Source organism: Phyllostomus hastatus, unplaced genomic scaffold, assembly GCF_019186645.2.
Source record: "Phyllostomus hastatus isolate PE091 unplaced genomic scaffold, TTU_PhHast_1.1 phas_contig_118, whole genome shotgun sequence".
In the NCBI taxonomy this organism is placed as follows: Eukaryota; Metazoa; Chordata; class Mammalia; order Chiroptera; family Phyllostomidae; genus Phyllostomus; species Phyllostomus hastatus.
The window spans coordinates 7,237,173-7,309,261 of NW_025333543.1; the positions used below are offsets into that span (position 1 = coordinate 7,237,173).

The following is a 72,089-nucleotide window of genomic DNA, read 5'->3' on the forward strand; positions in this document are numbered from 1 at the left end:
AGGAGTATTATTTGTAAGATACTTGGCACATGGCTTGGCATATGGTATGTGCTCAATAAATGAAAGCTATTTTTATTTTGAGAGCAGTATGAAAGGCAATGAAACACAGGACAAAATCACGATGGAAATGCAAAGTCAGTGTCAAGCCAAATTATATCCATCAATGTGGACATTGTGCTATGCATTTCACAGAGCACTGACTTGTGTTAGGCAGTTGACAGAACTTTCTGTTTTAGAGTTGGCAGGTAACAAAATCTCACCTTTTCTAAGAGCTTGTGCAATGTGATGAGGGATTTAAGAAACAGCCTTTCAAAAAGGGCTTTGAACTAGTGCATGGGAGAGTTATTATCATATTAATAAAAATGAAGGAGAGGACTAGGTTTCTTTGTTGTCCATTCACAGAGTAGCTCAGACTGGTAGCTGTTGCCTGTTTTTTGAAATGACTGTTGCAAATATCCCATCCTTTATACCATTCTTTAAATGTTTTGTCAGTTGTTCTGTTAAAGTACTAGGTAGTTGTACATTTTTTTTTGTTTTACAAACAAATTTCTATAGCGTCAAATCCTAATTCCAGTTGACTTTGTTCACTTTGCCAGTTCTAACTTTCCCCACTCCTCTCTCATCAAAATAAAAAACTCTGATGCAGACACTGGCCCACAGTGTCCACATCATTATAGATGAAATGAGACATTCGTATGGACTACCGAGTCTGGTGGAGGAAAAGGGACTGCATGGCTTTTTTCTCAAGGGGAGCAAAAGCCTTGGCCCTTGCTGAGACTGGACTTTATTGGGTTTCTCAGCACATTACCTGATGGTCCTCATTTACTATGCACAGGTTCGCTTTAGGTGGTTACCTTTTACAGAAAACAAAGGAGCCAATGCCGCTAATCACATCACAGAAGACGGATATTTGCAAATGAAAAGGCAAAAGTGGTTGAACTGGTTACATTCATCCTTGGAAGGTTTAGCATGGATTTTAGGAAGTTACTTTGCAGTAAATGTCCTCAGTTCAGCATGAGGCAGTTTTTTAGCAAGAGCAAGACTCGAAGCAGCCTAGGCACATTGTAGGCCTGATTCCCTATGGGAGAACCTATCCATGGGCGTGGGTCCTGTGCATCTCTGAGTGGGAGCTGGGCCCATGCAACGCAAAACAGTCTCCTATGACTCTTCCTTACTTGGTCTTCCTTACTTGGAACTTTCTTCCTTACTTGGAACTTTCTAACTCTAAAAGTTTGAGTGACTCATCACATAGTAAAACTGGTAAAATCAGCAGTTGCTGGAAAATCATTTTTCCCCTTAACAACTGTATCACCATGTGTTTGCTATCATCCAAGTAAGAAAAATATGTCTATCAAATATCCATGGTGGTCCGTGCTAAGTTTTCATTGGGAAACTCATGTTTTGACATATCAAAATGTTCAAATGGGTACAATACCCCAATCGAAAAGTTTTGATGCAGTGGAGAAGCCATGAAAAAATAAAGGGAAGTGGGAAGAAATGGCAAGTATGTTCTTGATAATGCTGTGATGTATTTCGGAATGGGTTAGGTGACTTTCTTCATGATGTTACAGAGCACACAAGGGGGGGGGGGCGCCTGGGACGATATACTATTATTAAAAAAAGGCCCCAGGTCCGTTATGTCCACCACCCGAGGAAAGACATCTCTCAATGCCAGAGATTCGTGAAAAGGAAAGGAAATGTTTATTTAATGCTATACAAACTTCAAGTAGTGACCCAATGTCTTTATCAAAAATCCTAAAGTCCCTAAAAACACCCACAAACAGACACAGTCCTTCCTTCCTTCCCCCTTTGCCCAGTCCAGAGTACCGTATCTCAGGAAAGGAAATAGAAGTCCATGGCTCAGGCAGTCCTCTGGTTATTCCCAGTTAGGACTCCATCTCGACTGGGAGACCTCCCTGGGTTCCCGGCACCCTCTGCTGAGTCCCCGGGATCTCTGCTAAAGCCAGGTGGTGGTTCCCCCTTCTAAAGCTGCGGGGGTGGGGGGTCTCCACTCTGGCAAAGGCATGTGGTCCTCTCTCCCAGGGCCACGGGAGTCTCCACTCTGTCTCGGCCGCATGGTTCTCTCTCTCAGGGCTGTGATCCTCTGTGCACTTCCACAGTTGCATGGTTCTCCCTCTCAGGGCTGTGGGAGTCTCCACTCTGTCCAGGCCGTGTGGTTCTCCCCCAGTGGCTGCCGTGTCTGGGTTTAAATCCCCCATGCCAATCTTCTTCTGCAGCCCCATTTCCGACTCCTCCTACACTTGGGCACACTTGCCCTCAATCTGCTGTCTTCTCCAGCTTTTCTAGTTGCCATCATGGGTCTGGGCAGGTGTCACCCCATGTCATGGAGCCAATCTTCTCCCAGCTCCCATACAGGCGCTGTAACTCAGGGGACCTGCCCCCCAGTCCCATCTTGGGGGGAGATCCCTTTCCATCCCCCTGGCCTTGAGCCTGGCCATAGCTATTTAGCATATCTAAGTGACCAGCCAAAGGCTATAGGTATGTTAAATGATCACGCCATGGATTAGCTGTAAAGCTGCCCTGCATGTTCTTGCTCTGGGTGCCCCTTCCCCCAACTCACACCTGTGGGGGAAGGGGTGAAGACATCTTAAAATCTCCTGGACACCTTTGAGTTCTGGACCCCATTTCAAATGCCCATTTGGGGTCCTCCCTCTTGGCTACACCCTGTAACAATGACACTATTAGTGGTAAAGCAGAAATTTGGCTCCTCATACCTTCATAGTTTCTAGGATGGTGTGACCATCAATCCATTTATCATCCATTTAACCATCTACCAATTCTTTTAGAATTTCATATTTGTTTTATGAAAAGTAAATTAAAGTGATTGACCTTGAAGGAAAAATTAGGAGTCACATTTTTATCCTTCAAATTATGCTTTTCTAAAAGCCACCAGATAAATAGGGAGGTTCAGAAAGTTGTTTCTCAAAGTCTTCTCTAGTTAAGAGTTAATTTTTGATTAACAGCAGAGATTCTAAAAGCAGTCAAAACAAATATTTTGAGGCTTTTCTCAATACATACATGTTAATAGTATTTTTATATAGAAACAATCATTGGCTCTTTCTAAAATACCTCTCCAACTCAGCTGGCAGCTCCTGAGACCCTGGGCTTACCCAACTCATACAGCAATCCACCTTCAACCAGCAACAGTCCCCACAGCAATGGGCTTCTTTTTTATTTTTTAATTTTTTTATTATAATTTTCCATTACCATTTCCCCCCTCATGCCCTCCTTCCCCCCACAATCACCACAGTTTTCCATGTCCTTGTGTCCTTTTTCCTTTTTGCTTAATCCCTCCACCCTCTAACATGCCCCCAAGAGCTGTTAGTCTGCTCTCTATGAATCTGTCTCTATTTTGCTTGTTTGTTCATAAGATTATACATAGGTGAAATCATATGGTATTTGTCTTTCTCAGATTGGCTGATTTCACTTAGCAAAGTGTTCTCCAGGTCCATCCATACTATTGTAAAGGGTAAAATTTTCTTTTTTTTTATGGCCAAGTATTGTAGTATTCCATTGGGTAAATGTCCCATAGTTGTTTCATCCACTCATCTACTGACAGACACTTGAGCTGCTTCTGTATTCTGGCAATTGTAGATAACACTGTAATGAACATAGGGGTGCTTTTGTTCTTTTAAATTACTATTTTGGGTTTCTTCCAATATATGAGTACTCCCAGAAGTGGAACCGCTGGGTCATAATGCAGTTTCAGTTTTTATTTTTTTTTCAAATCCAGTCCTTTTATTTTTTTAATTTTTAAAATATTTTTTATTTTTCAGTTACAGTTGACATACAATATTATATTAGTTTCTTTTTTTCCACATTTTCTTATTGTTGCTCAAGTACAGTTCTCTCCATAATAAAGGACACATGGATGGTTTTTATTTTTTGAGGTATCTCCGTACTGCTTTCCACAGTGGCTGCACTAGTCTGCATTCCCACCAATAGTGCACTAGGGTTCCCCTTTCTTCACATCCTTGCCAGAACTTGTTGTTTGTGGGTTTATTGATGATAGCCATTCTGACAGGTATGAGGTAATATCTCATTGTGGTTTTAATTTGCATTTCTCTGATGATTAGTGACATTGTGCATATTTTCATATGTCTACTGGTATATGTTCTCTTTGGAGAAGTGTTTATTTGGGTCCTTTGACAATTTTTTTATGGCTGAGTAATATTCTATTGCATATATGTATCACCTCTTTATCTGTCTATCGATGGACACTTAGGTCCATTCCAGTGAAATATCTTTTTCCATCCCTGAACTTTCAGTCTCTGTGTTTTTAAAATTTATTTTTAAAACCTTTATTATATTTTTCCATTACCATTTAGTCATTTTTTTACCCCCCTTTCCCCAGCAATCACCACACTGTTATCCATGTCCATGAGTCCTCTCTCCTTTTTGCTCAGTCCCTCCACCTCCTAACCACGCCCCCACTATCTGTCATCTGTGTGTCTTTTGATCTGAAGTGGTTCTCTTGTAGGATACATATATATGGGTCATGTTTTCTTATTAATTCAACCACCCTATATATTTGATTAGAGGCAACCTCAAGCCTGATGTGGCCCCTGGTGAAAATGAGTTTGACACCCCTGGTTTATTTCTTCTAGTGTATTCTTCATTTCAGATATTGTATTCTTCATGTATGACTCTTTTTTATGGTTTCTATGTCCTTTTTCATGCTGTTACGGTTCTCATGAAATTCCTTGAGCATTCTTATAATCATTTTTTTGGACTCTATATCTGATAAAATGCTTACCTTAATTTTATTTAACTCTTATTCTGGAGACTTATTTTGTTCTTTCATTTGAGACATGTTTCTTTGTTTACTAATTTTAGCTGTCTCTTTGTGTTGTTTCTATGTTTTAAGTATATCTGCAATGACTCCCAGTCTTTGTAGAGTAGCCTTATTTAGTAACTGTTCTAAGGATCCCATGGCACAGTTTCCTTAATTACCTGAGCTGGGCGCTCTAAGAATGTTTCTTGTGTGGTTATGTGGGCCTTCCTTTTGTAATGGACTCTTGATTGCCATTGGCCCATTCATGCTTGAGGGTCACCCTCAGGTTGGCCAACTGTGAGGATCAACCCCAACCATGGTGTATGAGCTGCTATGCAGGTACTGACCACATGAAGTGGAATTTTCCTCAGTATGGTCTGGTGCTTACAGAGATGTCCTTTTGGATACATTGTTTGTGGGGTTTATTGGATACTGCTCTTATGTTGCATGGGGCTGGTTATTGGATGTGTTGTTTCTGGAGCCATTTGGGAGGGACTCTGGTACCAGCCAAAGTCAGACATTGCCTGTGAATGGTCCTGGGCAACCTGTTTGGAGTTACAAAGTCATCTATGGTTTGAGGTTTCTTCTGCTGGGCCTGGGTGTGTGTGGTGAGGACCAAGCTATGCACCAGGACTAGATTTTACCAGTTCTGGGCTTGAGCACAGGTCAGCAAATCACCTAAGTCACCCCAAGATACACACTGGCTTGCCTCAACCTACTTGCTGCCTGTTAAGCTCAGTCACTGAAAAAGCCTCTCATGGTACTCAAGTTGCATGAAGTAGGTTCTTAGTGAGTCACCAGGTAGGGGTGAGTGGTGTTCAGCAGCTTGGTACAGGTTCAAACTTGGTGCCAGTGCTGGATCTGAAACCACTCAGTAAATGTCCCAGAGGTTACCAAGTCTACATGCCACCTGCTGGGTGTTGTCATAACTTTGTGGTGGGGTGAGGTCTTAGAGACTCATCAAGGTGAGACCAGCAAAATTTATCAGGTCCAAACAGACCAAGATATGGCTGTGTGAAGGTAGGACTCTGCACTGGTTGAGTGTGCAAGGGGAAAAAGGCCCTTGTCCTAGAGCCACACAATTTAGTCTGTTACAGATTATGCCAGGAGCCTGATCTCAGCAGAGTGGAGCCACCAGGAGTCAGGAAAATGGTGCTAGTGGATCTCCTGTGAGGGGACTTTTTAGTCAGAGCTGCTGGAATTTGGATGGAGTGGCCCCCTGCCCCAGAGCCACATAACTCAGTCTGTTCTGGATTCTGCCCAGACTGTGGCAGACTGGAGCCAAACAATGGAGCCTGGAGAGTAGAGCTAGCAGATCTCCTGTTAGGGGGAGGCACCAGTCAGGTTCATGGGAAATTGGGGAAATGGAAATGCCTCCCACCCCAAAGCCACATAACCTAGTCACTGACATCCCTGATTCATACTAGACTTTTGGCCCAGGCAGCTGAATTTTCAACAGGGCACAAGCACCTCAGAGTGGGGGGTGAAGGAGTCCAGAGGGTGGGGCTATTGCTCCCCCCCAGGCTAATGCCTTATGGAGGGGAGTGCTCTGTCAAATAATGGTGGCATCTGCAGTGTGAGAGTGACTTGGCAAAGGGATCATGGCAGCTCTCCCTTAAGCTCTCCTTACAGAGCCACAGACCCCAGACTCTCCTCATGTGACTAGTCTGCTCTGTCCCTCATCTGCTGGAGCCCAGAGATAGTGGTTGTGAATGAGATTTTGTGTATTGGCCCTTTAAGAAGATGCCTGAGTCTCCAGCTGACTCTTGTCTGCTGTCCCTGGTAGACAGAATCCTGGCTGATTTTCACAGCCATATGTTATGTGGGCACCTCTTCTTGGCTTTAATACTCTGGACTGGGGAGCCCGGCTTGAGGTTGAAACCCCACACTTCTCAGGGGGCACCTTCCTTCAGCTGACACATTCTTCTGGGATGTCTGGTTGCTTCTGTAAATCCTTGTTTATAAGACTTCTCTTCAGCTAGTCTTCAGTTTGTTATTCAGGTTGCTTGCTCTATATTTTAGTTGTTGTCTAATTCTAATTTTAGTTGTTTAATTCTAGTTTTGTCCTGAGTGGAGGTGGGTGTAATATCTACCAACTCCACCACCATCCTGTCATCTTATTATTTCAAAAAGTTTGTTTCTTTCCATCATTGAAGTTTTTGTCCAGGAGTCTGTACACTAACTTGTTGCTTGGGCATTTTAGTCTCTTGAAAGTCATTAAACTATAATATGATAGAGTATACATTATTACAAAACACTTTTTATGTTGTAAAAAATTATGCTTATATTTAAATATTTATTTTTATTATTATTTTTTAATTTTTGTTCAACTACAGTTGTCCCACCTTTTTCCCATTGCTCTCCCCTGCCCTGCACCCCCACCCTGCTCCCACAGTCAATCCCTATCCTATTGCCCATGCCCATGAGTCCTCTATATATATTTTATACTTTCCCCTTCCCCATCTTTCCCCATTATACCTCTCCCCTATTCCTCTGGTCACTGTAATTTTTTTCTTTATTTCCATGTCTCTGGTTCTCTTTGGCTCATCTATTTGTTTTGTTGATTAGCTTCAATTTGGGTAAGTCCATGAGAGTAATTTAATTTTAGATTTTAGAAGGAAAATGTTTTAATTTGCATTACTTGTTTTCAGTAGAGACACAACTTGGTTTCTGGTTGTTCCAGTAATTGTGGTTTATTGCAACAGTTCAGATCCCAGACTCTGAGCCCATCTCCATGTCAATTGCTGTCTGTGTGACCTTGGGCAAGTTATTTTACTTCTCTGTGCCTAAATTTCCTAATCGGCACAGTTGAGATGATAATGATAGCACATACCACATAGGGTTATTGGGAGGATGAGATGAACAAATATATTAAGTTATATAGAATAATGCTTGGTAAGCAGAGATTATTATAAGTTTTAACTACTATTATGTAACTATTGGAGAAAAATTGGAGAAAAATAAATATATATTATTCTTTCTATATTCATATAAATTTCATATATATTTTTTTATTGGTTCTATTTCTCTGGAGAACATTGACTAAATAAAAAGCTCTGATTTTAAACTTACCCAAGGCCAAAAATAATTGTTTCCTAAATGTGCTGTTTAAAAAATTCCAGTTAAGACATGGCAAAATGTCTTATGTGTCATTTACTGAAGGAGACTATGAATATCCATCACACAAAGTTGTTAGGGGCTCACATTAGATGACATAAAATAAAGCATTGTGCAAACTGTTAAATCTTGCTTATGAATTATAACTTTTTTCTAAAGTAACTCATGAATGGCAATGGCCTTTGAAGAAAGATCCCACTTACACGGGAATGATTACAATGTTACAACGGTAATATTTGAAAAGTGGAAGACTACTACCCCCCCACAATCACCCTACAGATGTGCACACTCACTATATGCATGACACTACACACACAGGCACTGACACATATACATCTGTTTTGGGGAAAAATAATAAAGCTGACTGTAGAACTGTTAAACATTTTTATTGTGTAGACTTATAAGCTTTACAGGACATGCAAGATAAAAAAGTGTAAAATATATCAGTAGGCATATAAAATTTTAGCAACCTTTGGACCAGCACATAATTTGCACAAGGGACTGAGATTATGTGTAGAACAGACATGTCTTGGGATACACAGTTTACAGATTGAATCATAAAGCAATTTCCCAAGTGATTTTCCCCATATAAAGATAAAAATATCTTTACACTTAACAAGTATGCAGTATAGTACATGTAGTACGTACACAGATTAAAAGTAAAACTATGTCCTTGCCAGTGTCTGTTTTAAATGCAAAAGTTCAAAGTAGGTAACAGCTAGGTAAATAAAATCTCGGGAAAACTGTAAGAGGCAAAAAGAAAAAGTAAAACAGAGTTCCAACAGGTGTATGAAATGAAAAGTAAAAGCATAACTGAAGGTTAAAAGTAAATTCCTCAAAGACAGAATCTTAATATGAGCAGGGGGAATAAAAAAGCCTTTGGAGGCACCAGGCAGCTTTCTGTATGACTCAGGTTACAGGTAACATTCCTCAGTTTGAGTTTAGAAGAATTTGACTTTATTCCAGCAAAACTACTACAGTCTTTAATTACTGTCTCCTCCCCCATCTTCTCTCTGAGCAAAGTGATGCTTGGATTAGCTCCAAAGCTCCTGGCAGGAATAGGGGCCATGTGTCACAGCATAATAGATGGTTGCAAGTGCTTTACTTTGAAGGGGTCACACTTGCAACAACTCTGACAGTTTCACACAATGGCCTCCATTTTATGAGCCCTTCTCAGGAGGCCCACTGATCAACTGAAAAGAGAACACAATGTTCAGCCACTGAAACACCCCAGTGATGGATTAGTTTGGAGTCAGGAAAGTCTGATTATTCTCAAAAACAAACGAAGCTGAATAGACATGCTGACCTCATTCAGCTGATGAGAGGCAGGGAAAGTTGGTTTTTACTTGTGCCAGCCCAGAGAGGACTTAGTCTCATTTGTCTACCTTAATCCATTTTATGGAGCTGATGTGGACCATACTCAATATGGATAAAGATGGTGCATGATCAAGTGCATACATGAACTTCATCTGACTTCTCAGAGTCAGACATAAGTGTGGAGAACAATGTAATAAATTTTCTAATTTTGGTTTCCACGGAAGTTGCTTACCTAATTAAAGTTGGCTAGTTTGACCGACCCTATTTGGGAAGGAAAATATGAAAAACAGGAAGGCACTTAAGTGTCATTTTCTATGTAACAAAATATTCAAGCACAGAAAATATCACAGGTTAAAATTTAAAGAAAGGTAAGGCATTAGTGAATGCAGAGTACATTTTCTAATTTGATGAAGATCACTAGATCCCACTGGATCATTAAAATGAATGGCAGCAATCCACTAACACTTTAGATGGTGAGGGAAGAATTTGTTTAGAACCAGTCACATACCTGTACAATCAGTGGCCATAGCCTGGCATTCTTCCCTTACCATAAAATGATCATTTTAGAATAGGCAGTTGAGGTCATTGGTTCTTCATGTTTCTCTCAAATTATCTTTCAGCAACAGGTTCCTATCTCAGACAATAACACTATGACCCACATGCAAATAAAAATATAAGGAAAATATTTTAAATGGGTTTAAAAAATTCTGATCACCAAATACAATAGATGAATAGCTCAGAAGAGACAAATAATAGTTATAAAAACTGAAAGAATGATTTCTTGGTTATCAGTCAGAAAAATTCATTCATATATTTTTGCTATACTAGCAACTTAAAACTTGAAATTGGCACCAAGAAAATTAGAAGGAGAAAAAGAATCAGGTATACTTCTATCCTTAAAAAGTTATTTATATTTCTTTTTGCATGTTGATACGGATATTGCTGAATATTTTGCCAAAAGCCTCAAAGAGTGGGTCACAGAAGGTGTGGACACAGATGGAATAGACACGGCTGATGCACTGAATCTCAATCAGGAAACTCTTAATGTATGGTACAACTACCCAGATGTGCAGGAAAGAAACAATAGCAAAGTAAATGCCCCAGATAAGTGCCATTGGGATTCCAAAGAGGGCAGAGAGCAGGCGGTAAAACCAATATTTCGTCACAGTGAAGGTAGTGAAGCTGGCCTTCCAGATGCCGTCAAAACTGTGTGCCCCTTCCGGTTCTGCAATCACATCTTCAAAATCAATCTAAAAGGAAGAAATAACAAAATATGAGCTTGAAATAGAAGAAAGGAGAAAAAACCACTACTGAGTATCCATAAATATTTAAGAGAGTTTTATGCATAATATGAGATGTTTGAAGGCACCCAGTAGCATCACCATCACTTTGAACTTCTTAGGAAAACAGATATTTGGGCCCCACCCAGATCTTACTGCATCTCTGGGGCTGGAAACCAGAACTGTTAACATGTTTTCCAGTTGTTTCTTGATCATATGAAAGATTGAGAACCATGCTCTAGGGGAAACCAAATGGATATGGTAAAATTCCTGCCTTCAAATAAAACCTGGCAACATGGATAAGTATCATAGGTGCTCAGTAAATGACATGATCTAAGTTAATTGCACTCTGAGACAACTACACACACAGTGTTAAGGCGTAGTTAGTTAATTGATTACTGACTCTTTGAATATTCCACTGTTAGAATTTCTTCAGTAAATTAGATCATTGTGAGCTGTGGGGTGGTGGGTCTTGAGCAAAGCATGGGAAATGGGGTATGATTTGGAGAGGAAAGAAGGGACCTTGGAACTGGTGTAAGCAAGGCTCCAGGAATAAGGAAGGATAACACAGTAAGTGCCACGGGAAGATAGACCTGTGTGGCCATGGCTGAAATGGCAGGTTGAGGCTAGACTCCATATTTTTTACATACAGTGTGTGGGGGGATGTGGGGGCGGGGGGAGTCTATTAAAGATGTTGAAGCAGGAGAATGCAGCCTGCAGCCACAATGAGTGCAAGTCATTTATCAAGATGAATTTGACACAGCTGTCAAATTCAGCTGTGTCAAATTCAGCTGAAGGTTTGGGGAAAAGAAAAAGAGACTCAAGGCAGAGAGATTATTGCTATGTCCCAAGTTTGAAATGAGAGGGTCACAACTGAAATAGTAGTGATGTAGAAAAGAAGAAAAGAGAAGAATAAATTTTAGGGATGTTAAAGAAAGAATCCATAGAGCTTGGTTACTTCAAGGTTGGCAAAGAGAAAACCTAAAATGAGTTTTGAGTTTTTAATTTGCTTTCTAGGGAGAATAGGGGTGACATTAACAGCAAGAGGAAAGTTAGGAAGGAAGGCAGTTTAAAATGTTAAGAGAGAACTTCATTTTTTAATTAAACAAACAGTAAAGTTTTTAATAAGGATAGATGCAAATATCAGTCATCCTCCCTAAATGAATCCTCTAGTAGTCCTTTAGGGTGACCACTAGGTAGTAATCAAATGAGTTTGCAGTCACATAGCACTTAGTAGTTACTAAATGCTACTTCATCCATTGTTTCCATGCCATCTGGGGTTACAAACCAATCCGGGAGCGTAGGTTATCATTTTACGAAGGTAGGGCCAGAATGCAAATTTGACCCTTTCCTCAATAACATTCTCTCTCATAGTACATGCTCACCTAAACAATTAATTCTCAGAAGATTTTATCCTTCTGGAAGGATTTATATAGACAAAAACTGAAGCATAGGATTAAAAAAATTACTCCCAAAAGAGTGGGACAGAGCCAGCTCAACTGCTTGGTGTGGGCAGATATATGAACAGATCAAAAATAGATCCCCAAACAAGTTGATGACTGCTAGCAGCAACATTACAGCCAAGTTTAGGATTAGGGAATAAAAACTTGGTGATTCCACGGAGGCTCTCAGTGCCAAGAAGCCATCCTGGAGTCAATGCAATAAAACATCTTTTGGAAAAAGTGCATGATACTTATCAGTAGTTAAAGTATATTTTCTATAACATCCTATTTCTCAATCTATTGTTCAATGTCCTAATAAAGTAATATGTAAAAATGGTATGTCCCCAATTATGTAAACGACCTTACAGATTTATTGTCATTCTAATTTTTCTCTGCTCATTTAGATCTAGACTCAGAAGTTAATATTAACTTTTGTTTTTTAAAAGTTGTACAAAATATGTAGCAAGTCAGATCAGCCCTTTAATGAAGTTTCTATACAATTTACTTAGTTATCTACTATGGGGTTTTGTTCTAACACTGCACTTTCCCAAAACTATAAAAAATAAAGGCCTGCAGTTTTCCTTCATTCAACTACAAGATACCCAGATAATTTTATTTTTAATATAATTTTGTTTTGTAAGGGGATTTGGTGAAGTCAAAATTAATACACTAAAGCAGGCATTCACACTTTGGGTCAAAGGATGGGGGCAATAGTGGCCCATAAATGCCCTGAAATGGGTATATGTGTTTTGAGTATACAATGTACAAAAGTACATTACTTTTATTTGAAAATAAAGAGTCTGTTACCAGTGGAGTTTGGGAAGGACTTTATTGCAGCAGAGATTTCCTATCTCTTTACAGAACAGACTTGAAGCACACCTGCCCTGAGATTCTTTTCCATGGGAAGAGAGAGTTACGAACATTTGTCAATTGGCTGTTATGATCAGACACTATTCTCATTTAACTCACAGAAAGTGGGTAATAATTCCATTTTATAGAAAAATGTGAGGTTCAAAATGTTAAATTATGCAGTTAAATAAGAGGTGGATTTGAGTTTTGAATCTGGCCTCAAAGGTATTGATTCTTTCTTCAATATCACCTTGCTTTAAAAAATATTTTAAAAGCTTCTCTGAGGCAAATTTTAGTATTTCACAGTTATTAATTACACAATTAGTAACAAAGAACTTGCTAAATTTAACCTTTCTGGTAACTGAAAGAATTCCATAGTGCGGTGTCTGAGGACAGCATTACCACAAGGTCATATACATCATATATACAATTGATTATTAGTGAAGATTTCTGAACATATGCCTGTGTATAAGATTTCTTGATAATAACTTTATTTTTCTATGCATAAATGTAAATGCTTTTTAGCAATGACCATAATGGAATTCCTAAAGCTTTAAGTTGCTTAGAAAATTTCGGGATGGCTTTTTTCAATTCTTTCCAGAGCCTGCCAGTGAGCATGATTTATTCTCAAATATCCAAGGGAATTTAGAGCAGGTCTCTAGGGTTGGACAGCAACATGACAAAAATAACATGTTAAATAAACATATGCAGTCAGTTGCTGCTTTAGTCTTGAAAAATTAAGGTGCCTTAAGAGAATACTAACAGCCAATTAGATGTAGATGAGAAAAAGAAAGCAAGGCAGGATAAGGAAAGACAATGAAGCCAGAAATAAAGCTTGGTTTTTCTCTACCTCCACTTTTGTGTCAGGAATAGTAATAGGTTTCTGAGAGGAGGACATGAGATAATTTAAGTAAAGTCCTTAGCATGGGAATAGAGCACTACTATATCATAAATGCTCAGTAGATGATAGTGTTAAAAATTCCTTGCTCTGGGTGACTAAAATTGTCTGGGTGACAAATTGTAACAAAAGAAACCATCAACTGCAAAGTACACAGTGGCTGTGAATTCAAACCCCACCAGTGGCTCAAAAGAACTAACTTCCATTTATAATTGTCTTTACCACAACCCTCTGAGGTGAATGCCATTATTCCCATTTTACAAATGAGGATACAGGGGGAGGTTAAGAAATTATTCAAGGTCACATAAATGCCAAGTAGCAAACCTAGAACGTATCCCTCTTCAGGTCTGATCTCTTTTTGCTTATGTATTCCCGGGTGACACATCCTTATAATAGTTTTATTTGCTTAATTTTCACCCAGATAGATATGCTTCCTAACACATTCACATTTTGATTATTAAAGGAATTAGTCTTGTTAACATTTCCATTTTAAGTTAGGACCTCTAGTAACTAGGATGTTTTCCATTTTGGGGACTGGTTGTATTTTCATGGCCCTGCACAGTATGTTCTCGCAATCCTGGGCACCTAGCCAAGGACTCTCACTCTAATTGGCAGATAAGGAAACTGAGGCACAAAACAATTAAAATGAGCCAGACATTCTCAAGGTCCCAAGTGAATCAGTGGAAAAGCTGAAATTAGAACTCTAACTTCCTGATTCCCAGGCATAGATCCAGCCCTGTGCTTCACACAATTTCCCTAGGAACTTACATCTCTCTCCTGATGTACCTTCTCTGCCTACCCCATTCATATCTCTAGGTTTCCTGTAAGTCTCTAATTACCTTCTAAGAGACATTGACTTGTAAGGTATCTTTGTGTAAGGTTGGGAGAATGTCCTTTTCACAACATGAGCACAGACATTTCTGTACATCTATCCCAGGTGAAGAAAACTGGAGGAAAATTTTAAACTAAAATATCTTCATTGTACCTTTTTACATATATTGATAAGGCACTGAACCCTAAAAGTTCTGCTAGTAATCAGTTATTCCATTTAAGGAAGTTCAAAATTCCACATCAATCAAAGTATAATTGCTTCAGCAGATTCATAGATATTTCAAGCTGAAATGGAGTCTCATTTTGAGATAGAAAAATTGGTGGCCAAAGTTGTCATATGGCTGCGTCAAGGTTACCTTTCCATTTAAGGGCAGACTCAGTATTGGAATTCAGGCTTAGAAACTGTCCTGGGCTCTTCCATTACTACTTCAGCTACCACCACATATCTTCAGTGAGTCTGGCTGCTGCATTCTATAGCCAATGCAAAAGGCATCTAGGCTTGCTTGCATCTGTGAACATCATCTTGCTCTCAAGAGGTCCTGCAGGTCTATTGTTGAGAGAATGGTGGTGTCTCTCTCTGACAATCTCCAATGTGCTCGTGGTTTCCATGCATCATTGGTTTGATTTACTCCTCATCAAAACTATCACTCTGAAGTTCTATTTGCTCAGGGACTCACTCCTCTTATACCTTATAGGAGGGCAGGTCTGACCTGGAGCAGAACTTTACCTGGTCACATATATTTGGAGCAGAACAGGAAATTGAGATTTGCTTTAAAAACAAAAACAAACAAAGACATAAGAAGTGCATATGTTATTTAGTTTCTTAGAATAGGATCCCTCAGATGAAGTTGAGCTACTGCTCCAAGAACTGATTTTCTGTTCTGTAGTCTGTGGTACAAGTTGTACTTCTGGCAAGAATCATTATGTAGATCTTAAGATCAAAGGCATAAATGTGCTTTAGTAGTATGTCTGTGTCTTAATAGATGTTTTACAAGAAGTTAACAATTTATATTACTAGATTTTAATAAATGGCATCAAATACCTTTGTGCAACAATGACCTATGATGCTACAGTTTCAGAAACGTAAGTTAACAATCTTGCAGCAGACGTCAGGAAAAACTATCTGTCTTGTTATGTTTTGACAAGACTGGGCTAATACAGGAAGCCTCAGAGGATTTCATCTTGTTAAATATATCTGATGGCAATATTTAAAAAACACTTTACATGGACACAAGATTAAAAAAAAATGCATGGGGTCATTTTGTGTCTCAAAATCTGAATATTTTATTTCTGAATAAGAAATTTTCAAGAAGAAAACTTTAGGTACATCTAGGATTTCATAAACAATGATGCTTGCATATTATGTTTCTATGGGAGATTATCTTTTAAACTCTTAGTAGAAACTGTGATTGTGTTGTATATATAAGAAACATAAATAACAACACATAAGATGTTTACAGAAGACTTGTGTGTTGTCTGTCCGACATCTACAGTTCTACTTCTCTGCCAACAGAATCTTCATTATCAGGTAACAGCAACAATTCTTTGATCTCAGAGATAAGCCATAGCTGATTTATATTGCCATGGTAATGTTAGTCTCCTTGGTGAGTGATTGATTTATGGTAGGCATGTGACCCAATTTTGGCCAATGAGATCTAAGTGGAAATCTGTTGGGCAGGACCTCAAAGAAAACTTTATCTTCCTTCTGCAAAGAGACAGAAACATATAGTGGGGCTCTTTGCCTCTTTCATTCTGCTTAGAATATGGTATGTAGCCTTAATTTAAAGAAATCATAATGTGACCATGAGGTAACATGCATTATTAAAAGGTCAAAAGAATAAAAGGTGCTACTTTTGCCATTATCAAGCTGTAAAAACAATGCCAATAGCTGTTCATCTCAGGACTTTTCCTGATGTGACATATACACACTTATTTTTCAGCCAGAGCTATTTAGATTTTTAGTTGCCTATCGCAGAAAGCATTCCTAAGTGGTGCAGTAACTATTTTCTGTTGGTTAGCACAGAAACTGTACATCTGAGTTCCAGCCAAGATGGAGGCATAGGTAGAAACCCTTCGCTTCCTTGAACAACCAAAATGAGGATAACAACCAATCTAAAAACAGTAAACAACCAGAAGTGCCAGAAAATCAAACTGCATGGAACTCTGACAACCAAGGAATTAAAGAAACAGCCAACTGGACCAACCAGACCAGTGTGCTGAGACAAAGAAATACGGTTGAAATGAAAGGACAGAGCAAAATTCCAGTGAAAGAGTTAAGCAAGGAAGAGATAGCTAATCTATCTGATGGACAGTTCAAAATCCTGGTAATCAAGATGCTCACAGAACTGTTTGAGCTGGGTCACAAAATGAAAGAACAAATGCATACCCAAAGTGAAATAAAGCAAAACATACAGGGAACCAACAGTGAAGGAAAGGAAACCAGGACTCAAATCAATAATTTGGAACAAAAGGAAAAGATAAACATCCAACTGAAGAAACAAGAATTCAGAAAGATGAAGAGAGGTGTAGGAACCTCTGGGACAACTTTAAATGTTCCAATATCCAAATTATAGGGGTGCCAGAAGGAGAAGAAAAATGAGAGCAAGAAATAGAAAACTTCTCGAACAAATAATGAAGGAAAACTTTCCCAATCTGGTGAAGGAAATAGACTTCCAGGAAGTCCAGGAAGCCCAGAGAGTCCTGAAGAAGTTGGACCCAAAGAGGAAAACACCAAGGTACATCATTAAGTTACCCAAGATTAAAGATAAGGAGAGACTGTTACCTACAAAGGAGTACCCATAAGGCTATCAACTGATTTCTCAAAAGAAACCTTTATAATTTTGTTTAGTTTTTTTATATTTTAAGTACATTTTATTGATTATGCTATTATAGTTTTCCCAATTTTTACCCCTGTGTCCCCCCTCTGCCCTGTACCCCTTTTTTCACCCCTCCAGTATTCCTGCTCCCTTAGTTCAGGTTCATGGGTTGTACTCACAAATTCTTTGGCTTCTCTGTTTCCTATATCATTCTTAACCACTCCCCATCTCTTTTATGCCTACCAATTATGCTTCTTATTCAAAAGCATAACAAAATCAAAAGAAGGGGTTGAAAAGAAGTATTTGAAGTCATGAAAGGCAAGGACCTACATCCAATATTACTCTACCCAGCAAAGCTTTCATTTAGAATGGACGGACAAATGAAGTGCTTCCCAGATAAGGTCAAGTTCAAGGAGTTCATCATCACCAAGCCCTTATTATATGAAAAGTTAAAGGGACTTATCTAAGAAATCGAAGAAGATCAAAGATTATGAACGGTAAAAGGACAACAAACTCACAACTATCAGCAACTGAACCTAAAAAAATGAACAAAAACAAAAACTAAGCAAACAACTAGAACAGGAACAGAATCAGAGAAATGGACATCACATGAAGGGTTTTCAGTGGGGAAGGGGAGGGGAAGAAGAAGGGGGAAAGGTACAGGAATAAGAAGCATAATTGGTAGGCATAAAAGAGATGGGGAGTGGTTAAGAATGATATAGGAAACAGAGAAGCCAAAGAATTTGTGAGTACAACCCATGAACCTGAACTAAGGGAGCAGGAATACTGGAGGGGGTGAAAAAAAGGGGGTACAGGGCAGAGGGGGGACACAGGGGTAAAAATTGGGAAAACTATAATAGCATAATCAATAAAATGTACTTAAAATATAAAAAAACTAAACAAAATTAAAAAGTAAACAATCAAAAAAAGAAAGTGTACATCTGTTCATTTTGACACCTGATTTCAAAGACTAACCTGAAAGTTATGACATTCACGTTAGTCATTGAACTAACTTTCAACAGTACTAGATCAGTGATTTTCAACATTTTTAAAAATCTCATGACACAAATAAACTAATTACTAAAATTCTGTGGCACATCAAGAATATATGATCTGACCAAAAATAGGTATAATTTTGATTCATTCACACCAAACAGCTATAGTTGTGTTGGTCGTTGTCATTTTTTTTTTATCTGACAATCTAAGGGAAAAGAGGTCAATGCCCCTGATTCAATAGTCAAGGGTTGCATGTTTTAAAAATTCTTGCAGCACACTGGTTGAAAATTGCTTTACTCCTGATTGTAATGCACTATCACAGGGGTCCCCATTTTCCAGGGGTTCTCAGCAGGGGCAGCATGGCAAAGGATCAACTGTGGGGTGAGTGTGGGTGCTTATCAAAAATACAGATGCTTAGGCCCCATTTCAGATTCAGATCTGGGGTAGTGCCTGGGGAATCTTATGTTTAACAAAATTTCTCCTTCTTTTAATACAAAAGTCAAGAGCATGCCATGCTCCTTTCAATTTAACGACCATTGCTTTGGTCTATGCTGTTGTTCTCCCTTGCTCCCTGGAAGCCCGGGTTGGCTTCCTGCTCCTTTCTGCGAGCTCCTCATATGCTGGATGACATCTGGGAGTTGGTGAATAAAGAGTGGAAATTCTTTTTGAAAAGCTTTTCCCAATTTAAGCCTATAAATATGTATTATTGGAGAAGGGTGAATGGCGGTTACTTATTATGAAAAGCATACAAACTGGCATAGAGATCTGGGTTTATTTTCATGATTCTAAACAAATATAAACAAATGCATGTTTTTAAAAATCAATAAGCACTTCTGTAATCCTGATTTGTGTACCAAGCCCAGACATTCAGAAAAAGGGACTGGACATTTCAAACTCCCTTCGCTGTTCTCACACACATTTCCAACATGTTGAGCAGCCTTTGAAGTCAATGGAATAAATGTGCATGAGTGTGTGGGTGTAGAGAAGGTTGAGAACTAGCACAATTAAATGTTACCAGAACACAGGAACTTTTCTCTAATGCCTATGGGTTTTGTCAGGGGCAAGGGCAAATACCCATGTGTTTATTAGGGAAAAGGCTGCAGTGTTCTTACAGCCCTGACTGAAAACAGGCAGCCTGGATTGTGTTGTTAATGCCTGCAATTACTTGGATTCCCAGAGGATCCACATGCAGCCTTAGCAAACATGTAAGCCTGGGAGGGAACACTGACATGTTCTTAGGCTGCCTTGGAGTGGCAGATACTAGGCAGTTTACCTTGCACAAGAGCACATGATTATCTTTTGAGGATGGAGGGAATGATTATCTTTTGAGGATGGAGGGAGAAGGCTGCATTGCTAATCAGGGTTTCAAGCTGGAGAAGGTAGAATGTGGGTGTTTACTTAGCTCTGTGAGTAAGACCAGAGGTTTGGGTGCAGGAGGCAGGGTGCAGGGGGACCTGCAGTCCCTGGCCTGGGCTGCCAGCTGGAGCCTTTGAGTCTTTCCATTGGGACTGGCCTCCCTCTTGTTGCTTCCCAGGCATTACAGAGGCCTTAGAATAATGATATTTTACATTTATAGTGCCCATTCATCTGCTTTTGCTCACAAACTTGTGAGGTTCTAGTTTATCTTCATAATAAGAGTAGGAAATAGTCTTTTATTTTTCCCACTAAGCAAATATTCACTTGACTAATAAAAAACTGGACTGAACCAGAACTTAAGGCAGGTTTGTGCTCGTTGCTCCCATCTTGGTATCCTCCACAATAAGTAGTACTATGCACTTATTAATCAGCAAATAAATATTTCCTTAATATGTGTAATATTTTAAAGGAGCTATATAAGTGTCTTCTGAAAAAGGTGTGGGAATACATAACATTGCACTAATTAGCATATTGTCTCCTATGAATTCTTTGCCTGGTATCACAAGTGTACTTTAATTAATTAAATTTTGATATCCCATTTTATCCAAAACGATCTTCTTATTCACCGTAGCTCTATAACACCATTCTGACCAAAGCGAAGTAAAGAGTTGGTTATCACTGAGGTGACCTGGACAACATGGAAAGCCTACCAAAGAGGGGGAAATTCAAATCAGAAGATTTCATTTTTCAGAAAAAAAAATTAGAAAATATTTATTAAAGCATGTTTTTGCTTGGTTGGGTTTTGCTCTATTGATCTGAATAATTACAATTGTGTAGGCCTGGCCCCAAAATAGGGGGCACACTGGAGTATGGTGAGGGAGGACCTCAAAGAGGAAGCTGGGATGAAGTAGGGGAGCTAGAGGAGCAGCCAGGCTCATCCCTGCAGGGGTTCTCAGGCATAGGCAGGGCACCCCAATGGGGAGGGGGTATGGTGAGGGGAGTAAATTGTTTTTTGGTTACACTTGTCTGGTGTTTTCTTGTGTGTTTCTCTGTGTGTCCCCAGTTCAGAAAAGGAGGCCTGAAGTAATTTTTACTTCAGAATGAATTTGGGTAACTATGTTTTCTTTTTTTGGCAGGGGTACATGTAGATGTGCAGAGCAAAGCAGAACATCATTGTCAATTGTCCTTTATGTGTCATTAATGGATTCCAGGCATCAATGGGGCAGATAGATTCTGAGGCAGACTTTTACAGAGTTCTCAGAATAACAATTTATATTATAGGCATTATATGCCTTCATGAGTTCACATCATATCCTGTACATGAAGGACCTAGAAGGCAGGTGTTATTTCCTCCATTTTACAGACTAGGAGACAGCTTCAGGGAGGTTGTAATCAGTGACTGGACCAAACCAGAACTTAGGTCTCTTGGTTCCTCAATTAGTTCTCCTGCCATCACACAGCCCTTTTCAACTCCACACCTCATTCTGTTTACGCAACCCTGTTCATTCGAAGTCATGTAGGGATTTCTGAACCCGCATGCTTTCCCTTGCCTGCACCCAAACTAATAGAAAATACCTTCCCTACCTTGGCAAATAACCATTTCTACCAGGAAAGGGTGTGCAATCCAAGTAAGGGGATGCTGCTGGCCTTTTTCTGCTGTCAAATGTTCAGCATTATTCTCACTCCCCAGCAACCGAACTTCTCTCTGGCCAGGGCCCTTACTTTGTTTCACTGACCACCGTCCCCACTGCCTTCTCATCTCTCCCTGGCTTTTCCTGGTTTACCGCAACATTGTATCTTCTCCTTATTCGTTTGCGGCCAGTGGTTCTGAAACATATAAGTACTCAAGCATTTTCTGGGGATGTTTGTTAAAATGAAGATTCCTAGGATTCTGTATAGTGTTCTAAGGGTAGGGTCCAGGAATCTGTACCCTGTCCCCCTATTTTCATTCTGGTGGTCTAAGGAGGACACTTTGAGAAACCAAAGCTGCCTTGGGCTTCATTCTCTGCTAGATGAGGGGACCTGATGGGCATGATAGCAGGTTAATCACTGTGTTGTTTACTACTTTTGCAAAACAGTATGAATACCTGGTTGATAGCATGAGGGCTGGGTTTGAATCCCCGCTCTGTTGTGTTATATCACATATGCTACTCATCCTTTCTGCCTTAGCTTCTCATCTGAAAAATACACTTATAATAGTATCTACTGAATAGGATTGTTCTGTGTATTAAATAACTTAAGCAAAATGTTTATGGCATTGCCTGGGGCAGTGGTCAGGGCTACATCATGAGCTTTGGCCCAGATACCCCGACCAGAAGTGGGAACATGTCAGAGATCACAGTAACAAGCATTGGGAGGACAGAAGAGATATTTTGGAAAAAGAGAACCTCCTGGCATTCCTGGCACTTGAGACCATTCCTGAAATTGTTTCATTGAGGATGCTTATTTTTCATTCTGCCTTTAAGTGAGCAAGGTTTAGATCACCTCTAGCAAGTGCGTCAGCCTTCTGGAGTTTATTACGAACATGAGGCACAAAGCGACCAAATATGCCCTGGGGGAGAAGATGCCCCCACTGGCTGACTGCCTGTGTATGTCAGAGAGTGGCTCCAACACCAATTAGATGGGATTTTATTTACTTTGGGTGAATTCCCTTTTCTGCTTGATTTTTACTTTCCTTTTGTACAAAGGTAACTTCTAGGTTTCCCCATCTTTTGTTTTTAGAAAGGAGAATGAATTACTCTAGGGTTTGTATTATACCTTGAAAATTTAAGCTAAATTTTTCTATTTTGATAACAAATATATACATTCTTAGTTTACATCCTATTATGCATTGAACTGTATCCTCCTCAAAAAGATATGTTGCAGGACTAATCCCCAGCACCTCAGAATGTGACAGGACTTGCAGATGTAATTAGAATGAGGTCATACCGGAGTAGGGTTGGCCTACCACCCAATGTGGCTGGAGTCCTTATAGGAAGATGGCAATGAAGACACAAAGGGAGAAAGGCATATAACTGGAGTTATGCAGCTGCAAGCCAAGGAATGCCAAAGAATGCCAAAGATTGCCAGCAAACCACCAGCAACTAGGGAAAAAAAGGAAGGATTCCTCTATATGTTACAGAGGGAATATGGCGCTGCTGCTCACACATTGATTTTGGACTTTTAGCGTCCAGAACTGTGAGGCTATAAATTTCTGTTGTTTTAAGCCACACAGTTTGTTCCTTTTTAAGGCATGCTAGGAAGTGAATATATACACATCCCTTTGAAATTGCTAAAAATTATCCCCAATGACAGTGGTATCAGGGTTCCTACTCCTTGAGCAGGCTGCCCAACTTTTCTTATGGAGATCCTAGGTGGGAATAAACACCACATTTGGTGCACTTGAGACCAGCTTGCCACGAGCCTTCTTCAGGGACCTGGAACCATCTCTCCTGTTCACATGGCCTCACATTTTTATTATCAGAAAAAGCACCTAAGTTTCATTATCACAAAAAGTGGATGGCTCAGTACAAAGCAGGCTGCATATCTTTAGATCCCTTTTTAAATCTTCAGGCTTCTGATATCAATTTGGAGACACTTGTTGAGTGTCACCGAACAATTGACATGGAACTGTAAACAGTGCAAAAATAGGCCACATGAAGGCTAGTGATAGGAGCACTGAATTTGAACAGGGAGGAGCAATATTTGGGGGGTGCTTCTGTTGCCATCCTTGAGGAGAAATAATGATAGCCCTTCAAAGTGTTGAAATTCTCTTCCCAAATAGAAAAGTCCTGTATTGTTTAATGCATGGGAATCTTATTTTATCCAAACATGCACCTATAAGGATTCATCTAGAGGCCTCACTTGCTCACAAAATTCTTTTTACACTTGGGAGTTTATTATTCTTTAAACTTCTGGGTGTGTCATGGGACAAATATGAATGATTATTGCACTAAAGAAAATAAAAACACTTCCCATTCTATCAAAGACATAAGAAATGGAATGGTCTTCACCATTTTCAGGCTACCAATTGGTCCTCATAAACATTTGTTTTAACCATAGCTTTTTAAACACTATTAACTTATTTTTAGTTTCTACAGTTCAGTTCCTGATGACAGAGGTGGTTTCCTACCATCCAGTTAAGTCAAAGTAGGGTTGCTAGTAGCTTTCATCTTACCTCACTGTTGGATTACTTTTCCCTTCAGTGCTTTGAGTCTGTTTATTAAACAGAAAATGAATGAAATAAATCTCTGAAGGTTTGAAAGTTGCTTGGCAAGTGAGGAAGAGGATCTATATCAATGCTCTTGTAAGGTCCAAGCAGAGATAATCACAGATAATTATATGGCTCTTGAGACACAGCCCCCAAGTTCTACTGCAGGGTTTCTTTTTGGGGCACTATTGGCACTTTGTCATTGGGGGTTGCTGTCCTGTGCACTGTAGCAGTCCTGTCATCTATTCACTAGACGCCAGTAGTACCCACTAGATTTCCTCCAGATATTGCCAAATGTTCCCTAGGAGGGATGGGGGGGTGGATTATCCCCAGTTGAAAACCCCTGGTTTGGAAAAGCAGAATATGATATAATGAGACAGAAGCTGAAATTTAGAAATATTTGTAGCCTAGAATGCTTGCTTGTTTACTACATTATTTTATTTTATTTTATTTCTTTAGTATTTGGCCTTGTCAGTTCATTTGTTCATTCATTATTTATGAAGCACCTACTTTTTGGGGATGGAATAAGTGAAATGAAAACTCAGAGCCAGGACAGGGTTGATGAGATGGCTACGTGTCACTGAAAAGGGGACAGTGCAAATAAAATACAGACAGCCTGTGGCTGCTGAAGGTCACTTAGGAATCATTATGACATAGGGGTGATGTCCTTCCACGGTTCACTCCCTTACTTTTAAGGCAATAGAAGAAGTCGCTTATTTGCACCTTCCCAAATCACTAACCTCTTAAATTTAGACTGGAATCTCGAATAACTTCTCCCAGGACAATGGGCCAAGACCTGTCCTGCTTCAGAACCTTCTACTTGCTGTTCGTTTTACTGAGATCACTCCTTCTATCATTCTTTACTTGTCTAACTTGGAGTTTTTTGTAATGTTTTAACCTAAATATTCTTTCTTCAAAGACTTTTTTCTGGTCTCTACCCCTTTTCTCACCTGGACTTCTTTTTCATCCAGCCCATCACACACATATTGTGTGTGTGTATGTGTGATTCTTTTCTGCTACTAGACTGCTCCCTGGAATGTAGTAGGTACTAAATTAATATTTGTTGAATAAATGAATGGATTCCTGAATGCTGCCATTTACTATGTTATATTTCTCTGTCCTGTTTACAAGAACACCAAGCTAATAAAATCTCCTTTAAGAAAAAAAAATCTGAATACGTTATTATTTAGCTAAAGGGTTAGTAATTGCCTGAATTTGTTGCATTCATTTATTTTAAGCCAGTCACAATAATTTTGGTAAAAGAATGGACAAAAAGTGGCTAATGACAGGGAAGACTGATTAATTCCATTTTTGCTTATTGTGAAATTGGATTTGAACCTACAGATTTTTACATTGCTTTGCTTAGGGAGCTGATGAGTTCCCTAAGGATGTTCAGGTGGTCTGGAATTCAAACAACTTTACGTTTACCTTCAGAATCACTCAGCTGGGGTGGGATCTCATACCACAGCTGGGGTGGTATGTAATGGGATCCAAATCATACAGGACCCTCAATGCTTAACTTTACATGGGTCAGAGAAAAACAAACTCTGTAGAGCTGGGTAATGGGAAAATCTATCTCAAAATAATAGTGTTTCTGCCCTGTATTTCTTAGTCATGTGATCCTATTGCTCACAGGTGGTCTGTTAAAAGAACTTCAGAAACTAGGTGAATTTGACAACCCTTAGCATTCAGAAACTCCTGAGCATTTCCTGTTTACCTAGTCCTTTTTAAGACCATTGCTATGACTAAAGTTGCAAGTAATTATACACTTCTCTGATACATGAAGTAAGAGGAATTGCCTGGTTACAAAAAAAAAATACTGAAAGCTTGTAACCAACTTTGGAACTGATTTTCTGATACATCTTGAACACAAACAGCCAATTTGGAGGTTAAAGACAATAAAATGGAAGACTGCAGGGTTCTGAGCCCAGATCAGAGAGGAAAAGAACTCCAGCTCTTGATATTCTTTGGTACAAATTGTTTATTTGTGGTATATTTGCAGCCAGCATGCTATCCATTGCTAATTCAGTATTTCGAAGATGATTTGATTAAGTCCAACAGCCTGAATATTAAGAATGAGAATGCCAATTGGTAAAGTCTAGGAAGGAGGTCTTTTACAGACTTCCATTGTTTTATGAATACTTGTAGATCAGAATCAAAGATTTTAGAAATGAAGTTGATTTAGAAATCTCTAAGTTCAACTTCTAGGTTACTCTAGATGAAGAAACCACTGTCTAGAGGGTACAGTGACTTTTCCAAGGCCCAAAGTAACCTTCAGTTACTTCAGTCTCAGAGTCTTTCTCTGAAGCCTAGTTTCCCCATCTGCTCTGAGGAGTGACGGGCATTAGTAAAGCACTTCTCAGTAGCTTGGGGTCTCTTCTCTGTGCCTGGCACTTGAGAAATGAAGGACACCTGCTTGTCCCTGAGTCCAGTGACACTTCATTTAACCACTGGCAACACAGGAATTTTGATGTACCATTAAGGAAAAAACAGGGGAATGTTGTTAGCTCCATGTCTAGTATGCCTGCGCCATGAACCAAAGTAGGAAAAGCGAGGTGTTCATGACATTCTGACACTCTAACCAGCTGAACTTCTGCTCAGGGAATAGCAAGAATGAGAAAAGAAAAGGGAAAAACAACAGGACTGGATTACATAGTGACATGGGATTTATTTCACATATAAAGTCTACCTTATGCTGTTGCTACATCAGAGTTCCAGAAAGTATTTTTTGTAATGGCACAAAACAGCCACCCTTTGCAGAAACCTCACTCTTTCATTAGTTTAAATTACAATAGGGGTTTAATTGTGTGAATATGCAATGTGTAGGAGGGAGTGGATGGGCAGGCTTGCCATAAAAATAATGTTTCATACTGACATTTTGGTACATACAATGCATGCATTTTGCAGTGTTCTACTTTCAGATGTTTACCACTTGCATTCTCAACCACTGTTGAGCTGCCGCATAAATTCTTCTTTGCTCCCAAACAAGCCAGGTATCTTGCAGGAATAGAGAAAAGTGTTCATATATGTTCCTATGGTTAATTAGGAGGCTGTGTGTCATGTTGTTATATACCAAATTATAACTGTAGAGGGAGAAGGAATGGAGAAGTTACACAGACAAGTAAGGGGTTTAACACACAACTATTACAAAAAAACTTCATGTGGCACAGTCCTGAGATTAACCACTCATTAACTGGAATTTCTTCTCCTGTGTAATTTCACAGTTAATAACAAAACAAAACAAAACAAAACAAAACTAAGCATACATCCCTTCCTCTGTTTGCCTTATCGGAATGGCAATTATATCTGAGCAGTATTTTTCTCGTAAGCCTCATAATAACCTGGCAATAACCATAGCAGTTGTCATTCCATGTTCCCTTCCAACTCTTCTAATAATCATCCAGGCAGAACAGTCTGTCTCCAACTGCACATGGGGTGTCTCTTCATCCCTTATCTTGGTCCTTTTGCTCTTTCCAGCATCTCTATCTACCTCCCTCATATGATCAAAACAGGAACCCATTTTTTAATGTCTGACCAATAGCAAATTGAGAATCTTGTATATGACATTTCTTTTGATCACACTGTCCTTTTGATTCCATTCAATATGCTTCCTTTAAAATATCATTACATTATTGAGATGTTTAATGGTCAGGACAATTGACAGACTTAATTAGTTTGGATTCCCTATTGCTCAAGAAGTATTGAGTGTGATGAATTCATTTAAGGATGAGTTTACAATAGTGATTTTCACCCTCGAGATCTTGGTGTCTTGGAAGCTGTGGGATTATTACCAGGGGCTTCCATGTCCATTGTGCCCACCAGGCAGCTTGGTTTTCCACATCACAAACTCCCACAGAAATGACAACCTTCCCCTGGTATTTTCTTAGCTTTCATGCATTTATTATTTATTTCCTATTTCCTATTTCTATGTTTTATTTCTGCTCATAAAACAGTGTTTTATTTAGTATTGTTTTTTATCTTATTTTTATGGGCTATTTGCAATCTGTCAAAATCATGTGGACATTACTTTTACCACAGATGCTAACAAGATAATTATAATTGGTGTCATTTGTAAGTTGAGAGTCCTCTTAACTCATTCATTTCAATCATTGATAATATATCAAATGTCAAAGGCTGAGATCCCAGCTGTATCTTCAATGCCAGTCAAACTTAAATTTACACTGCACAAGATCACTCTCTTTGATGACTGTCTCTTAGTTCTACTTATTCTTAACAGAACCCTGATCCTGATTTTCTATACTTAGCTTGTTCATAGGTAAATTATTTGGGATAAAATTGACAAGGCTTACTTTTATACATATTACCATAAATCCAACTTCTATCATAGGAGGTAAGAGAAGGAACAATGCATGAAAAAGGAGGTAAAGGTTGCTTCACTTGGCACAGACATCAATAATGAAATGAATGTCTGACCCCTTTATGAGGTACTTAATCAAGTATTGTGACTTTTTTTTTCTGTAGAAGGGATTTTTTGAAATGTATGAGAGACCACCTCTGAGACACAAAGAAACTTCTATTTTGTTGGAATAGTGGATTAGTCAGCACTTCCCAACTAACAAAATCTCAGAGCTCTGGGTACTTAATGTCTAGAAGTAGCAAAGCCAAAAAGAAGGAAGAAGACATCCTGGTTCTCAAACCTGTTGTCCCCTTCAGGCCTGGAAGATTTCGGATTTCTTTTTCAGGGATTTCTTTTTCTTCTGACCTAGATATTCCTCTGATGTTTGCCATTGTCTGGGGGCACATGGGGAGGGGTCCAACAGGGAGTCATCCTATATCTCTCCTGGCAGGGGAATTCTCATGTGGCCTGAGAACCAACTCTTAGCTTTCAAACCTCTGGCCCCAAAAGGCAATACCAAGCAGCCAGATGGCATCTCTTGGCATCCTGGGAATTTGCCTGCCATGGCTCCAAGATACTTATGAAATTAGCCTTATCCTCTAGGCCCTGGGATGACACAAGAGACCAGTATTTGTGTCCTTCTCAAAATGGAGATTAAAACCAAAATATTAATAAATATATGCACATATTAAAACATGTTCTTTCTTTAGTTAGTAAATAGGGTGAATGTTTTTGAATTAATTATTTGAATATACTTCTTTTTTAATATATTTTATTGATTATGCTATTACAGTTGTCCCATTTTTTCCCCTTCACTCCCTCCACTCTGTACACCCTCTCCCACCCATATCCCCCCCTTTAGTCATGTCCATGTGTCATACTTATAAGTTCTTTAGTTTCTACATTTCCCACATTATTCTTACCCTCCGCCTATCTATTTTCAACCTACAATCTATGCTACTTATTCTCTGTACCTCTTCTCCCTCTCTCCTCCTCCCACTCCCCTGTTGCTGACCCTCCATGTGATCTCCATTTCTGTGGTTCTGTTTCTGTTCTAGTTGTTTGCTAAGTTTCTTTTGGTTTTGCTTTAGGTGTGGTTGTTAATAATTGTGAGTTTGCTGTCCTTTTACTATACATGTTTTTTCTGTATCTTATTTTCTTAGATGAGTCCCTTTAACATTTCATAAAATAAGGGCTTGGTGATGATGAACTCCTTCAACTTGACCTTATCTGAGAAGCACTTTATCTGCCCTTCCATTCTAAATGAAAGCTTTGCTGGATAGAGTAATCTGGGATATAGGTCCTTGTCTTTCATGACTTGGAATATTTCTTTCCAGCTCCTTCTTGCCTGTAAGGTCTCTTTTGAGAAATCAGCTGACAGTCTGATGGGAACTCCTTTGTAGGTTACTGTCCTCTTATCTCTTGCTGCTTCTAGGATTCTCTCCTTCATTTTTACCTTGGCTAATGTAATTATGATGTGCCTTGGTGTGTTTCTTCTTGGGTCCAACTTCTTTGCGGCTCTCTGAGCTTCCTGGATTTCCTGGAAGTCTATTTCCTTTGCCAGAATGGGGAAGTTTTCCTTTATTATTTGTTCAAATACGTTTTCAATCTGTTGCTCTTCCTCTTCCCCTTCTGGTACCCCTATAATTCGGATGTTGGAACGTTTAAAGATGTCCTGGAGGTTCCTAAGCTTCTCCTCATTTTTTTGAATTCTTATTTCTTCATTCTTTCCTGTTTGGTTGTTTTTTTCTTCCTTCTGGTCCACTCTATTGTTTTGAGTCCCAGTTTCCTTCCCATCACTATTGGTTCTCCGTGCATCTTCCTTCATCTCTTTTATGGTAACCTGCATTTTTTCATCTAATTTGTGCCCAAAATCAACCAGTTCTTTGAGCTTCCTGATCACCAGTGTTTTGAACTGTGCATCTGATAGATTGGCTATCTCTTGGTCACTCAAAAGGATGAGTCCTGGGGCATAGATCTGTTTTTCTGTTTGAGACATGTCTCTCTCTCTCTCTCTCTCTCTTTCTCTCTCTCTTTGGGGGTTGGGGGTCTGGTCATTCCTGTTACAGTGAGGGGCAGAGCCTTAGGTGTTCACCAGGGCTGGGCACCCCAGTCGCTAGACTGTGACATTGAATGTGGGGGTGGGGGCGGGGGCAGGGGCGGGAGAGAATAATGGCAGTAGCTCTGTTCTCCTGGGACCTCAGTCCCTTCTCTGGGTCCTGGGTTGCGTGTTCTGCCCTGATCCACAATTGCCACCTCACTGGGTACACCAGCTGCCGCTTGCATACTCAGTGTCCACCTGTTGAGGTCTTGTGCGCCCCAGATGTCTTACGCACTCCTGGTTACCTTATGCTGCCAGTTCTCTTTCTTCTCTGTGCTGTGACCTGCGTGCGGCTGCTCCTCTCTGCCCCTCCTACCAGTCTGGATGAACGGGTCTACTTCAACTTCTTGGCTGTCCGACTTCCATTCAGATAAATTCTCTATCAGTTCTGAGTGTTATTCTGCCTCTAAATTGTTGTTATTCTAATCTTGGTTGTGCATGGAGGTACGGTGTGTCCACCTATGCCTCCATCTTGCCGGAAGTCTGAATATACTTTTTCTTATGAGATCTTAAATGTGACTTTTATAGAGAAACAAGGTAAAGGAAGACACTCAATAATAAGTCTTATTGTCTTTTCATTTAGATAAGACCTTCAGTTACTTAAAGAAGAATTTCAGAATCTGTCAGAAGATTCAATTTGGCATCCAGTTTCTAATGGCAGACTCAGAGAGGGGCCTGGGGGCTGGGCCCTGGGCAGCTTTGAGGGACTCAGGCAAGAAGTGGGAAGAGAAGTGGGGAGAGAGACTTGGGGAAAGAGAAGCAGAATACTTAGAGGGCTTTGATATATGCTAAAATAGAAATAAAAATAATATGTGGTGGAAGCCAAGAGAAGAGATGGCCAATTCTGATGAGGGTGGTCAGGGAAGGCTCGGAAGCCTGGATTTCTGAGTGAGCCTTCACGGGGGGCTGGGATTCTGTCAGGCTGGCTTCTGTGCAGCGGGACTCCTGGCGTGCCCCTTGCTGGCTGGGGAGTGCTTCCTAAGTATTTGTTGAATGGCCTTCTGGGAAGCACGATATCTGAGAATAACTCTCATTTTTAACCTTTATAGTAAAGAGTATTAAAGAGGCTTATCCCTAATAGTTTGGTGAAAAATTTCTTTCCCTACTAAAAATTCTGATGTTCTGTTCACCTAACCAATATAATTGGTGATGGAATCTAATGAATATACTTCCATTTCCTTGACATATTTTGGTATGCCCATTTCCAGCTTTATATTATCACTGCTAATGATATAGAAAAGCCATGGTTGAGAGAACATTTTAATTGCTCTAAGAGATTAATGATGCCTTGTAAAAAATTATTAAGTCTGTTCCTTACTTTTGGCATTTGTTTTTGAGAACAAATATATAGTAACTAGGGAGGAAGTCTCAGAGAAACTACTTTCAAGATTAAATATGCATTTCTTCCACTAGCATAAAACTAAGGTTTTTCTCAATTGTTTCCTGTTTTTACATGTTGCTTTAGTGGCGCAGTTGTCTGTAGAAATCCAACAGGCAAATTGAGAACCTTAAATGAAGGCGCTAATACCAAGTGCTTGTCAGGACCTGCTTTATTTTCTGACACACCTACACACAGGCAGGATCAGTGGCACCCCAGGTGCTGTGGCTGACCTAGGCAATCAGGGTGCTTTAAAGACGCAGGTGATTCAACACAAGCTAGCATTGCAGCTTGTCTGGTTCTGAGAGCATGTTTCATTTCTAATCATTGAAACTATACTCTGCTTTTTACCCCACCTCTGGCTTTTGGGACTTGACCCTTCCTGCCTTGCTGGGAATTCACCCAGCATCTACATTTCTTGAGGTTTGAGGTTTTACCTTCTCCTTACATGGGCCCTTTAGCCCTTCCCCAACCCACTTGACAGGATCTAGAGCCTGACTTAGAACTGTAGGCCTATAATTTCCAAAATAGATCACTTCTGGAATTCCTCTGGCCAAATGCTGCCCACCCACTGTAAGAACACCATCTTCTTTTTCAACACCATGGAGACACCACTGTCTGCTTGGATCATGACCAGTTATTACAGAGAGGCATTGGAATGCACTGCTGAAGAACCTGGGCCCTGGGGTCTCACTGTCTGCATTCAAACTCTGACTCTACCACCTCCTACCCATGTAATCCTGAGAAAATGGCTAAGCCTGAGTCTTCTTATCTGCAAAATGAGTATGATTGTGGATAATACCAATAGCACTCTCCTTAAAGGACCATTGGAGGAGTAAGTAATGTGTGCCATGGAGCTAGCCTGTAGGAGGTGCTGGAGGTAGCATCCCCTCTCCTGTTTCATTTCTACCTGCACATTTAGCACCATTTAGTTTGCTCCATTGCACTGAAGTTAGGGTTTTTAATTAGTATAAGTTGTGTCTCATCAGGTCACCTTCTGGTTTAAAAAGACCTTTGTGAGTTGCTGTGGTTTACAAGGGGACAAATGCCTTGGTGGGACACAAAGGCCCTGATGATCTGGCTCCTGCTTATGTCCCGTGTTCTGGCCTCACTGACCTGCCATGGGTGTGGAAAACATGCCAAATACCCTTAGGCCTCTGGTCCTTTCTGCTCCTGCTGTTCATTCTGCTGGACCAAAACAAAGACCCCTTTGCTGCCTCTAGTGCCTGCTGAACATGCGTTTGGCATTGCAGACCACTGAGAACCCTCTGCTTTGTGCCCAATTTTGGCCTATCCCTTAGTTGCATGATCTCACTCAGATGTGTTTACATGTGTGCTTCCTCGATAAACTCTATAAACTTTTGGGGGGAAAGGAGCAGTGAGTTAATACTCAGTCAATGCCTGAGCCTGATCACATCTTAACCATGGCAGCACTGTGCAAAGCAATGGATGTTGGACCCTGGAGTTCACATGTGCAAGTCCAGTCCAGCACAGAGCAGGTCACAGGACAGGGAAGAAGAAGCCTTGTGAGTTTTTCTTTACCTTTGCTTCTTTTCTTCCCAATCTCCTACTTTCTCAAGACTTGCATTCAGAAATCAGCACCTTGTCCAGTTAATCATTGTAAATGAGAAAATGTAATTGTATTTGAAATTTGCAACATAGTGCAATTGCTAGATGCAATTTGTCTTTTTACATATCTTCTATTAATACCCACTTGTACTTTAATGTCTTTGCTGGGCTCAGAGAAGGTTTATGTATTCAATGCACCTCTTGTAAACTTTACTGTTAAATTACTATGAGATTAAGCACATATATACGCCATCAAAATGTATTTTGCCTCCACAAAGTAAAAGTGCCTGGCTTTAAATTACCTAAACAGCTCACAATGGCTAAGGGGAAGCTTGTTTGTGTCTTTAGGAATATATACTTCCTCTGCCATGAAATGATGACCAATAAGAGACATCTTGTCAAGTTTCAATAAAGAAAACATGATGTATTCCATATCTGAAACATCAACATGTTCCTATGAGAGTCAGGAAATATGTATTTTGTGCAGGTGTAAATCTGTTCTACCAGTTAATTCCCTTGGTAGTTGCACAGTACATGGATCATGCAGATTTCCTCTAAGACAAAATTAAAAAACACTTCCTCCACCCTAAACAATGGTTCATGTGAAAGCATGCCATTTTTTTCCCATTTCCTGAACTAATTGAAAAACAGTTTACACATTTTAATCTTTGGTTGAGTAGTTGACAAAAGGTGTGATGGAAGGATGTAAGTTTTATTAACCCTGTGCTGCAGGGAATGAAACTAGGTTCTGGGGGTGGAGCAGACTGGTGGTTAAGAGGTCCTCCTCCAAGTTTTAGTGCAGCTTGATGGCTGTGATGAAGGGCAAGAGAGAGGTGACACTGAAGAGTGTAGAGGAAAGTAAAGTACAATGTGTCTGGAATGTGGAAATGTCTATTTGGCTAAAAAATAGTGTATGTAGGGACTTCCAGTGCATTCCAGGCATAACAGTTATTGCCAATCTATTTGTGACCATGTAACTTTTCTTACAAATGGAGGTATTTCTGAGCATAAAGGGAGGCACTGGTAATAGTTACTCAGGCAGGTCAGTGTCAACTGGTCTATACAGTCTATACCGGACAACTTAGGACATATGACTTTGCAGTTGGCTGTAAGCCCATTTGTCCTCAAGGGATGAAATATCATTGAGCATGGTCAGTTTGGGAATCTCTATGGTATTTCAAACTACTCTGGCATGGTTTAAACTGGCCAACCCTCAAGTATTCTTCTGGCAGGAAGAACATCTGGAGCTACACAGCATGACTCATCTGTTATCTTTGGGTGGAACCATCCAGGATGTATATCTTTAAGACAACCTTGGGTACAATTACTTCTAAACCTGACTTCACAAATGTAATCATCTAGGGGGCTTTGAAAAACGCAGCTCTGTAGGCTCCATCCTTAGAACTGTTAATTTGATAGGTTCGTAATCTGCCCAGGTATCTGTTAAAAAATTCTTCTGGTGATTCTGATGCCCAGCCAAGCCTGGATTTGTAAAGAGGCTATGAGGTTTTAAAGAGTCTAAAAATGTCAAATTTTAATAAGAATATTAGATCTTGAAAACCAACATGGGAAGAGAGAATATTAGAGAACTGAAATATTGTGCATAGTTTAATTTAAATTTTTATAGAACCAAAACATGGGTAAATTATTTTAAAAATATGTTTCTTATTTTTCTCAAGCTGTGTTTACTGGCTCAGGAACAATTCAAGGCATTAGAGATTTTTTGAACTAATTAGAGATTTTTTTAACATTTTTAAAAACTAAACCCAGAAGATTATAAGGTTTTAACAAATAGCAAAATTTGGTAAAGAAATTTTGGCACAGTTTTCAAAGGAAACTGCATGAAGAGAGGCAAAAAGATAGCCATAAACCCTGGAATTAAGTGGTAGAACGGTTTACACCTGCACAAAGTACATATTTCCTTCCTCTCACAGGAACATGTTGATGTTTCAGATATAAAATATATCTGGTTTTCTTTATTGAAACTTGACAGGATGTCTCTTATTGCCATCATTTCATGGCAGAGGAAGAACATATTCCTAAAGACACATATCTGGCCAGTACTCCTGTTTATCTTGTTTCTTATTGAAGCCCCTGACATGTAACAGTAGACATGTAACAGTAGATGTATAATAATGATTTATTAAAAGGTGAATGGCTTTGGGGTGGGGAGAACATTATAATATGAGGATGACTCTCATTCTTTTCTTTATAGTTGGAAAAATTGAAGCATAGAAACATAAAATAGCTTGCCCAAAATAGTTTTAGGGCTGGTGTTTATTAGCTTTTATTATCCAAACAAGTTTACTTCCTGTTTATATGCCAAACTCTCTAGAACTACTAAAGAAGAGAAATCTATTGCCCTAACACCCTTCACCCTTCCTTCTTTGGTGTCCAGTCCCACACTAAATGTACTACAATTTTTCTAGTTGAAAGAGATCACAAAAGCATTAGACCCTTATGTTGAAGCCAACTGATCTGTTTACTTATATGCACACATTTTCTTGACTGTTAAATGCAAAAAAATTGTGCCTACATATTTAAGAATCATCACATTCAAATTTTAGAGAAAAAAGTTGCAAAGGTCACAAAAATATCTTTTCTTATCTTGGCACAATACTTTTTTCACTCTATCAAGGTGCCCCTGAGTACCTGTGTGTTAGGGATATTTCTAGGGCCTGAGAGCTTATTTTTTAGAAACTTTCTTTTTGTAAAAAAAGTATGCAAATTTTTCTCCAAGACATTTGTGTACAGTGATGAAAATAAAATATATACAAGGTTGAGACTGCGGAAGAAGAGTGTGTTTCTTGGCATAACCCATCTTTGTATGAAGATAGCAGCCATGCCCTCCTCTCACTGCACACCCAGCTGATCTAATCATGAAAGGGTCTAGGGCCCCCAGGTAACCAAAGCCCTGTTCTCCTAGAGACCAGTTCTCTTTGACCATTCCATCCTAGCAAAACTAGGGCAAACTAAAAAACAATTTCATTTGGGCCCTCACCGGTGTGGTTCAGTTGGTTGGAGGGTCATCCTGTAACTGAAAGGGTGTGGGTTTGATTCCGGGTCAGGGTGCCAACAAATCAATGCTTCCCTTTTGCATCAATATTTCTCTCTCTCTCCCTTCCCCTCTCTCTAAAAGCAATAAAAAATGTCCTCTGGTGAGAATAAAAATCATAATGATAAAATTAAATAAATAAAAGGCAGTTTCACTTGGAATATGAAAGTGTCTATTATTTTTATGGAATTCAGTGGGCAAGATGCATAAGCAGGTGGTTTCTGAAATTACTGGACTTCGAGACATTGCTTACTACTGCAGCTGTTCTTACTTTAAGCCCCTTTAAAATGTAGCCAACGCTGCTGTTAATTGGGAGAATTACCCACATCATGAACTTTTTCACAATTCAAGGATATGTGGTGTATCTTGTCTTATATAATGTAATATTCTTGTCAGAACCAAAATTGAGCTAATTTTTCAATTTTTTTACTACAACTAGGACATAAAAAAGACTTTCAGTAAGCATTGAAAATGTATATCACTGATAACTGAACTTGAAAGTGTTTCAGATGCTTAAGAATGAAAAGTATCTTTTAGTATATTTCTTTGCTCAGTGACATGAGGATAATTTCCCTCCAAAGATGACTGTAATGCTCTTTTATAAGCTGGGGATTCTAAATTCCAGGTATGATCTTAGAAGCTATCTCCTAACTATACAAACAAGCAAAGCCAATACCAGTCCCAAAAGAAGAGAGTATTACCATGGCCCGTGGCACTGAGTGCTTTGAGACAATCTGAGCTTCTAAATCTTATGCTTTGATTATAGGTATATCAAATAAACTTAAAAATTAGTATTATATTGACATTAATCATCAATCACTCTAGAATGCTTTCCAGTTGAAAAGGATCACAGAAGCTGTTATTTTGAAAACAAAACAGATCTGGCTACCTTTTCTTGACCACAGAAATATTTTGTGTATATTTAAGAATCGTTACCTTCAAGTTTTAGGAAATATTGTTACAAATGCATATTTTTATTTTCCAGCAAAGCTCTCCTCTCAGATGTCTGATTTGTCTCAGAGCTAACTTCAGAATCACCTGAACTCATTTCTCCACTCTGAACAATAGTCCATGAGAATCACACAGTCTTGTCTATTCTTCTATTGTGATACATTTAAAAATATCTTTTTGAACAGTAACATGTGAAAGCATGGATGAAATTTTTAAACTTCTTTAGCCCTTACATTTCTTCTAATGTTAAGAGAGAGGAATTGCCCTGGCTGGTGTAGCTCAGTGGATTGAGCATGGGCTGCGAACCAAAGTGTCACAGGTTCGATTCCCAGTCAGGGCACATGCCTGGGTTGCAGGCCCCAGCCCTCAGCAACCACACTTTGATGTTTCTCTCTCTCTCTCTTTCTCCCTCCCTTCCCTCTCAAAAAATAAATAAATAAAATCTTAAAAAAAAAAGAGAGGAATTGGAAGATAGACTGGTATAATCATTATGTGCCTTTCTAATTCTAAAATTCTGTCATTTTGTGCTTATGCTGTTTTATATCCCCAATGTCACTATATACTATCCTCATTTTATGCAATTACATTGTAACTGTTCTCAGCTCATCCAGACTGGCTATGTTCTATTACACTGTGCACCATAACCAGTCATCTTCCAAAATGCCCACCTTCAGCTTGAAGTCTTCCTGGTTTCTCACTGCTGATCTGATAAAGTCTAAACTTATCATGTGCACTGGATTCAGGAGTCTGCCTTGTGGCCACAATGTGTCTTTTCATTTTTATGACCTACCTCTCTGTCACAAGAACTCTAATTCCAATCAAAATGTGCTATTAGACATTTCAGGCTCATACCCTGAAGGGGACATTCCCATTTCCATGCTTTGCTCAGTTAGAATGCCCTCCTGTGCTTTTCTCAGCTATCTGTGTTCCATCTGTCCTTTATGACCCACTCAGATTGCATCTTCTTCATGCTTTTCTTTATTAAGCTATTTCTAATGCATCCTCCTTCTTTCTCCTTATATCCTATCCATAGTGGGGTCTCCCTAACACTTAATATCAATACCATTCACTTAAAAACTTTATTGAGGAATAACTGACAAATATAATCATATAAATTTAAAGTATAGCATGTAATAATTTGGTATATAGCTACAGTGTAGAATGATTACCAAGGTCAAGATAATTAATACTATTCACTTTTATAAAACCTTTTTATTATGCAACATCCAATATTCTTACTTATAATTTCTTATAGTATATATTTGGTCTATTTCCAAAATGATGATGAGAGGGCTTATGATAGTAACCACATAAAACAACATGCCAGTTGGAAAAGAAAGTGAAAATTCAAATCCATATGTGGGAGAGAATAAGTAACATAGATTAATGAAACTTAAAATCTAGTTGTATGTTTCCTGGCAGTCAAAGCAAAAAAAAAACAAACAACAAAACCCTGGAAAAAACAACAACAAACTATTAATTCCCCTATGGCCACGATTTACTCTTATGATAGTGTGTTTGTGTATTGTTTTTAACTTTTCATCTGTATGCCTCTTGTCTTATAACTCTAATCATTGTGATTTCTAGGACTTATTTTAGGAATTACCCTTTGTAGTATGTAGCTAAGGTTTTAGTTTAGCATATGATAAGGATTTAATAAATGAATTGATTGATAGCTAATGTGATATCAGAATCATAAATCTGAAGCCATTTTATTTATCTAGAAATTCTAAATACATTCATAATAAACATGAATAAAATATGAATGTAAGAAGAAGACAGAAATCTTGGAGGGAGAAAAAAAGATCTAAAGTTGTGAGCATTTTATTAGAGGAAATTTTAAGAAGCATTCATAGCCCACCATTTTTTGATAAATGTCTATACAGATATCTGATAACATGGAGCAGCAAACCTTTAGTAAGATAGGAAACAGATTCAGTGGAACTAAATGGTATAGACTAATTTATGTCATTATCACCAGTGGAATGGGTAATAAAACTCCACCTTTCTTTCATGGCACAACAGTTTCTGACTTATTTCCTTCCCTAAATAGCTGTTTTATGGAACTGAAAGGACACTACGCAGATAACACTATGCTGTTCCTCACACTGTGTATCAAGGTTTAATCTCTTCTCTATCTAGAGTTATTTTTCTAAACTTGGTATAGGAGCCTATGTAAAATGCAGGGAACACTCTAGTCTGATGCTATCCAATAGCAATTTCCTTGATGGTGGAAATGCTTTATATCTATGCTATCCAGTATGGTACCCACTAGCTGCAGGTGCTGAGAACTCTAAATGTGGCTGATGTGACCAAGGAACTAATTTTACATTTTATTTTACATACTTACTTTAAATTCAAAGTGGCTAGTGACTACAGAATTGGATAGAGCCACTTTTACAGAGCCATTTGGCTTTAGAACAGAAATTTCCTTACCTGATTTGGTACTTTTAATAGTAGATTAAATTGATCGCTGCTTCTTTATATTCATGTGAAGTTTTAAGCTACCATGCATTAACTGCAAAGCTTTGGATGTTTTCACTATTTTAAGAAGTCTATGACGTCAAAATAAAATTTAGGGAAGTTCATTATTTACTGTCTTGATAACATGGACAGGATCGTCACTGTTTCTGTCATTATGTTTGTGTTTGGTCTCAAAAAGATTTTTACAAACTAGCAATCTCTGTGGGCTGTAGACTCCCTTCGTCAACCCTACTGGCGGAGGGCACTCTGGGTTTCTTGCTACAGGGAATCCTGAGTCTCAGAGAGAGGCATGTGAGTAAGTGGGCCTACCAAATTCCCCTCAAGGTGGATTTCTCTGTCTGGCTCTGGGGTTTGCTTCTGGTTCTGTGAGCAAGTGGGCGGGGTTTGCTTTCTCTAGGCCAGCAGGAGATTGCACTAATTCTTCCTTTTAATTTCTTTAATATGAGGATCCTCACGCTTGCTCTTTGAAATTCTATTTTGTAAACTGCTATTTCCTCTAAGCCTATTATGCCTTTTTTCCATCTGTGCTGGAGTCTCTTTTCCCAGCGGGCCTTTCTTTCTCAACTTAGTCATGCTATGTGTGGAGACCCACATCCACACTACAGGCCTCTCTGACTCATCTGGGAGGTTTGCCTGCTCCAGGAACCCCACTCACACTGTGGCAGAACAACAGGGAGGCTCCAGCAGAGCCAGCCCTTTCTGAAATCTGCCTCTTTTCCTGGCACCTCTCCTTCTTGCCAAAGCTACAGAAGGGAAAAAAAAACCCCAAAAATGCCCTTACCCCTTTTAAGGTAATGTTTTTAGTAAATAGTTTTTAGCAATTCTAATTTTCAGTTTATAAACTACTTTTGTTATTGCTGCTGTTTTTAAATATTCCTTAATCTGGCTAATAAAAAATCTGCTAATGCTCCAATTTTCCTTTTTCCTCCACCAGCAAGCCAAGATAGTCAATCCTGACAGTTACATTTTCCTTCATTACAGATTAAATTGCTCTCCTTATGAATATATTATTTATAAAAGTGAACAGTCTCTAAATTTTTATAACTCCTTCCATCCATGGATAGGAGGCCTCGTGGGTGGAAATTGTTCATCCACTCCATTGACTGCTCTGGGATTGTACAGAACTGGGCCTTCACATTCTATCTTCCAGGCCAGGTACTTTACTTGGCTCTCCTGGCCCCTCAAAGAAAACCCTCTGCTAAGGATAACTCACATTCATGACTTCACAATCCAGGTGAGTTCAGACAATAAATTCCTCTGACATAATTTGCTAAACTAGTTGAAGTTGAAAAACATAATAAAATTAAAAATATGACCACCAAGTCAGATCCAATTTTGGCCAATAACTTATTCAATTAACCTGTTTTTAATCTCACCAAGTACATCCTGAAAGTACAAAAAGGAACTCCAACCAGCATGTCCCATTAGCTCAGGGAAAGCTGACCCAGGTAGTCACTAAAGAAGCAACTTTCCACATCAAACTAGAGGTGTTTATGGGAGAAATCAAGAGGTGAACATTATTTTTTATTTTGTAATTTTGTTTAGCTGTGCAGGAGTGCCATGTTTTTCCAGTTAAAATACTGTTCATATATATGAATATATATGATTATATATGTATATATATTTGTATAATCTTAGTCTTTAGTCGAAAGGATTTCTACCCACTATTATTTTTAGGGAAATCACTTAATTTTAGCTGAGGAGAACATGCCCACTCTGTATTTCAGGTTTCATCTTTGGCACCAGACCTTACAAAATAATCTTACTGCTTTAATTCTTTGGGCAGTGGGCACCACCCTTCTCCAGACGTTCAACCTGGGAATGGAGAGGGTGACCTGTAGCATAACCCTTCCAAGGAATGAGGGTCTGTCTGTTGCCTGATCAGGAGGTTCATTTGCTAGGAGAAGAGTGCAGATATGTGAATGTCTACATAACTCAAGTTAGCTAAATTCCAGCTGAACTAACCAGCAGAAGTTGGGAGGTGATTTGAGACATTTCTGACGACCCAGGGAGTTCCCACACATCAAGCCCAGAAAATGGTGTGTGTGTGTGGCAAAGGTAGAGAAAAACTCACAGGCTTTTCACCAGAGGAGAGCTGTCCTGGCCTTGACAGCATCACTTCTGCGGGACATCCCTTCCTTGTTGGCCGCCTTACCTTACCTTAACTATGTCGTCGTTGAGATGCTTGGGGTCGCGGTTGACCAGATCGATCTCCTTGGTATGCGCGTCGTACACTTGCTTCTCGTTCATTTCGTCTGCCATGGCCTTGTTGTTGGGCTTGTAGATGTTGCCCTGTTCCCGGATGGGAACTGTATAGAGATGTCCCTGCAGAGGGCGGATGGCCAGGAAAGGAAGAGTGGCACCAGCGGTCAGAAGAAATTTTCAAAAAGAAAAACAAACGATCAAAAGTCAGTCTGGAGGCGGAGTAAACCTCCAAGCTCAAAATCGAACTAACCGCTTCAGCAGCAGTGTCTCCCAGCGCAGTAAACTCCTTGGCGCCGCAAGCTTTTTAAGAGGATCGAGAAGACACCACACCCCTCCTTACTAGGCTGGGAGCTCCTGTGTCCAGAGCCAGCCGCCAGGGGTCAGGGCAAACCCCGCAGTGTGGTCAGCCCCGGCCCCCGCCCCGCGCACGTTTTGCTCTATGTACCCCGTGGAAACCCCGGCAGCTAACGGACCCGACTTCTGACTTTTTTCTCTAGCTCCTGTCTCACCCCGAGTGCTTCACCTGCTCCATTTTCTCGTCCCCCGCCCCTATCCCACCTCTCTCCATAATCCTTCCAGGTTCATCCTAAAGATTCAACTTGAATCCTTTCACTCATGTAATGTCTCCATTTCGTTGCTTCCCAGCCGCGTTTCCCTGGCACCTGCCACCGTCCCTCTGCCCTCTTTGTTCTTCCACAGCTTCCCCACCCCCCACGGTGGTTACTGTCTCGCAGGTCCCCATCTCTGGGTGGAGCCCTATGTCTGATCCCCTTAACTCCCTAGCATATCTCACCTGTACAACTACTACCCAACCCACCCTCAGGTCACTCCCCAACTGCTGGCCTGTAGCAGAAGGAGGCTGCGTTGGGGAATAGGAGGTCTCCTCACTCGATCTGGACGGTTTGGAAGGGGTAGTGGTAGTTGGGGGAGGGAGCTCTGCCCCTCTACAAACACCCCTGCCAGGCGCAGAGATGCAGGAAGGGTTCTTGAGGTGGGCTAAGAGCTCTGGAAAGTGCACACACGGCACGCACTGCCGCCCGGTCCAGCCGGCCCAGGCGCCTGACTGGGAGTCACTGGGACTGTCCTCTGGACGGCGGGTGAACGACCTCCCACCCAGACCTCCAGCTCCCCGCCTCCCAGTTGGCAAGGGCTGGACTGTGGGGGTCCCGCAATAAGGAAGACCTGGTGGACCCATCTAGAACCGCGTCCTCGGCCAGGGAGACCTAACCCAGAACCCCGACCAGCTTTTCTGTGTCGCTCTAGCTTAGGGCCTCCCGGGTCCCTTCCCAATAGGAAAACAACAACAACAAAATATTTATGTATCCTCTTCACCTCCCCGCCCCGGCCCATTCCTCAGCAGTGCCAGCCGGAGAGGAGTGCTCCGAAGTTAAGAGAGGGCTGGGGCAAGGAAGGCAGTCGGAACATTTGGAGTGGGAGATAGCAGAAGTAGCACTCCCTGCACGCCCCGGAGGCCGGCGCGCACTCACCCAAGCCTACCTCGGAGTCTACGTATTTGCCCCCAGACATGCTGGCCCGTGGCTGGATGAAGGCTCTGAGATTTCCCTGGGCTGTGATTTAAGGGAACTGAAGAAGAAAGATCTTGTATTGTATGGAGTGGGGAAAAGGCGCTGGCGGGAGGCGGTGGCTGGGAGGGAGCCTCTTGGCCGCCTGCCAAGGGTTTGTTCTGCTCAGCGTTGGTCGGGACGTGCGCTGTGCCGGGTCTAGGCACATCCCCAAAGTTCTGGCAGCAGAGGGCGGGGAGCGCCCGCGGGAAGCACAGAGCGGTGAGACGACGTTTCACCCGCGCTGGGCTGCTTGGGCAGGTATTTTAAACCCGGGGCAACATTTTTTCAACAAGGAACCACTGAGAAGCGTCCTGAGGAAAGCGAATGTTTTCACAGTGCATCATCCCAGCAAGGGTGGGGAGTGGAGTGATCCCACGCTCCCGCAGAAATAGAGACCCAGTAAGGGCGCCCGAGCTCTAGAAAGAGTCCAGGGCCCTGTTCTAAGCCGTTCCCTTCCAGTTGCCCACGTTCCATCCCTGCCTAAGACACAACTATCTCCCTGTTTCACAGAGGAAGGAATTAAAAAACGGATCGGAACCTTTAGTTGCATTTCTCATCTAAACACAAGGAAGGAATCTGTGTGGATGCGTGTGACACTGGTTTACCTCTACTCTGTGGATGGAAACTTGGAGAAGCAGGCATGCAGAGTAATTTAATGTTTCCTAACCGCTCCAGAAATATCTCCCAAATAATTAGAAATAAGAAATGAAATATGAAACTTTTCTATAATTTTATTACTGATCTTTTCTGGAACAAGGAAAATTATGCCAACAGGTTATACCATAGTTATAAACTATTTATAATTATTAGTAATTAAAATATGTTACCTCTTCTGAATTTGGGGCTTCTCTCTTTGTCCTACAAAGTACCTTATTATAAAGTAGCACAAGATGAATTAAACAAAAATAATCAATCATTTTTACTTTGAGGCTATAAGGAAATTTACTATCTAAAAATGGAAAGGATTTTTTTCTCTTAGTTTCCACATGCAATCAAAAGTCAAATTATGACTTGGAATAAAAAAGCTGGGAATATACCCAAAGGGGCACATATTACATTAAAAACGCTGACAGTCTAGAAGAGACAGTGACAATCTATGGGGGGGAGAGGTACAAAAAGGAAAATGTCACAAACATTGACATAACTTTAATTATGCTGGCTAATCATCACTGGAATACTAAAGATCTTCCAAAAGTTATATTTTAAATTTTATTTCTGCCAAATTGCATTTCTAAATTCTTTGAACAAATTATGTGTTAACAAATATAATATGCTAGAAAAGGGTTGTGTTGGGTAGTGCCCAGTGTACCTCTAATGATTGTTAAAAGATTGTTGTCCATCTAAATCTTCTTTCATAAATGTTGACTGCAGGGCAGTTGGGGTTAAGTTCTATGGAAAAATGTGGAAAGCCAGTTCCCATCTATTGTTATTCAATCTTCAGCTGTGATGAGTAATCTTGACTGAAAAAAGTCAACAGGAACAGGGAGAGAGCATGTCCTGCATTCCAGCGAGGAATGGCCTTTCTGGGGAGGCCTGTGAGTGAATGCTTAACTAGTACTGAAAGGAAGGAAAGCAGCCTGGCTGGGAAAGTTTATGTCTAAGTGGAATCAACAGCAGCACGTGGAATTATAATGATCAGTGAAGCGTTGTCAATGCCAATATGAATTCCTAATGAGAAGAAAAACCACCAGTCTTCATTAACCTGCCTCAACAAGAAGCTGGCACAGAAGAGAAACAGATCTTATTGTGGTTATAATAGCTGAGTTGGAGAATTGGCTCCAACTTTATGAGAAATAAAGAGAAAATGAAGAAGAACATTGTTAGCATAGTGCAGGAGTTGAAATGAATAGATGATGTAAAAATACAAAAAGTTTTTCTTTGATAACCACAAAGATAATTTTAGGCTTGGGGGCAAGTTAATAGCTTTCTCCAAATCATTTACTAAAATATGTATAAACGGCGAGTCATTTGCCCTCTATTTTTTTTTAAAGAAGCAGTCTTAAAGGTCAGCTCATGTATTATGTATTACTGAAAGTATAGAGGGACACAGATTATGCAAACCAGCCATTATAGAGATGAAAAAACTGAAGTTTAAATACATGATTCATTCTTAAGTAGTTTTGTGGGGGTAGTAGAACATTTTCAAGTTGATAAATAACTAGCACCTATTAAGAACTCACAGGCGATAGGATGCTGGACTCACCTAGTCTAGTGAGGGCCTGCTCAGAGCAAAATTGTGACGCTAGTTGCTGTTAGTGGTATCTCATCTTCTCAAGACCCCTTACCCCATGGCACAGCTTCCTCTTCCAGTTCCCACCATTCTAGGTCCTCTTCCTGCTTTCAGGTGGTTCCATTTAATTCCCACTTTAAGATTAGGAATCTAAGGTTTGATCACTTACAATGATATCAAGGTTTTAAGAAGCAGGCATCTTTCCATTTCCCAACACTCAGAAGCCTGAGGTTGTCCAGATGTGCCTTTCTTAATGAGTTCATGAAAGGGAGTATAATTTGGATTGTAAATAGGGTCATCACTGGATATGATATAAAAATTAATAACCAGTATGGTAGAGACAACCAGCAGTCACTCCAGGCTTGGGTCCCAGCTCTGGAGCTATGCCTTCAAGCCTTGCTGGTTAGCTGCTGGCTATTTGGAACTGCGGGTTCTCTTAGGGGAAGGGTGAAAGGGGAGGAGGTAGGGTGCAATTCACAGACTGATTATTGACATGCAAGTATACAAATGTCAGTATTTTTACAATTTGTGTGCTCAGTTGAATATTTACCCTAATTATCACCAACATCACCTTATACATCTTCTTAGTCACCCCTATTCACCAACTTGATTCCAGCCTCGTTCCCATACCTACAATACTTCTTCCATATTTTCTATTTTATACATGAAAAGATAACTGCTTCCTAGAATAAGACTTGCTTTATCACCTGATCCTTTCTTATTTCTGTTTTGGCTTGAAGCCCCACTGGAATCTTCCTTGGTTTGAGCCTTCCCATTTTGAAATTTTAAATGATTTAAAATCATTATTTTCTGAAAAAGTAAATAATTATTTCTATACTTTAAAAATCTTTCTGACCAAGGTGGCAAAGAATGTATTCTTTTCATGCTGTTTCTTTAAATTAGCTCCAATTTTTAAATTTGTAAAATGAAAAACATAATTTACATCTACTCAATAGGGGTACTATGAACATTTAACGAGGTGATACATTTAAAGCATGAATATATTGCCTAGCTCATAACAGATAAGGATTAAGGGTACACATTTCAGTCCACAGATTCAGGATTAGAATAAATGTATTTTACTTTAAAGTATTTTTATTATAAAATAGTTCACCATCTAAGATATAGCACATAGTATAATAAGCACCCACCATCAAGCCTGATCAAATAATAATTTACTTTATTTGCTTCAGATTCTTTAAAGTGGCAAACATTACAAATATTATTGAAGTCCAATGTGAGATGTAACTTTCTCTGTAACTGAACTTAATTTCTTCTGCAACTTCCTATTCCTCTGGGTGGCAGAACTTTCATCTCAGTCAATTCCTACTTTCTTCCATTTTGTTGGGGTTACATATACATTCCAGAGACTTCTGAATTGCCAAGGATTCTCCAGGTGGGTCTCTGGAGGAGAGGCTGTTTTTTGGTTGTGCTGATAGGTACTTCATTTTGTCTTTAGTCATTGGTCCATTCAAGACATTGCTACAATGTCCTTCATGCTTATTCTACATGACCCTTAGGGCTACAGATACTTTTTCTACATCTGTCCTTCTCTTGGGGTTCTGTGCAAATCTGAGGAATCTGAGTAGGCATGCAGAACACAGCATCATGGAGCCTTCCTTGTGAGTGTGATGTAGAGAGCAGAACAAATGCCATGCCATGGTGTGGAGAAACTCCAGAAGGTAGCTACCTCCATGGCCCTACCTAGGGCAGGAGGCACACATATTTATTTTCTTAGGTCATCTTAACTTATCTTGGCCTGTGCTAGGGGCACACGTGTCTCAAAAATTAGTTTGTTTATTTTTCCAATTTTTTCTCCCTTGAGCACGAATCCTTGCTATATATCACCCAACAATTTTGTTATGCCCTGAATACTCCCAGGACCATATTTTTTGCGGGGGGAGTCAAAAAAAACCTTATCTCTGCTTTTCTGCTGTAACAATGCTTCCCTAGGCTTGGGGACAGGTGGAGCAGGGGAAGGCTCCAGGGGCAATCAGAAAGAAACATTAGTAAACATTTCAGAAATATCATCATTCAACAGTTTTCTTCTTTCCCTTCAACCCAGTCCTGCCAAGATTTTGCCAGTAATATCTCTAAAGAACTATCTGATATGTCTGAATTATAACAAACCTTCATACTCAAATTCTAAATATATAATTTTAGAACTTCTGCCAAAATTTATATTTCATTGATAGCCCTGCATTAAGGCTTTTATCCTTCTAAATCAACTCAAAATATCAATAGTAGAATAATATACCTGACCTTTATCACTATGTCAGTTTACTTTACAATTTTCTTATCAAATTATGTTATTCAAGTCCAAATTAATATTTTTGGTTATTTAATATAATTAAAATAAAGCTAATTCTTGGGGAAACTTTTGGAAAGCAAATCTTGCATAGAAAAGTACAACTGAATTCAGTGTTCTAATTATAATTGGTAAAGGTATTATAAGTACTAAATCAGTGCAGAGGAAGCTTTACAGCTAATTAACAGTGAAAGATGATGTGACCAACACATTTTTGTCATCATATATTCAGCATATATTTTAAAACTGAATTTTAAGGTGTATCAAGCAATTATTGCTACAATAACTCAGCCCAATAAACTACTACAAAACTCGGTGGCTTTAATGAACAATGATTTATTCTCACAGATCTGTGACTGGGTGAGCTGGGACTTGGCTGATCTAGAATGAGGTGGCTGGGCCAGCTCTTCTTGCTGCTTGTCTGTGCCGGCTCTGTTCCATATGGGTCCATCCTCTTTGGACCAGAAAGCTAGTTGGGTCAGGTTCTTCTGCTAATCCAAGAAGTAGCAGAAAAAATATGCAAGCTTTCTGGAAGCCTAGATTTAGAAATGCTACATCATCACTTCTGCCCTTTCCTGTTGGCCAGGCAAGTCATGTGACACAGCATAAAGTTAAGGGTTGGGGAAGTGACTTCGTGAATGATGAAGCCTTGGCAAGGGTGTGAATACAGCAAGGTGTGAAGAGCTCAAAACTACATAAAATGTGCTGGTCATCAGGGGCTTGGTTTTGACTTTCAATTTTAATCTAATTTCTGATATATATCTTTTCACCCTTTTTATTTCATTCTCAGAAACCTATATAGTATTAAAAATCTTTCCAATAAACAGCCAGTAACAAAAAAAATCCCTTAATTTTAAATTAGATGCAAAGTTTATATGAGGATTTTCATGTGATGTGTGATAGAGGGCCTGGACATATATTCTCTTGCCTTAAAACAGAATGTGATTTTTCAAGGTAGTTGACATTTTATCTTACTTTCAAAAATTAGACCATCAAAAATGTCAAGGACAAGATTATTGTCCTTGTCATTCTACTTCTGGATTTAGATCTCAGTCTGATGAAATTTGTGATTTTCTTTGAAAGTGAAGTAAAATTTTATCTCTAAAAGTAGGTATTCAAAATTTACAGATGTGCTTTTATCTATAAATTTTTCTTTGAGATTTTTCCTGACAAATTATATTAAAAAACAAAATCACAACATAATCTGATTTATTAGCATACAACTAAATTTAAATATTGAGAAAATATTAAATGAAAAACATACACCATGTGAGTTCTTTTTCAATTGTGGATAAAAACCCATGCAAAATTCCAGGTCAATTAATCGTATCATCATGGCAATATATAAGAAATCAAACTGCCATGAAATTGAGTGATCTACCTAACTTCACTATTGTAATAACTGGATTGTAATAGCCCTACCATAGTAATTGTTCTAGTGTTCTTTAACAAGAGGAAGTCTTAGTCCAAACACTAATATAATGAAAGGATAATGTGTTTAGAATACATGAGATGAGAGATAAATAAATACTTGGCATATTTTTCATCTAGGTAGACTTATATCAGTAATAAAAGTAATACAGTTCTATCTAATCCAAGGTTGAAAATATTTAAGGCCTGGGCATAGTTATTTTCAGAAAAAGTGGGGTCAAGTGGTAAACCAGATTACTATACTAAATCTAGTTGAGAGAAGCAGAATATTCAGATAGGTGGACAATGACTATATTTTCTCCTATTCCAATAAAACTAAATTATGACCACACTTTAGAAATATGGAAACTCCATAAACCTTACCCAAAATGTGACTCACTTTCAGAAAACTTAATAGGACAAGAAACTATAATATAATATGGGATGATATAATGTACTATAATATAATTTGAGGTATTTACCATTTAATGAAATACTAACAGAAAGTTTAAACAGCATACAAGAAACATCACATATTTGATTTTAACAAATAACTAATTTAAACATTCCATTTTAACTGTAATGAAATAATAAAGAATAAAAATGATTCTAGCTCCTAAATCCTAACATGAAATTATATGTAAAAGTCCTACATTTTTCTTAAGTTAATGAATGTAAGTATTTGGGAGGAGTCCTTCACAAAAGCCCTTTGTTTTGCACCAACCCATCTGGCTTAAGTCAGAACTCCATTATTTCAACAAAGGAAACTGTCTTTCCTTTTGGCCCTTTCCCTAGAAAATAAACTGTTTACCAGGAGTTACTTTTGCCTGGGGGATCCCTACCACCACTACCTTCAAGGCAATGATGCTTAATTATAAAGTATTTTACTCCTCAAAAAGTAAATATAAATTCATATTGATTGGTCATTAAATGGTGTGGTCCTTATAGAGAACTTTAATTTCTTATAATAAGATGAGCTTCTTCTTTTCTCTGTATGCATAGCTGCATCTTCATCTCACTCAACGCCTTGCTCAAGCTAGTTACTGGAGTCTTGCAACTCAAAAGTTTGGTCAGGGACCTGCAGCAGTCAGCCTCAATATGGCCTGGGGGCTTGTGAGAAACCAGAATCTCAGGTCAGTCTCCAGAGTGACTGAATCTGAATCTGCATTTTAACAAGATACCCAGGTTATTTGTATGCACATTAAGCTGAGAAGCAGATATCTAAGAGATACTCGAAAAATACACATTTTCTGAAGACATTTTATTTTATTATTATTTTCTTTTTTAAAAAGATTTTATTGGGGGGTATTTTTTGTTGTATTTTTTCCATTACCATTTAATCCCATTATATCCACCTCCCCCCAGAAATCACCACATTATTGTCCATGTCCATGAATCCTTTTTCTTTTTTGCTTGATCCCTCTACTCCCTCCCCTCCCCTTCCTTAGCTGTCAGCCTACTCTCTCTCTATGAGTCTATGTTTTGCTTTTTAGTTCATTTTGTTCATTGATTTTACTTATGAGTTAAATCATATGGTATTTGTCTTTCTCTGACTGGCTTATTTCACTTAGCATAGTGTAAGGCAGAAGTTATGCCAGCAAATACTACTGTCCTATATAAGAATCATGAACGAAGAAAAATTCCCCACAAATACATGCATAAGTGAATGAACCTTTACATCATGGAAAGAGCAGTAGAACTGAAGCCTGGAAGACTTGCAGGGAATCCCATATCCACAAGAGGAAGTAACATACTCTTGAAGAAATGTTTGTAAGCAAATTGAAGGAAGCGTCCTTTAGTGGGAAACCCTACAGGCTAAGTTGGCCAAATTGCTTGTAGGGAACTGGCTGTTCTTGTCATTCTTATAAACTGAAGGCTTCTTGGACTGTGAGGTCAAGAATTACAAATTGGGCAGCAGCCAGGGTGACCTTTATTTTTTTTCTATGCAAGGGCCTGAGCTGTATTAAACTCTCACAGTAACCACACCCATTAGGTATTGGTCCATGGAAAAAGTTGAGGCAGCACTGGCCCATTAACTTTTTAAGAAGATAACGCAGTTCATTGGGGCTTGCTTCAAAGTAGCCCAAACCCATCCTGCACCTTGAAGCATTTCATGCTGTGCAGACTTCATAGCAGATTTTAGGACTGAATATTTCTTCAACTCCAAAAATCATACAATCTTTAAATGAAACTCTAGTTCATCATGCAGCACAGAACCTGTCTGCATCTGATCTGTCTCAAATAGATTAATGCTCAACATTCCCAGAGTTATCAAGGAATATTTTACAGTCTTCATTTTGCCATTTCCACTTATTTGAATATATGTATGACTGCATTTTTGTGCCTATTCTAATAAAATTATCACTTAAGATAACTCCACTCTGTCTCAGAAAATAATAGTTTTAATAAAATCATTTTTGTATAATATTTTTCATGTTTCACACGGCAGTTTAATCACCTTTAGAACAAATAATACCAGCAATTCTGGTTCTTTTTAATAATATGGAATCTTTCTCTTGTCTAAATAAAATGTATGTAAGTCAGTTGTTTGCTCACTTGTTTCTTCTACCTGATAACAGATTTTTTTATGTGTTTTATTTTCAATGCTTTTTTTCATGCTCTTTCCCCCACTCCTTCTATCCCCTTCATGAGCCCTACACACAGAGCCCTTGAAATTGTTTGAGTATGCTAGATACTCTGGAGATTTTCATTTTGTTTCTATTTATCTAACTCTAAATAGTGTGTGTGTTATTCCTGTGACTGCCTCAGCAAGGTTGTGTCTACTAGATAGGAAGAGTTGGTTGCATTTTATGCTTCTTTTAATATATTCCAATGTCATGACTTCTTATTTTCAACATTGCTCCCTATTTTGATATTTACTGCTGTAATTTTGTGAGAAAACATGTACATAAAAAATTTGCCCTTACGGACATTTCATTTGGTGATTTCTTTATTTTGGTGCATTGCAGTTCATAAAGTTTTAATCAGAAAAAATATTAAACTAGATCATTTAAGATAAAGTTCTAAGGATATCAAGATAATACTGTGTGGTCCAATTAGTTTTTCTTTGTCTCATAGCAAAATATGTAAATGTTTATCCTTGAAAGCCATCTAAACTATTCAATTAACTGGATTGGCTGAGAGCAGTGAGGAGGAGAAAGAAGAAAGGAAGAGAAGAGTGGATGAATCTATGGTAGCCATTGCCAATGATAGGAAATATAGAGTCCATGCCCTATGATAGAGTTCCAACACAACCATCATTGCAAAGGACAGACAGCATTACTATATTAGATGTGAATGAAAAATTAGGTAAAAAATGAGCATGGGCATCACAATACCATAGAAAATTTTTTGTTATATTTTTATATGTGTGAATGTATTAATGTTCTGTAATACCACATAATACCTTAGCAAAAATTACATGTCTATATAGATATGTATGTATATAATTTTTGATATACATATATACATACAAATGCTGATAATATGCAGAGAAACAATCACATGTACACTACTATTGCAGTTATAAATTGCATAAACATACTGAAAAGCAGTATGGCAATATATAACTAAGCCATTAATATAATTGTTTACTTTGGTCTGGTTTTTCTGTCTTTGAAAATTTATTATGAGCAAATTATAACATATGAGGGAAATAAATTTGTGTATTATTTTCCCTAGGATTTGTAAGATAAAATAACTGACAATAAGATTGCATCACATATTAAAAGATGTACAAACTGGCAACAAATTTCCAAATAAATGAAAAAGATATAAAATATGATCCCTATCTAGAAAAATATATGCTTAGTCTAAATAGGAATTATTACTATAATTATTAATATCTGATGTGTCAAGGTATCTAGTATTGAGAGAAATATCATCATTGTATGTTTGATATATATTAAGAAAGTCTTTGTTAAAGGCAGTAAGTTTTATAAAATTTACAAAGCATGCAGATAATAGCATTTAAAAATATTTTAGACATCAGCTGGAATGTGGGGCCTACAGCACAGATCATACAGGGAAGGAAAGGGTGTACCCAGGAAAGAAGGGTATAGGGATAGGGGAAGGCACAGAGATTAGAATGGGACAGAGGAGGGAAGATCTCACCACTAAAGATTTAGAACTGAGCCCATGGACAGAAAAAAGGGTAAATAGGTGCTTCTCAGCACATGAAAGGTAACATGACTGAATGATGGCTGAAAAAGAAGGGAGTCCAAGTCATTGGAACAGCCGTACACATATTCTAGAAATAGCAAATAATCTCTACAGTAACCAAGAGCCTGAACTCTGGTGTCAGTTTCTCTTGGCTGAAATCCTGAGTCGCAGTGTGATCTTGGGAAAATTCTTTAATTTCAGGGCATCAGTGTCCTCATCTGAAAAATGGTGATGATAACAGAACCCACATCAATGGATTATTGTGTTGTTTAAATAGATGCCCAATGGGTAATAAATGTTTAATAAATGTAAACTTTATTGTTTGTACTAGAGATCAGGATTCCAAGCTGTTTCCTACTCTACAAAAAGCAAGCATGTTAATCCTCACCACTTGCCTCACTGGGAAATGGTGTTTACCCTTGCAACTTCCCAAATGACTCCTTGTTTCACTGTCCCAGTTAGTTCAGCCTGCAGCTGGCTGGAACTGGTGTGCCATTCAGCTAGAGAAGCAGGTCCTGCTTATTGCCCTTCTCTCCCCTTTTGTTACTGACAGGTGCTCAATGACAAGCTAGTCAGAGGCTGGGAAAGAAAAGAATGCTCCAAAGATGACCTGTTGCTTCCATCTTTTCTGGATCCATTTATGTGTGGGAGAAATATTTGCCCTTGGTTACGTGCTGTTTCTCACTCTGAGTCATGTCTCTTTCTTTCTCTCATTATTCTTCACACCTACATTTTCCTACAATGGCAAAATGACTTCTCTAGTTGTGCAGCCAAGCTGAGTGACCTAACATGTCCCAGTGCAGGCAGATAGGTGTCTGTCCTATTTTTGGACAATCATTGAAGTGGTGTCCTCTGATTTCTGTAACTGCTTGCAGAGTCTTCTTTCTTTGCTACAGAGACACTGTAAACTGTTAGCACAGAGAAGGAAGGTGGAAGAGAAAACAATGGTCACAAGTGGTAGTTCAGTTTTCATTTTAATTGTTTTTCTGCCATTGTCTTGAGGATACATGATTCTAGCAGAACCCTCACACCTCCTCCCAGGGCCCTTTTCTTTCAGTAAGATATAGGCAACTTTCCTTTATGGAAAAGTCTTTAGCTAACTTCAGCTCACTCCACTCCTGTTCAATTTCCATTGCCACCTGCACGAGGAGTTTGGGATGGGTGCCCAAAGACGAAACTGTGAAGGGTGAAGATTGTGTCATTGGAGACTCCTGTTTTCCTTTTTCTGTCCTGCTTTTCTGTTTAGTGGCATGCCTTTTAATCACTTTTTGATGCTCTTATATGGTTCTCATTATCTTAAGGCCCTCATTCTTGGGTCTCTTATGTAGTTTTTCAATATCCCCTTCTTAGGTCATCCAATCACACTAAAGTAATGGATGACTGCTAATAGACTGAAATGATATCTCCCCCAAAATTTCACTTAAATAAGCATTAAGTTATAAGTGTCCCCATAATGGCATTTCAGATACAGTCCAAAGTACCTGAGGAGTGGGTACAAATAATTTAAAAAATACAAGTGCCTTCTTTTGCATTTTTGGCTATTTAGGAGTAAATGGGGGTGGTGAGGAATTGGGATGGTTAAATTATGGAAGCCTAAATTATTTTTATTCCTAAAAAGTGTAACCTAAATATCTAATATATCCTTAGCTTGTGCTCCCTCCTCCTTCAGTTCTTTCCCTTGTCCTCCCTGCATAGATACCTTGAAAGAAAAAAAATACCAAATCCAGATTTGTGATAAGTTTCATTAGCCATGGTAATTTTTCATTGCAGCACTACCCACTTTTTAAAAAAAGTTTTTTTAAAGTAATGTGTAACCTTATAAAAATTCTTTAAGCTATTGCTATCTTAAATAAATAATCTAAAATGATAAAATTGCAAGCTAAAGAAATTCAGCTATTATTTATATGACTTCTCCACTATGCTATTTAATTTGTCCTGGATTTAAATGAGATAATGCATGGAACTGTTTTCTAAAATGTAAAATACTGTAAAAACATTAGTCTTAGTATTATAAATTTCAAAATGGGAAATAGGATAGTAAAAGAAATAGCAACATTCTGGTCATGGCCCAGTAGCTCAGCTGGTTGGAGCATCATCCTATATACCAGAAGATTGTGGTTACATCCCATCCCGGTCAGGGCACAAACCTATGTGGCAGACATTATTCTCTTTCCTCCAGTTCGGTACTGGAGGCAACTGATGGGTGTGTCTCTCTCACATCTATCTTTCTTTCTTTCTCCTTTCTTTCTTTCTTTCTTTCTTTCTTTCTTTCTTTCTTTCTTTTCTTTCTTTCTTTCTTTTTCTTTCTTTCTCTCTCTCTCTCTCTTCCTTCCTTCCTTCCTTCTTTCTTTCCTTCTTTTCTTCTCTTTTCTTCCTTTCTTTCCTTTCTCTCTCTCTCTCTCCCTTTCTCCCTTCCTTCCTTCCTTCCCTCCCTCCTTCCCTTCCTTCCTTCCTGTTCTTTCCTTATTTCCTTTTCTTCTTTCTTTCCTTTCTCCTTCTTTCTCTCTCTTTCTTCTCTCCCTTCCTTCCTTCCTTTCTTTCTTTCTCTCTTTCTTTCTTTCTTTCTTTCTTTTTCTTCTCTTTCTTTCTTTCTTTCCCTCCCTCCTTCCCTCCCTCCCTTTCTCCTCTCTCTCTCCTTTCTTTCTTCTTTCTTCTCTTTCTCCCATCCCTCCCTTCCTCTCTTTCTCTCCATTTCTCTCCCTCCCTTCCTCTCTCTCTAAAAATTAAAAACAATGTATCTTTTTTAAATTTAAAGGTGATGGTTAAAAACAAACAAACAAACAAACAAACATTCTGAAATGCCAGAAAGTATGCTTCAAAATGAGTTTCTAAGTGTTAGTGTTTCCTATCCCTGAAGATGTGAAATAAATTTCAGATAAGAAAATTGGGAGTAATTATTACAAGTAGTATATTTCTTTTTTAAATACTTTTTATTGTTTTTTATTGTTGTTCAAGTACAATTGTCTCCATTTTCCCCCCACCACTCCCCCCAACCCCAGCCATTTCCACTTCCCACCCTCAATCCTATCCCCCTTTGGTGTTGTCCATGTGTCCTTTATACATGTTCCTGAAAACTCCTCCCCCTTTCCCCTCTGGTTACTATCAGTTTATTCTTAATTTCACTGTCTCGTATTTTGCTTGCTTGTTTGGTTGGCTGATTAGGTTCCACTTATAGGTGAGATCATATGGTAGAACTGGTACATTTTATGAAGTTAAAATACAATTTTCATGTGAGCTCTAAAATCATTTCAAGTTTTCTTTAATCATTTATTCACATAGTCACTCCTTCAGAAAATATTGAGATCACTAAGTGGTGAACATCATTTCAGAACCACAGGAAACAGAGAAAGTCATGTCTTTAGATCTAACTAGCAGTCTAGTGGGGTTAGGTAACAGGGTTCAGTTTTATAGTGTGGAAGTGATAATTGGGGTTTGTACAAGATTTTATATGACACAGAAGAGATTCTTAATGGACAGGAATTTTAGAGACAGGAGGGGTTAGACAGGCCATGAGGAGAAGAGTGACACTGGCATGAGGACAGGGAATGCTGGGCACACAGGAACAGCATGGGCACTTGAGTAGGGGCTACGGAAGGGAATTGCTGAAGATGACAGTGAGTTGGTAGTGAAGGCCTTGTACACATTGCTCAAGTTTGGATTTTATTATAAAAGCAATCACTTCTCCAGTTGTGTGCAACTTAAATTGATCATTTTAAGTGGGAGAATGACATGGAAGTCTTGATGTGACCACTTTTGTTTTGAAGGGCAAGATGGATTGGACAATGTCCTATTGACTAGAAGTGAGGCAAGTTGGCAGACTATAATAACAAGCTAAGTAAAAGATGAAGATAGCCATGATTATGGCAGTCTAGCCATAATTTTGGTAGAAAAATCTTCAAATAAAATAAATTTCAATTAGTTTTAAAATATAGAGTAACATGTTACTTTGGGGGAAATGTCACAATAATAAAGACTTAAAATTGTTATAAATTTAGGAATCCCTGTCATAAAGAATCAAAGCCACATACAGTTTCACAATCAACTGAAGGGTGAAAAGCAAATGCATTAATTATTGTAGTTATAGCACACCAGTCCTCTAATTGATAGAACATTTATGATTTTTAAAAATTTCTGGATTGAACAAATAGATTGGTTTGCATATACATAGCCAAGTCTTCACCTTACTGAATATAATGTTGAGCTACAGAGGTCCTGAGAGATTTTATTTTAGTTTAATCCTTTCATTAAAGATAAGAAAATTGAGACCTCTGAGCCTGAACCACTCCCAGGAGGTGACACACCTCAGCAATGGGAGTGCTGAGACTGGAATCCAGATGCTTGACCCTGAGGGTAGGGCTCTTTCCATTACATTTCAACAACTTCTGAAGAAATCCCTAAATTCATGGGATGTGAATAATTATTGAAAAGAGGGATTTTTAAAGTTCTTTGAAATGGTGAAGAGCATTTTAAGATGTGACTCAGTGGACTGAGTGCTGGCCAGCAAACCAAAAGGTTGACAGTTAGATTCCCAGTCAGGGCATGTGCCTGAGTTGCAGGTCAGGTCCCCAGCTGGGGGTGTGCAAGAGGCAACCGATCAATGTATCTCACACGGATTGATCTTTCTCTCCCTCTTTTTCATTCTCTTCCTTTCTCTCTCAAAAAATGAATAAATAAAATCTTAAAAAAATAAAATAAAGTTAGACACCTACACTATTTTTAGAGGTTGGTCAATTTTTCAGATAAAATGACAACAAAATCTAGCCAATATCAGCAACTATTTTCACATACTCACTTTCCAAAAGTAATTTTATTGTCTAGTCTGACCTCATGGTACCAGTATCCAAGAATATGTGATTTATATTGTCTTACTTTCTTATTTAAAAAATTGAAAACAGAATATCAGTTTATTCAGGATTAGCAAGAGACTTTATTTCATGAAGAGATGAAATATGAAGGGTTTGTGAACAAGTAATCCATACTATTTATTAAATGATAGAAAATTACTAGGGAACATCTTTAAGTGTTGGGAAAACAAAGAATTAAACCACCAATCTCATCATTTTTCACCAATATATTCCTGAATAAGCAATAACTCATGTATTTTTAAATCTGCTATGTGTTTTTAATAAGGTAAATTAGTTTGAAAATGTTTTTTATTGATGAGTTCTATATTTAATGTAAGAAAAATAATTAATGCATCTATGGGTTTTTAGAAAGTGTATTATAGATATTGGGAAAGTCTCCTCATCACCTACCTCTTACCCACACCCCACTGAAAGAACGAACAAACACGTTTTCACGTGAAACCTGGATCCACTTGGCACAACATTTCAGTCTTTAAAATAGTTAATGGCAAATCTTAATAAAAATTGATTTTTAAAGTACTCAGTGCTATTTAGAAATAAGGAGCTCATATATAGCATTGGTTAAAAGTTATTTGTTATATGACTACAGGTATGTATTTTTGCTTTAAAACTTGCCATGTTTTTTTAAATGATAGAAACTCATGATTTATTTAAATAGATATTTTATTAATCAAATACTTTGGCCAATTAACATATCCAAATATTTTTAAAGAATACTTTCAATACAAGGTATAATTATAAAGTTATGGGCCTGATTATTGACTAACATAATAAAATCTATACTGTCAAATGAGTGGTATACTTTAAGGTAATGATTGTGAGGGTCTTTTCTAAGGTTGTTATAATGGCCTAAGGTAGTTTTAAAAGTCTCTTTTGAGGCTACTTTCAGAAAAATACCAATCTCATAATTTAATCATTCATTTGTTTTGGTCCCCAATAGCATTCCAGCTTAATTATCCTTTATCTCACCAGTTCTGGCAATTTGGAAAAATAAAATCAATCTTCAAATGAATACTTGCCATCTACGAAGGTATTCAAAAGCATGTTAATTCAGGTTCTTAAAGTAACTCTCAAATTTGAGCATTTTTGTACTTTTAAGATGTGTAAATTATAGCAACCACTTACATTATAGACATCCTTTGTATATGCTATAATTTTAAAATAATGAGATTTTTAAAATGACAGCAACTCATAACATTAAAGTAGGATTTTACAGTTCACAATGATCAGAATAATTCTATACTGCTTAACAAAACCCACATTACACAATATATTTAAAGTTTATAGCTGTTAGTGTTTAATTTATATATAATAGTTCAGTAGCATGGACCCAACAAGTTGACAATTTTCTTAGAAGTCTCTCTACATGAATCACTGTAGTCAAAATTGTATTTAAGTGTCAGAAATAGCCTTTATTGTAAAATGTTATTAAATAGCACCAATTAGGAATTGCAGCATATAGGTTTAATTTCTAAGTATAAGAGAGAAATTATCTACTAGACAAAATAAGAATTAGATACAAATTATTTTAAGAACACAGCCAGATAAACATTAGTTATAAAACATTTCATGATTTTGCTTGGAAAAGTTAGACAAAAAAGCCAGTATTTTACTCTTTTAAATTCTGTTCCCAAAGAAGATATATGTGTTTCCATGATCAAGACAGTGCATCTCAGCAATGAGTTCCTTGTGGGAGATATATTTACTCTTTGTATATATTACCTCAATAAGAACACAAATATAATAAAAGTCCTTTGAAGCAATCTGATTAAAGCAACATTTACATTAAGTACAAAATATACAGTAAAATGGAAATGTTAAATAGGACGGTAGACTAACAACCCCTCATTTAAAGGAAAACATTTGCATGAATCTATTTCACATTTTTTATTATATTTGATAGCTCCATCACCATTGTATGCTTTTATTACTGCAGTTTCTAGGATCTTTGTGTATCTTATTGCTAAGTGTCCGCATCACTTTATCTGCAAAGGTAATTTAAAAGTATTACTTCCAGAGTAAAAGAGTGAGAAAATCCCATATTTCTATGTGCAGTTGTAGACAAAACCATTGTAGTATTTGAGGGAAATATCTCTTGATCATTATAAATTCATCATGATAAAATGTATACATTTGTACTAAAGCAAAAAGTATCTGTCTTTAAAATTAGTGTTGCCAATCTATTGTTTAGTTTTGGTTATAAAGGTAGATATGAAATCCTTGTTATTAATTAGAAAAGCATTATTTGAAAAGACTTGCCAATAAACATTCCTAAATGTGGTTTGCCCATCTTAATAGTTTTCTTAATTAGAACAGTTGGGGAATGAACAGAACAGCAGTGCTTTTGTGCTATAACAAGGAAGTATTACAGTATCCAAATCTCCAGACCTGGGGGCCAAGTGTTCAGTCATGGCTCAGTTGCAAGCTGACAGACGAGAAGATGCGTCCTACACTTGTACACAATGGGGCAATGACAGCATCTGTCACACTCCTCCATATAGTCTGCACTGAAGGCAGAACCATTAGGCAGGTCTTTACAAAAGGCATTATAACCCTGGAATGGAGGAAGAGAGATGTAAGGATTATTGGTTGTTACCAAATAAGGCCACTGACTCTTGCACATTTGTGAGAAGATATAATGGCCTAATTCACTTAAATTTGGTTGCATTTTTGAAACAAATAAGTGAAAGTGACCCACATAGTACTAAGATGCACAGAAGATATATTGCTTTAAAAATAAACAGGCATGTAGATGATAAACAGTAATCTTGTTTCCATTAGTGGCATGCGACTTGAATCAGTAAAACAAAAAATAAATCAAATAGTAAATTTATCTGACCTCTGCCCCTAAATACTAACCGCCTAACTCTTCATATTGCCCTGTGCTTCTACTTCCTGGTAGCCTTTCCTCTTGCCGAATTTTACTTCCCTCCCCCTTGGGCCAGGCTGGGTCAGATACTTGTGTGTGTGTGTGTGTGTGCGCGCGCGCGAGCTTCTAACATACTGAAACTTCTTGATTCTCAAATTTATCAAAAGGTATCATAAATAGATGCTTATATAAGTCTTTCCTACCAGAATGGAAGTTCTTTAAGTGAGAACATCCTTAACCCTTAGTAAATGTTTGAGTTGAAGTAAATTTAGTATTCTGTTATGGTTTGTATTTGTAATTTTTCATAACAACTATATACACTGGAAAGGGCTGTGTGGTATAGTTTAAAAGAGACTTGAAATTATGTCAGAACTCTTAGACAAGAAAAACTAGACAGCTGAAATTGTTTTTTCCATATGCCTTTTTTTTCCATTTTAAAAATTTTATTGTTCAAGTACAGTTGTCTGCCTTCCTCCACGCCCCCTGCTGTATGCCTTTTCTTAAGATAACTGCATATTCTTTATTCTTCAGGCTGGTTTTCCTATAATCCTCTAAATAATGTTTTCTGTTGTAGTAGTGCTCTTAGAGCACACAAGTATTTGTGAATTCTCAGGCCTTGCTGGTAGCCTCAATGGATTTTTTATTATTACATGGGTGGGCACCCAGAAGTAATGTTGAGTTTCTTGGTTTGCTGTTAAAATGTGATGTAAATAAAGGTCTGTTTTACTTATTCCAAAGTGAAGGGGAGATCAGGCAATTGTCTGAGATATTTTTAGAATGCTGAATTATTCATACTGACTGTTTACTACACAGATTATATTTATCTTGTGTTTTGTTCTAAGTGCTAAAGACCTGAAGCTATTTATTTATTTATTTATTTTCTCACTTGAGGACATTTTTAATTGCTTTTTGAGAAAGAAGGAGGGTGAGAGGGAAGGTGAGAGAAATATCAATGCAAAAAAGAAGCATCAATTGGCTGCCTTCCATATGCACCCGGACCAGGAATCCTATGCATCTGGACCTGGGACTGAACCCCCAATCTAGGCAGAAATTGAACCTGCAACCTTTAGATTACAGACAAAGGTTCAACCAACTGAGCCACACTGGCCAGGGCCTGCAGCAATCTTTAAAGAAAATTAATTACTAGGTGTTTCAGTGCTAAATAGTTAAATAGAAACCTGAATGATGGCAACTTTTGACTTCTTATTCCATTGTATTTCTCATTTTATGTGTGGCTTTGGGTAAATCACTACAAATCAAATTATCAACTGGCAATCTCACAGACTGGCTATCAGGATTTACATTATTATGTACCATTGAAATGTCCAAATGATGCTGTTATTATAATACATAATAAATAGAACCATTCTGAAGTCAGAATAAGGAAAACAATTTTAACAAAATAATCTCAAACTGACATACTATAAGACAAGTTTAGATCAGAAAGTTTTAAACCACTTCACTCAGAATATATTTCCCTTTCTTCCTTAGGCTAAGAATCTTCTATCCCCATAAACTTGTTAGATGTCCATGTCCTAAGAGGGAATAAACTTGGGGCAAAAGTGGATTTTTCATGTCAGCCGACTGCAATAGACAACAGTTGAGGACTTCAGTTCATAGGATATGGTGAATATCATTTTAATATTATTTTCTTTAAGTTGTTGTTCTCTCACTTTGCATCAAAGGATCCAATGATCCTCTAATACCAAACAAACAGTTTCCTCAACATCTCAAACAATGCCCCTTCAGAAACTCCAGGCAATTTGGAATGACTGAAAACTTGACTGAGGCTCAGTGTGGTCAACCAAACCCTTCTTCAATAAATCTTATAATTTATAAGATTATATATTCCTTCATTGGATAATAAAGCCCCTAGGATAGATACTTTCATTTAGTTTTTTTATTAACTATAGTATCATGCCGGTTGCATTGTCATAGCAATTTACTACTTTAAAAAATAGTCTGGAAAATGAGACTGCTACTACTGCATTCCCATTAGTGCAACCAGGTATTTGAATTGTATTCCTGTGAAAATAATGCATAAGGGAGCTCTAGCCATACTTTTTTGGTATGATTTACTTATGACCAATAACTGGTTGTTGGCAAATGGTGGCTATCTAGGTTTGACTGTGGTGTAAAATCAAATGACCTGTACTCTGGCCTAGGATACAATACCACCAGACTGAGCTCAGGGTGTTTTTTTGTTGTTGTTATTTGTTGTTTAAAGAATTTAAAAATCAGATCCATTGTGATGGTGTGATGTGGTTGGAAGACCTACTACTTCATGTTTTCATAGCTTTGGTCACACACATGCTGCCAGAAAAGAAAAAAAAGAGAGGGAGAGAGAGGAAGAGAGAGAGAGAGAGAGAGAGAGAGAGAGAGAGAAAGTTTACTCAAAGAGAGAAAGGTTACTCAAATAGACTTGCTCTTCTCTAAGGTCTCTCTCCTTGATCCATTCTTATGTCTTGTAGTCCACTAATGATAAATCTATTTTATCAAGTAATAAACTAATTTTAAGCATTTTTGCCTGAAGTTATTCCTTTACTTCAATCACAGCTGCCTGAAGACAAATGTATTATGGTTAAATGTTAATGTCCCACATGAATGCAATTTGAAAAACAGGCTCAAGTTAAATAATACATTCTATGTGGCTGAAAACGAAGTGGTTTGATGATTCACCATTGGAAGCATTACACAAAAACACCTATCATTCTCAGGACAGCCAGGTGGAGTGAAGCATCATTTGGTTAATTGTAGTTTTACTTATATCTTTCCACCACTTAGAAAATGAAAACCTTTTGTTTTCAGTTCTTCTACAAGTGCTTTAGAAAAATCTAGCTTTGCTGACTATAAACAAGGCACTCTATATAAGGAGGAAGCCACACAAAAATGAAACTTATTTATAAAACATTGTGTATTTCATCTTGCATTTTAGACCTCAGTCACCTTCAAAATACTCTCCATTTGATACAATGTATCTATCTAGACGTTTTTCCCCACTCCTCAAAATAGTTTCTGAACTTATTGATTTTGATGCTTTTTAGTGCTTCTACCGTTTTTTGTTTCACCACTTCCACATAGGCAAAACTTTTCCCTTTGAGGACTTTTTTCATCTGGAGAAACAAAAAAAGTTAGCTGGGGTGAGAGTGGGTGAATAGGGAGGGTAGGGTTCAGGGGTGGTGTCACGACATTTTTTAATGAAAAACTGCTGAACACAGCCCAGTGTGGGCATGTGTGTTCATAAATCACCCATCATGAAATGGGTAAACTGCATCGAAAGAGTCTTCAAAAATAATTCACTGAAGCCATGTGCAACCTCTCACAACAACACCAACTGGCACACTGATACGGATGGGTCCCTAGAGCACTCATGTGCTGGACAAGCCTGTATTACAAGGGGTCCATTCTCAAGAAGGTAATTGCTCTTTCTTTGGGTTCCCCCTTGTATTTCCAAATAGCTTTATAGCCAACATTTCACAATATGCTCTATAGGTCACTCAGTTTTTCACATTTTGAAAGTGAGAAAACTAACACAGAGGTTAGATGACTGGTTTTAACTAGAAATGCAAAATTTTATATGCTGACTTAGATTATCTTTTTTAAAAAATCCACGTGCTAATGTTAGAATATGAACTAACTCTACATCTGGCCTTTGTAGGTCTGCTAATATGGCAGTCTTTTGGCATTTCCATCATAGTTTAGTTCTTTACAATCTTTAGTGATCAAACTGAATTATGTTCATTGTTTATCCTTTAAATATTTGGTGAAATTTTATTTATCCTTTTTAGACTTTTTTCCTTTACATAGCCTTCTCTGTGCCTCCCTCCTCCTCAACAGATTTAAGTGAGTTTTCTCAGCATCCATCTCTATACCCAGCCAGCTCTTCTTGGCTGTGAGGAAGCTGAGGCAGATCCTGCATCTTATTCATCCTGGCCCAGTGCCCTGCATAAAGTAAGCACTCAATAAATGTTCTTGGTTGAACTAGACAGCTAGCTAACTGACTAAAATTGATTTAGATGAAAAAGGGAAATGGAGAAAAGTTTTGTAACTTCTAACAAGGAACGCACTGTAAGTTAGGGTGTAGCAGTACCGTATAATGTGATTAGGAAAGACATGGAGGCATCTGGAGTTCTGCATTTCACCAGGACCACCCTAAAGCTCAAGCTTGGTGGCTGTTGCTGTACTATGGATGGTCTCAATGTTCTTCTTCTGAGAATAAAGTGGACATCTTTTAAAACAACATTAAACTTTGTGGTAAAATATGACATTTTCCTTAAAATTTGTTTAATACTTAAAAACTACTCTCCAAAGCTTTATGATGTATTTTGAGTGTGAATAAAGTTACTCAAAACATCCTACCAATGTTCAGTAGGTTTCTATATTTATTTTCCTATACTTAACTAGAGTTGTTCCTTATAGGTGAAAAAGTAATTTGGAGGCCTTCTCATTCCATTACCCCGAGGTCTGAGTTTTCATTCATTTGGTCTCATCTTTGCATTTGCCCCTGGCACAACAGGAGCAGCCCCTCCATAGCACTGCTTAACCAGGTCTTACTAACACCCCTCTCTGGTGATACTGTCACTGGCATTCTGCTCAGAGATCACTCAGTTTTGTTTTACCCCAAGCACAGGTGGTGACTGAACAAAAGGTGATGAAGAAAAAATAAGAGCCCTGCCCAAAACCACAGGCACAAGTCATAACACAGTCCTGAGAGAGCAGCAGCCTGTGGCAAGAAACATGGCCTCCAGGTTTCCACCTTCAGTCTGCTGGGCCTTAGCGTTCAAAGGACAATCACATCCAGAACAGAGTGATATTTCTTCCTCTGTTTAAACTCCTAACCCCACCCATGACTCTCCCCACCCACCCCCCACAACTATGACTGTAAAGAAAGCACACTGCCTTGCCTCCCACTCTTGCTACCTTATCAGGAGCTGATGTGAGTTCTTCCCCTTGTAAGCCCTCCCGGCAGAAGGTGGGGGCAGAGGGCAGGTGTCAAAAAATATTCGTATGTTTCAGAAAGCTGGTCCACCCCGAGTGCCCCTTCTCACCAGATGTGCAGACAGCTGAGGGTGGCAAAGATAATTCCCGCAGCAAAGGCCAGGGGGATTGCCAGGAACAATGTCAGGAACTTGTAAATCACGTATTTGCTGATTTCAAAGAGGGCATGACTGCAGATCCACACTTTGTCAAAGGAGTGCGTAGACTCCGGCTCTGCGATCACATCCTCGAAGCCCACCTGTAGAGACAAGACTCGGGGATCCTCACTGGCACGTAACCTGCCTCCCTGGGCACCAGGGGTCTCAGGGTGGGAGAAGCAAGAAGGAAGGATTTGGCTGGGGTCCCCCACTTTCTTTTAGGGTCACGGTTGGACCACAAGAATTTGGCTAAGAATTCCGAGTTTCGCGGGCGACCCGCTGCTGGTAGATTCCGGCTCCCGGACTCCGCCAGGCTGACCCAGCAGCGAGGGTGGGGATTGGGGTTGGGGCAGGGGTAGAGCGGGCACACCGCATCCCCAGGCCGGGCGGGGGTTTGGACTGCTCTCGGCCCCGGGATTTGGCCCAGCGTGGGCTTCACCTTGAGATTCGAGTTGAGCTGGTTCGGATCCCGATCTGGGCCGGAGTCTGCGAACTTCTCAGGGTCGGCGTAGTTGACACAACTTTGGCGGCTGTAGGAGTCGTCATCCATGAAGAGCTGGACGTCCGCCTTCTCGGTCTCCAGCCCCATCGTGGCGTCGGGGTGCACGGCGGCTGCAGTCCAGCTCGCACAGCGCGGCTCCGGGCCGCTCCACCTCCCCTTTCTTCTCGCGGGCCCCGCCCCGCCTCCCCTCGCGGGGCCTGCCCTGCGCGGTCAGGGCGGCGGCCGCTTCCCGCGGTTCGTTCCCGCAACCGGCTCCGGCTTCCGACCCCGGAGAGACACGAGCTCCGCCCGCTCGCCGGCTCCCCTTGCCCCGAACGCAGGGAATCGCCCCGAACAGGCACCTCCTGACCTACACAAGCAGGCGAGAAGGTCTCGGGGACCAGGACCCGCCTGCCTCCCACGGAGGGGCAGGAAGGCCTGGGCCCCATCGCTGGACGCCTAGAACTCTGATGCCTGAGAGCTGGCAGGTTTTCCAGGGCTGATGGACTTACTGGAGGGAGGCGGCTTGATGGTTAAGAGCGCGGGTACAGATTCAAAGGGTCTGTCTTCACCTTTTGGCTCTATTGTTCACGAATGTGTACTTCGAACCTCAGTTGCCTCCTTATAAAAAGGGAGCAATGGTACCTACGTCACAGAGCCGTCGCGTGAGAACTAAATACATTAATTTATGTAAAACTCTGATATAGTCCCCAATGCACAGCCCAGACCACGCTGTTGCTGTTGCACTGTGAGATTAAGAAGCCGTAACACACCTGATTCCAGGCAACCCCGCAAGTGCCCGTGACTGCACAAGCGAATCAGTTATTCAGTTATCCCAGGGCCCACTGTGTGAGGATGTGGAGTTGGGTAGGTGAGCCTCCTGCGCCTGGAAGTTTGCGCCTTCAGACCAGGAGGGAAGGGCTAATTTTTTTAATCTGACCCCGTTAAAAAATTTTTGGCAGTCGCATTTGCACCTGGTTTCTTGGAACCTTATCAACAGCCCCCTAGCATAAAAACCACACTGACCACTCACTCAAAAGTTTCTGGGAGAGGTTTGAAAGTCCACAGAGTGTTTAAGGTCTGGTGGACTTAGTTGTGTGCTTGGAGAGGAAAAGGTGTCAAGTGAAACTTGACAAAAGCTTAATAATGGCTCCTAGACTTGAGGTAGTACCCGCAGCTTGTTCAGAGCCTCACACAGTAAGAAGACACTGTGTTGCTGAATGCACTGCATTTTCAACTTGCCGCTTCTTCCAAATCCCCTTGTGTGAACTGAATTTAAAGAATTACCTCTTCTGAAAGAAGAAGGCTATTTTTAAAAACAATAACAATTATTAAAAAGAACAGCATCTAAATTGGAAAAACATTTTGGAGCCAAAACTCATTATTTCTAATAATTAAGTAAAAAGTTTACCTACTGCTACTGCTGTGAATGGATGACAGTGTTGAAGCACTGTATGTATGTTACACTTGGATCTGATGCTTATCCACCCACTCCTTTTTCTTTATTTTTCCTTTTAAATATATTTTATTGATTATGCTATTACAGTTGTCCCATTCCCCACCCCCCTTTCTTCCGAGCTGCCCTGCACCACCCCTCCCACCCACATCTTCCCTCTCCCCTTAGTTCAAGTCCATGGGTCATACATTTAAGTTCTTTGGCTTCTACATTTCCTATACTATTCTCCACCTCCTCCTGTCTATTTGGTATCTACCATTAATGCTTCTTACTCCCTGTACCTTTTCTCCCATTTTTCCATCTCCATTTCCCTGCCAATAATCCTCTATGTGATCTCTGTTTCCATGATTCTGTTCCTATTCTAATTGTTTGCTTAGTATTTTTTGTTTTTGTTCTTTTTTTTTTAGGTTCAGTTGTTTAGGTTCAGTTGTGAGTTTGTTGTCATTTTACTGTTCATATTTTTTATCTTCTTTTTCTTAGATAAGTTCCTTTAACATTTCATATAACAAGGGTTTGGTGATGATGAACTCCTTTAACTTGACCTTGTCTGGACAGCATTTCATCTGCCCTTCCATTCTAAATAATAGCTTTGCTGGATAGAATAATCTTGAATGTAGGTCCTTGCCTTCCATTACTTTGAATACTTCTTTCCAGTCCCTTCTTGCCTATAAGGTTTCTTTTGAGAAATCAGCTGACAGTGTTATGGAACTCCTTTGTAGATAAGTGTCCCCTTTTCTCTTGCTGCTTTTAATATTCTCTCCTTATTTTTAACCTTGGGTAATGTAATTCTGATGTGCCTTGGTGTGTGCTTCCTTGGGTCCAACTTCTTTGGGTCTCGCTGAGCTTCCAGGACTTCCTAGAAGCATAGTTCCTTCACCAGATTGGGGAAATTCTCCTTTATTATGTTTTCAAATAAGTTTTAAATTTCTTGCTCTTCCTCTTCTTCTTCTGGCACCCGTATGATTTGGATGTTGGAACATATAAAGTTACCCCAGGGCATCTTAAGCCTCTCCTTATTTTTTTGAGTTCTTGTTTCTTCATTCTGTTCTGGTTGAAATTTATTTTTCTCTTTCTTTTCAAATTACAAATGTGTCATTTCTTTTCCCTGTATAGTTTACATACAATTTTAGGCAGGATTGGTTTTGCAAATTGTTTGGTGAAAATTGGTTATTAATGACAATAATAATGACTTCTTGATTTCACCATTACAATCTACTAACATTTAAAGCACTGGGCTTAAACAGTGTTTCTCAGCCTTGGCACAATTGATAGTTTTGGACCAGATCATTTTTTGTTGTTGGGGGGCTGTTGTGTGCATTGCAGGATGTTTAATAGCATCCCAGGCTTCTACCAACTTGATGCAATAGCACTCCATAATCATGACCACGAAAAATGTTTCCAGACATTGCCAAATGTTCTCCTGGGGCCAAAATCACCTTTCCCTTCCTTTCTTTGGTTGAAAACCATTGCATAAGGCATTGTTGAAACAGTTCTTCATGTGAATGGGGAATATCAAGGTCCAGCTGTGTATTTACAAATGCATACTGATCTCAGAATTGTAATACCAATTTGTCAGAAAGCTCAGGGATTTTTGAAATTAAGCTTAAAGATGTTTGTTTGTCATATAGTATTTTTAGAAGAACCAGTTACCATCGATTAATTGCTTCTTCTCAATACAATGTTGGTTTTATTTGAGGGATATGTAGACGACATTAAGTGACCCTCAAGAAGCAACTGCCAGGTCCTGGCTACCTTGCAGCCTCCTACACTTCCCCCACAAAGGCCAGGATGGTTTGAATATTTATAACTGCAAAAACAGACATTTGGGACCTCTTGATTCCATCTCAGGACTGTAAAATTTAGTGATTTCTGACATTCTTCAGCAACTGAACAGCTTTTACAAGTTTTAGGTGACTTTAACTGAGAAGTCCATGGGCTTGTTAATGGAACAACCAGGCAGTTGCTTACCATGTCTTTTAAACAGCCTTTTCCAGACTTGCTTGCTGTAAACAAGGACAAGGCCTGAGATATTTGGAAAGAACTGCAGTGTCCTATAGGATCCATTCTCTCTGTATAGTGGGCTTTGCATAAACAATTTCTTGCATAACTCCTAACACCCTAATCTTTCTTCATCAATGTATCTTTTCATCTTCTCCCCCCTCCCCCTTCAATTATCCCCTCCCTGATGCACAGGACAAAAATGTTTAAAGCAACAGATAAAAAGTCTGTTATTAAAGTTATTCAATAACCAACTTGTGTGAAATTGTGCCAGAGAGTTTAATGGCACTTAATGGCAGCTTGTTTATTTTTTTCTTATCTATCACTTGTCTTTTTGTCCACATTTTGGGTAAAATTAGCCTTGTACCAATGAAACAGTGAATTTTTGGTTTAATGTTAAGGCACAGTAGCTTTTTGTAATTGGTGCCAGTTTAATCCTCTGGATGTTTCAAATAGCATCTCCTGTGGCCAGAAACCTCTTTTCATGTGCAAGAATTTTCAGAATTAACTGTTATTTGGGAGTACTTTGCTGTTAAAAATAATTGAGGAAGAAGGTACATCCTTGAAAAGTCTATATTCATGATTAGAGCTGAAAGGATACATCATTTCATATTTGAAACAATATATGACATTTAATTTTATATTTATTTTATTTTGTTTTTCATAAGTAAAAGATATTCCTGTTTCTTCTTTTGAATATCCCATTGGTTTCTGGAATACTGTATATAAAAATAAAACATCTCCATAAGACTGATGTTTTATCTTTCTAGAACATGAAATAGGCACTAATTAACTTTTGGTGAGCACTAACTTTCAATTAAAGTCTTAACAAGTGCAAGTTCCTATTTTTAAAAAAGATTTTATTTTATATTTTTAGAGAGAGAAGGAAGGAGAAAGAGAAATAGAGATGTGTGAGAGAAACATTCATAGTTTGCCTCTCCCATCCCCCCTGTTGGGGGCCTGGATGGCACCCCAGGCATCTGCCCTGACTGGCAACCTTTCAGTTTGCAGGCCAGCACTCAACCCACTTAGCCACACCATCCAGGGCAACTTTCTCTATATTCAAATAGGAACATATTTTGGCAAAGCTGCATGGTTAAAAGTTTTCCAAATCCCAACAGAAATATTCACAATAAGATTACTAGTTATTAAAACAATAGAGCTGTAGGTTGTTTGCTTGATTTAGGGTTTTATTTGGGACAAAAATGTTATCATAGCTCAATTAGAAGCCTTTGTTTTCTCTAGTAATTCTTTGCACAAATGATATTCTACTTTCATTTAAAGTAAATGTCAGTTTTTAAAAATAACATAGCTAATCTACATTAGTGAAAAAAAAGATGGGAAGTGTTTTGGTTCCTTATTATTTTATTAATATTGTTATTTTACAAATTTTTGCAGTGCATATTTCCAATAGAAGAATGAGGATAAAAACACAGAATGCCTTAATACTTTCCACCTGGTTCTTGTAAATTGTTGTTTTGGTTTGTACTAGGCAGCCTTTAATGTTTGAGAGAGTAACCTGGGAGTCCAGAGCGAAGGGAATCCAACTGCACAGAGCAGATGGAAGACTGGGATGCTGCCAAGGGGCCGGGCAGAGGAATTTTTAGATTAAATTTTCCTATCAG

General features: G+C 38.9%; 2 protein-coding genes across 4 annotated transcripts; both read right to left on the reverse strand.

Moving 5' to 3' along the window:
- Window positions 1-8,282: 8,282 nt before the first annotated feature.
- Window positions 8,283-43,639, reverse strand: CAV1 (caveolin 1). 3 transcript variants are annotated; one of them, XM_045847967.1, is made up of 3 exons: window positions 43,484-43,639; window positions 41,942-42,106; window positions 8,283-10,479 (listed from the first exon to the last, which is right to left on the reverse strand). In XM_045847967.1, the coding sequence occupies exons 1-3, from the start codon at window positions 43,511-43,513 to the stop codon at window positions 10,138-10,140; spliced, it is 537 nt and encodes a 178-aa protein (XP_045703923.1). In that variant the 5' UTR covers window positions 43,514-43,639; the 3' UTR covers window positions 8,283-10,137. The 3 variants fall into 3 exon arrangements, with proteins under 3 accessions (XP_045703923.1, XP_045703939.1, XP_045703931.1); XM_045847983.1 differs by having other exon boundaries at window positions 43,474-43,636; XM_045847975.1 differs by lacking the exon at window positions 43,484-43,639 and adding an exon at window positions 42,237-42,361.
- A 16,277-nt stretch (window positions 43,640-59,916) lies between these two features.
- On the reverse strand, window positions 59,917-67,429 carry CAV2 (caveolin 2). Its single transcript, XM_045848090.1, has 3 exons — window positions 66,969-67,429; window positions 66,443-66,630; window positions 59,917-61,079 (listed from the first exon to the last, which is right to left on the reverse strand). Exons 1-3 carry the CDS (start codon window positions 67,116-67,118, stop codon window positions 60,929-60,931), a joined length of 489 nt encoding a protein of 162 aa, XP_045704046.1. The 5' UTR covers window positions 67,119-67,429; the 3' UTR covers window positions 59,917-60,928.
- Window positions 67,430-72,089: the final 4,660 nt, after the last annotated feature.

Coding starts and splice junctions, on each gene's coding strand:
- CAV2 (XM_045848090.1), bottom strand. CDS start 67,118: ATGGGGCTGGAGACCGAGAAGGCGGACGTCCAGCTCTTCATGGATGAC. Junction 66,631..66,968: donor AGCTCAACTCGAATCTCAAG/GTGAAGCCCACG, acceptor TTGTCTCTACAG/GTGGGCTTCGAGGATGTGAT. Junction 61,080..66,442: donor CTCAGCTGTCTGCACATCTG/GTGAGAAGGGGC, acceptor CCTCCATTCCAG/GGTTATAATGCCTTTTGTAA.
- CAV1 (XM_045847967.1), bottom strand. CDS start 43,513: ATGTCTGGGGGCAAATACGTAGACTCCGAG. Junction 42,107..43,483: donor GCAAATACGTAGACTCCGAG/GTAGGCTTGGGT, acceptor CGCCCTCTGCAG/GGACATCTCTATACAGTTCC. Junction 10,480..41,941: donor TCAACGACGACATAGTTAAG/GTAAGGTAAGGC, acceptor TCTTCCTTTTAG/ATTGATTTTGAAGATGTGAT.